Source organism: Apium graveolens, chromosome 7, assembly GCF_009905375.1.
Source record: "Apium graveolens cultivar Ventura chromosome 7, ASM990537v1, whole genome shotgun sequence".
In the NCBI taxonomy this organism is placed as follows: Eukaryota; Viridiplantae; Streptophyta; class Magnoliopsida; order Apiales; family Apiaceae; genus Apium; species Apium graveolens.
The window spans coordinates 197,587,799-197,659,887 of NC_133653.1; the positions used below are offsets into that span (position 1 = coordinate 197,587,799).

The 72,089-nt window shown below is 35.4% G+C and overlaps 2 protein-coding genes and 1 long non-coding RNA gene across 5 annotated transcripts; all 3 read left to right on the top strand.

Annotated features, from left to right (window-relative positions):
* The first annotated feature begins 23,655 nt into the window (after nt 1–23,655).
* LOC141672339 (dynamin-2A-like) lies at nt 23,656–38,202 on the top strand. Its single transcript, XM_074478915.1, has 21 exons — nt 23,656–24,127; nt 26,505–26,555; nt 26,638–26,758; nt 26,871–26,960; nt 27,775–27,836; nt 28,002–28,116; nt 28,210–28,552; nt 29,193–29,340; nt 30,820–30,921; nt 31,047–31,166; nt 31,638–31,721; nt 31,811–31,938; nt 32,805–32,889; nt 33,265–33,406; nt 33,946–34,022; nt 35,191–35,247; nt 35,607–35,751; nt 35,870–36,018; nt 36,827–36,940; nt 37,034–37,101; nt 37,435–38,202. The coding sequence occupies exons 1-21, from the start codon at nt 23,984–23,986 to the stop codon at nt 37,850–37,852; spliced, it is 2,763 nt and encodes a 920-aa protein (XP_074335016.1). The 5' UTR covers nt 23,656–23,983; the 3' UTR covers nt 37,853–38,202.
* Nucleotides 38,203–41,041: 2,839 nt separating this feature from the next.
* Nucleotides 41,042–53,198, top strand: LOC141672576 (DNA (cytosine-5)-methyltransferase 1B-like). 3 transcript variants are annotated; one of them, XM_074479207.1, is made up of 13 exons: nt 41,042–41,176; nt 43,991–44,067; nt 45,777–47,232; nt 47,664–49,167; nt 49,317–49,481; nt 49,583–49,784; nt 49,884–49,995; nt 50,330–50,477; nt 50,577–50,774; nt 51,189–51,467; nt 51,563–51,724; nt 52,164–52,382; nt 52,851–53,198. In XM_074479207.1, the coding sequence occupies exons 3-13, from the start codon at nt 45,779–45,781 to the stop codon at nt 52,989–52,991; spliced, it is 4,584 nt and encodes a 1,527-aa protein (XP_074335308.1). In that variant the 5' UTR covers nt 41,042–41,176; nt 43,991–44,067; nt 45,777–45,778; the 3' UTR covers nt 52,992–53,198. The 3 variants fall into 3 exon arrangements, with proteins under 3 accessions (XP_074335308.1, XP_074335307.1, XP_074335306.1); XM_074479206.1 differs by lacking the exon at nt 41,042–41,176 and adding an exon at nt 42,426–42,703; XM_074479205.1 differs by lacking the exon at nt 41,042–41,176 and adding an exon at nt 43,483–43,711.
* Nucleotides 53,199–53,636: 438 nt separating this feature from the next.
* On the top strand, nt 53,637–58,897 carry LOC141671034 (uncharacterized). The gene is made up of 3 exons (XR_012554902.1): nt 53,637–53,845; nt 55,012–55,550; nt 58,547–58,897. It is a non-coding gene; the product is annotated as an uncharacterized LOC141671034 (long non-coding RNA).
* Nucleotides 58,898–72,089: the final 13,192 nt, after the last annotated feature.

Here is a 72,089-nt window from a genome sequence, read left to right on the forward strand (position 1 = left end):
CCAACAAATCATCTAAAAGATGATGCTCACTTGCACTAGATTTTGGCTTCCCCAACAGAGTTAAAGAAGGGGAATCAGGAATTGAAGTGTTTATCATATCCACTTCCATAGAGTTTGTTGGTGAGTATGGTGTTTCAGATGCTTCTATTATTAGAGATTTTGGATGTGACTCCATATTTATTGGAGCCACATCAAACTGAATTTGAGAGAGTGCAGGGACTGTGTCTTTAGCACCAGTTTGCACTGTGTGTGTGCCCTGTGCATCCCCAAAGGTCTTAGATTTCTTCTTTCTTGTGTAAGTTTGGGGTGAGCTTGTGTCCCTAACTGTTTTGGCATGTGCTCTTGGCTGAGAGCTTTGTTCAATAACTGCATCCTTTTGGGAGGATGTAGGTAGAAGTGAGCTTTTATCCTTTTTAAGCACTGCAGTTTGTTGGGAAACTGCAGTGTGGCTAGGCTGGGATTCACTCAACTCTCCATCCTTATACCTTGGGGTTTCTTTGATGTTCATCCCTTCCCTCACCTGACTTTCCCTCCTTCACACTCCCCTCTTTTGCTTTGGTGGATTTTATAACTGGTATCTTTTGAGAGATACTAGAGGGGGTTTTCTTTGATTTAGATTTGGAAATTGTAGAGGGTTTGGAGGCTTTGGTAGGCAACTGTTTGGTCATTGGCACAATTGCCATAGCTACTCCTGAAGTCAAAGAAATAGTGGAGGTTGGAATAGTTGTAGGGATGGATGAACTTACCTCACTTACCTGAGGTGCCTGCATTACAGGAAAATAGAACATTGGCACATCCCTGTGATGGTTGGCTCTGTTCAAATCTACAATGAGTCTTCTCTCTTGAACCCAACAAGCCAGTTTATTGTTTGGGTTCTCAAGCACAATCTCTTGACATAGATGGTTAGCCAATAACATGAAAAATCTAGCATAATACACATTCTTTCCTCTTTTAGCTAACTCACCTAGTTTAAAACCTAACTCAATCAAGACAAGGTCACTGAAATTATAAAATTTATCTGTAACTAGCATGTATAGCATGTTAAGCATGGTAATATTCACAGAATCAAAATTACTGACTTTTCCAGAGAAAACTTTAGTAACCACATCACACAAGAAACTCCACTCCTTCCTAAGACCCAATCTCCTATTATCACTTAGTTTAGTAGTAGGAAGTGCATAATACATGGAATTAAGCATATTGATAATATCAGTGTCATTGTGTGGTGAAGTCACATTATTATCAGGAATTTTGAAACATGCTTTTATCACATCACTATTGATACAGAACTCATTACCTTTGATGGTTAGAGTGATGGTCTTGTCAGCAGAGTTGTAGATAGCAGTGGTCCACATCTCTTCAACAACTTCACAGAAGATTGTGGGTGATTCCAGCATGGCATAATTTAGCTTGCAATTCTTCACAAAGTCCATCATCTTGTGATAGTCCTCTGATTGCTGAATACCCTTATTGACCAAAGCAGTGAAGTTGTTCTTCTCATAAATGAACCCAGTTTGAGACATAATCTTTACTACAGGTGTCATTGTTAGAGAATGAAAGCTTGAAGAGAAAGAGAATATTTGCTTGAGAGAGAATGAAATAAAAGCAGTTGAATTTGAGAATGATAAAAGAAAACAATTGGAATGAAATAAGCTTTTATACTATCTCAAAAATAACTGACAAAAATAATAAAGAAAAGTAAATTAACCAATAGAAATTGCCTAAAATAGCCGTTTAAAAGTAAACTGTAAAAATTCCACCCATTATCCGTCGTGTAATGCTTACAAACTGTAAGTATACTCGATGGATAATGTTCAGGGAATTAACGGCTGAGATTTAGACAATTCGACGGATGAGGATAAACTGATATCCGTCGAGATGCAAATTTTGACTTAGCCAAAATTTCATCCAAGATTTAAAGATCAATTAAATTTCTGGCTGCATTACAACTTGCAAAATAACTCAGATAAATTTAAGAGTAATTAAGCATACCTAACTCACTTACCAACCTTGAAAAGGTGGATTCATCCAGTGGCTTGGTAAAGATATATGCAGGTTGCTTCTCACTTGGAACAAAATGTAACTCCACAGTACCATTCATTATATGTTCCCTTATGAAATGGTACTTGATGTCTATGTGCTTTATCCTTGAATGTTGCACTGGATTTTCAGTGATGGCAATTGCACTTGTGTTATCACAGAAAATAGGAATCCTTTCAACTTGCAAACCATAGTCCAGCAATTGATTTTTCATCCATAAAATCTGTGCACAGCAACTGCCAGCAGCAATATATTCAGCTTCAGCTGTAGAAGTAGAAACTGAATTTTGCTTTTTACTGAACCAGGACACAAGCTTGTTTCCTAGAAATTGACAGGTTCCTGTTGTGCTCTTTCTATCAATTCTACAACCTGCATAATCTGCATCTGAATAACCAGTTAGATCAAAGCCAGAATCTCTAGGGTACCAAATGCCAAGTTTTGGTGTTCCCTTGAGATATCTGAAAATTCTTTTAATAGCTATCAAGTGAGATTCTCTAGGATCAGCCTGAAATCTAGCACATAAACATGTAGCAAACATTATATCTGGCCTACTAGCTGTTAAGTACAGAAGTGAGCCAACCATGCCTCTATAACTTGAAATATCCACAGACTTTTCAGTAGTGTTTAGTTCAAGCTTAGTTGAAGTGGCCATGGGAGTTTTTGCAGATGTGCAATCCATTAGATCAAACTTCTTTAAAAGATCAAAAATATATTTAGTTTGACTAATGAATATTCCATCATTAACTTGCTTAACTTGCAAACCAAGAAAGTAAGTTAGTTCTCCCATCATACTCATTTCATACTTACTTTGCATCAATTTGGCAAACTTTTTGCAAAGTTTCTCATCCGTAGAGCCAAAAATAATATCATCTACATAAATTTGAACAAGTATACTAGAGCCATTAACATTTCCTGAAAAATAAAGTTTTATCTACAGTACCTCTTGTGAAATGATTTTCCAAAAGAAACTTTGATAAAGTGTCATACCAGGCTCTAGGTGCTTGCTTCAGTCCATAAAGTGCTTTCAGAAGATAATAGACATATTCTGGAAAATTTGGATCTTCAAAACTAGGAGGTTGACTAACACACACTTCTTCCTCCAAATCTCCATTTAGAAAGGCACTTTTGACATCCATTTGATAGACCTTGAAATTGGCATGGGCTGCATAGGCTAAGAAGATTCTGATGGCTTCAAGTCTTGCAACAGGAGCAAAAGTTTTATCAAAATATATTCCTTCTTGCTGACAATAACCCTTAGCAACCAATCTAGCTTTATTCCTGGTTACTATGCCATTTTCATCCATCTTGTTTCTGAATACCCACTTGGTGTCTATTGGATTCTTTCCTTTAGGCTTGGGTACCAGCTTCCATACATTATTCCTTTCAAATTGGTTTAGCTCCTCCTGCATAGCTAAGATCCAATCAGGATCCAACAAAGCTTCTTCTACCTTCTTTGGTTCTTCCTTTGATAGAAAGCTGTTGTATAGACATTCTTTCTGAGTTTCTCTTCTTGTTTGAACTCTAGAAGAAACATCACCAATGATAAGCTCAAATGGGTGATCTTTTGTCCATTTCCTTTGCTGAGGTAGATTAGCTCTAGATGAAGAGACCTCGTGATTGTCTTGATGTATGATTGAGTTTTGATTCCTAGAAACTCCCCCTGAGTTTGTGGATCTTTGATTTGAGAAAGGAGAATTTTTTGTAGGTGATCTGTCTTGACCTCCTGCTCCTTTTGATAACCCGGCGGATGGTGAATTTTGAGTCCCGACGAATGAGGCAGGTTGTCTTCCGACGGATAACACAGATTGCCTTCCGACGGATGAAGTATTATGCAACTCGACGGATGTTGAGTTTTGTGCTTCATTGGTAGTAGATTTGTCTGCATTATCCTTAGACACTATTTCTTGATCACTCTCATCATCACTGTCATCACTAACCATCTCAACATTGTCGAATTTGAGGCCTTCATGGTAATCTCCATCTTCCAGTCCTTCAATCTTTTTATCATCAAACACAACATGTATAGATTCCACAACAATGTTGGTTCTTAGATTGTAGACTCTATATGCTTTACCAACAGCATATCCAACAAAAATTCCTTCATCTGCTTTAGCATCAAACTTCCCATTTTGATCAGTTTGATTTCTCAAGATATAACATTTACAGCCAAAGACATGAAGAAAGTTTAGAGTTGGCTTCTTGTTCTTGAACAATTGATAGGGAGTCATGCATCTTGCTTGATTAATCAGAGAAATGTTCTGAGTGTAGCATGCAGTATATACAGCTTCAGCCCAGAAATATGTTGGTAGTTTAGATTCTTCAAGCATTGTCCTTGCAGCTTCAATAAGTGATCTGTTCTTCCTTTCCACTACTCCATTCTGTTGTGGAGTCCTTGCTGCTGAAAACTCATGCAGTATCCCATTTTCTTCAAAAAATGCTCTCATGATAGAATTCTTAAACTCAGTTCCATTGTCACTCCTGATTCTTCTAACTTTGAAATCAGGATGATTGTTGACTTGCCTTATGTGATTGATGATGATTTCACTAGCCTCATCTTGAGACTTTAGAAAATATGTCCAAGAGAACTTTGAGAAATCATCTACAATTACTAGGCAAAATCTTTTCCTAGAGATGGACAATACATTGACTGGTCCAAACAAATCCATGTGAAGCAGTTGTAAAGGCTCTTCAATTGCTGAATCAAGTTTCTTCTTGAATGATGCTTTGATCTGCTTCCCTTTTTGGCAGGCATCACACAGTCCATCCTTTGAAAACTCCACTGGAGGAATACCTCTTACCAATTCTTTCTTTACCAACTCATTCATGGTCTTGAAGTTTAATTGAGATAGCTTCTTGTGCCATAGCCAACTTTCATCCTGACTTGCTTTACTGAGAAGACAAGTTACAGATTCTGCTTTAGTTGAGTTAAAATCAGCTAGGTACATATTTCCTCTTCTCACACCAGTGAGAACCACTTTGTTGCTTTGATTATTAGTCACAACACAGGCTTCTTTGTTGAAGGATACTGAATTGCCTTTGTCACAAAGTTGGCTGATACTCAACAGATTGTGTTTGAGACCATCCACTAAGGCAACCTCCTCAATGATGACATTGTCTTTTGAAATCAAGCCATATCCCACAGTATAACCCTTGTTGTCATCTCCAAAAGTAATACTTGGGTCAGCTCTCTCCTTAAACTCTGTGAGCAGGGTAGAATCACCAGTCATGTATCTTGAACAACCACTGTCCAAGTACCAAAGATTCCTTCTGTTTCCCTGCACACATCAGAATCAAATCAAGTTGATTTTGGTACCCAAATTTCCTTGGGTCCTGCCTTGTTAGCTTTCTTCTTCTGTTTCTTAGGTCTTAACTCATTTGACTTAGGAATTTCAGATTTTCCTTAGTCATTTGGGTTGGGCCTTTGAAACTATTTAATGCAATCGAATTATCATACATATTAAGGCTAACAGGAAATGGCATGCTTGGTGTAAACATGTTATTCCAATAAGGCATGCTAAATGGCATTTGAGGCATACTGTATGCAGCATAATATAGATTAGGTGCAAATGGCATATTAGCAAACTGTGCATTCATGTTAAGTGTAGGCATAGCATTAACAGGCATGGGAGGCATTGCATTCATGTTAGGAAATTGAGACTGAACAGACATGGGAGTAGGCATGGAAGATTTGCAATTAACAGACAAATGATTTACACTACCACACTTGACACATATTTTTCTAGGAGCATATTTATGAGGTGTGTAGTTATTGTGTTTGTTAATCCCTACTTTACCAATCCTGTTGTTTTTCCTTTTAGTCTCTGTTTTTATCTCAATTTTCTCAAGTCTGTTACTTAGCTGTTTGACAGTCATGTGACCAATATTACCCCTTTTTCCTTTCTTAACTTGACTTGACTCTCCTGAAACAAAGTTCTTGGAAACAGACCCATACTTCTCATTTAGCTTGATTAGTTTGGCTTTGCTAATGGGCTTGCTCACAGCCGACGGATGAGGATTTTCATCTTTCGACGGATAACACTTTTTGTTATCCGACGGATAGTCCTCATCATCCGTCGATTTTACATCTGTCAGCAAACCATCTACCAAATTAGGTTCTAGTTTCTCCTTATTCTTTTTCCAGGCTTCATCACAAAAAGACTCAATTCCTTGAACTTTGGTGATTTGAGCATGGACATCCCTGGATGTTTTCCATGCTTTAATCACCTCTTGTTCACGCTCGAGCTGCTTCTTTAAAATCTCTTCCTTTTTCAAGGACTCAGTTAATTCCTCCTTGGCAATCTTACACTCAATCCTTAGTTTCTCAAAATCAACAAACTGAGACTCAAGCACATTATTCCTCTCACTTAAAAACAAGTTGTTTTCTTTGATTTTAGCATTTTCTTTAGTAAGAGACTTAAGTGTAACACGCAAATGATATAATTCTGTAGACATGTCATTTATGGCATCATTACACTCAGCTTTAGATAAATGTGCAAGGTTTGTAGTAATTACCAGATTGCTTGAGGAACTTGTCTCTGTTTCATCAGACTTGGCCATTAGGGCTAGATTGACATAGCTGACATCTTCATCTTCATCCAAACCATCTGCTGCCCAGTCATTCTATTGTGTAATAAAAGCCCTTTCCTTTTGTTTGAGTAGATCAAAGTATTTTTGCTTATAATCCACAGACTCAAACCTTTTCTTACTGGAATCTGACTTTCTACACTCACTTGCAAAATGCCCTGCCAAGTCACATTTGAAACATTTAAATTTTGACTTATCCATCATGTTTCTATTTGGCTTGGCTGCTCCAAAGTTCTTCTTAAACTTGAGCATGGCAAATCTCCTGGAAAGAAATGCTAGGTGCTCATCAATGTTCTCCATGTCATCTTGACTCAATGAATCTTCACTTTCTACTGTAATCCCCTTGCCCTTGCTTTCACAGACCTTAGAAGTTGACTCAACAGCTTCCATCTTCACTTCCTTCTCCTTTTCCAAATCAGCAACTAGTGTAATGGATCCTCCTTTCTTCTTTCCTCTCTCCATCCTTTCATCCTGCTCTATCTCAAGCTCATAGGTCTTCTGGATGCCATACAGTCTCTCCAAAGTAAACTCTTTATAATCTTGTGAGTTTCTTAATGAGACTGTCATTGGTTTCCATTCCTTTGGAAGAGATCTAAGGAATTTCAGATTAGAGTCTTTAGTCTGATAGACTCTTCCATGTAACTTAAGAGCATTTAGTAGTTTTTGAAATCTACTACAAATGTCAGTGAGTGACTCACTTTCCTCATTGTGAAAATGCTCATATTGCTGAATCAAGAGCTACATTTTATTTTCTCTAACTTGCTCGGTGCCATCACAGATTATCTGTATAGTATCCCAGACTTCCTTGGCAGTTTTGCAGTTAATAATATTGTCAAACATGTCTGCATCAACTCCATTGAACAATATGTTCATGGCCTTTTTATCCTTCCTGACTTGTTCAATGTCAGGATCAGACCATTCGTGCCTTGGCTTGGGAACTGAAGGCTCGTTTCCTGTTGCAGCTCTCATTGAAACATGAGGACCTCTTTCTATGCAGTCCACATAGGCCTCATCTTGAGAAAGCATATGAAGATGAATCTTTACCTTCCAATGATGGTAATTATCTTTATCTAGAAAATGAATCTTGACTCCAACGTCTTTCTTGTTCATCTTGCTGAATTGTTTTGATCTTTAAACTCTTTGTAGATTAAGAGCTTGCTCTAATACCAATTGTTAGTCCCTTAACAATATAGAAAGAATTACAGAAGGGGGGTTAAATAGAATTCTTGAACCTTTTTCTCGAAATAAAAATGTTCAACTCGAATATAGATATAAGTGTTTTGATTAGCACAATGCGGAATAGAAACTTAATTGAATCAAAACATAAGTAATTAAAAACAAGAGTCTTTAAAAACTTTCTGGTGGATTTAAATAATTCCACCAGAGATATATATTATATATCGAGAGGACTCTGTGTGCAAGAATGCTCACAGCTGCTTACAAATCAAACTACTGAGAATACAGGGAAATGCTAAGGATTTTGCTTACAAAGATTTCTCTCTTTTTGTATCTCAGTTGTCTTCTTTTATTTGCTACGTTCTTGGTTTATATATTACCAAGATTACAAAGTCAAAAAGACTAAATAAACATAAAAACTATCAGTCTTAAGCTTTGCTACTTTTCATCCTCTATTACCCAGTTAATGGGCTTCCACAGTAGATTTGTATACATCCCGACGGCTGTGCTCAGTATTCACTGTTCAACTGCTGTTTGAGTTCTTTATATGATCATCTGTTGGACTTTATGAATATCCGTTGGATATATGATCATCCGTCGACTTTCAGAACATCTGTTGATGGCTTCATTGATCATCCGTCGACTGCTATATTAAACATCCGTTTCTAGTCATTTGATCATCCGTCAATGGCTTTGTATACAATTGGTAGCTATTTTGGCACTTGACTTCATTTCACTTATGCAAATATACAAGACATCATTTATATATAATTAATCAACCTATTCTGCATATCTAGATAAAGACAACATGACTTATAGGCTACTACAGAATCTATACAAAGATGTATACAGAACTGTGCTACAGACTTATTATTACATAAGCTACTCACTCGATGGATAATAAGTTAACATCCTTCAGGACTATAATGAGTTATCCGTTGGGACTATAACTCTTATCCGTCGAGTGCTACATTATTTCACTAAGTAAAATATACTTAGATGTTTTGTTTATGAAATCATTAAGTACACAACATATGCACAACAATCTCCCCCAATTTATGTCTACTGGAATTGTAGCCATAAATTAAGAGATACTTGATGATAACAAAATATCCTAAACATACAGCTTTAAAGATAAGCAGATAATACTGAAAGTGCTTCAATTAATCAAAATGTACAAAGTTTGGCTCACAGTCATTTCAAGATGCTCCTCTAGCCTGAGCAGATTTTTCTAGTTTCTTGAAGGTCTGGATCTTCTTCCAAGCTTCCTGTTGTTTTCATCAATCTGATTTTGGAGCTGCCTCATTTCCAAGAGAGTCTCATTGCTAGAGATACTCAATTGGTCTTCTAACCTGAAGAATCTTCTCATCAGGCTTGTGTGTCTCATACACAATATCCAAGGGGTTCTTCAAAGATGATTTTGGATAGTATGCCCTTGGTTTAAGACTTATTTCAGCCTTTGTAGACTTGATGCAGGAAGATTGTCCTCTTTCCAGATAATTCATGCTCATCTCATTCACACTGATTTGCTTGAGTTGAGAGTGATGGATGGCTGACTTAACTGGCTCCTTGACAAGTTCAAACTTTTTCTATATCTCCTCATCAATCTTATCCCAGTTGATCAAACTCAACTTTCCTTTCTCAGCAACTTTCAAATTTGATGCTGCTACTTTAATTAGATCTATACCATCTGCAACTGGTGGCTTGGAGACAGTAATTGAAGGTACAATTACTTTGCTGATTTGAATTTGAAGTTTCTCCCCCTCACTTGGTTCTCTCTCCCCCTTTTTGTTATCATCAAGTTGAGGGGTCAGGCCTTGTGCTTTAGCCAGTTGCATGAGAAGATTTGTCTGAGTCTGTTGATTTTGAAGAAGGGTAGCCACTGAATTCTCAATAACTTGGACTCTATCTTCCAGCTTGGCCAGCTTCTTTTCAGAATCTGATTCTCTCCTCAATCTTAGTAATAGATCCTGCATGGTACTATATGGCATGACTGAATCAAGCTTTTCAGAATTGTAGGTCTTCAAGTCAGCTATATCCTTTTTGAGTTCATCCACAATAAGATTCTGTCTTAATTGCTGAATCTTCATGAGATGTAGAGAGTCTAGGTGAGCTTGAAGAATAGCCTTGGTACCAGTATCTGAAGTTTCCTGAAGGGCCTTTTGAATTGCCATGACCTGTTTAACCAAGGATACACCAAATTGTCCTGGTGTAGATTCCTTTGTCCATGCCCATTCAGGTAAATTTAGAACAAAACTTGGGCCTTCATCTCCCCCTAAGTTCATGCTTCCATCCAGAGAAATAGAGTCATCATCATTAGAATTTACTCCAAATTCTTCAGATGGCTCATCAGTTGTAGGAGGCATTAAATTGACAACAGCTTTATCCCTTTTTAGAGATTCTGAAGTATGCACCAAATTTAATGTCTTTTCTACAACAGAATCTATACAAAGATGTATACAGAACTGTGCTACAGACTTATTATTACATAAGCTACTCACTCGATGGATAATAAGTTAACATCCGTCGGGACTATAATGAGTTATCCGTCGGGACTATAACTCTTATCCGTCGAGTGCTACATTATTTCACTAAGTAAAATCTACTTAGATGTTTTGTTTATGAAATCATTAAGTACACAACATATGCACAACAAAATGACACCCTTATATAATATAGGGTGTTAATCTCTTGTGAAGCGATGGTGGATCTTGAGATTTAGAACTTGCCATGCTAGCATAGGTTCATGTATGTGTATGCATGATTAGTGGGTAACTCTAACCGTTTTACTTGCCCTGTATAATCATAAGGAATAACTTGTGCTTAAATCGCTATGTTGTCAAATTCTGTAGACATATAGGGTCTCAACATAATTGATGACTATTCAAATTCTATCTTAATTGTGGATGTTTGGTAGAATGGTATTAGTACAATGAAAGTTGGCTTTTATCAGTTTCGTGTTGTTCGATTAATATCATCACCGTTACATGCTAAGGGTAATAACAATAACTATTGAAGGAAGTAGTAATGAAGTTATGATCTCATGTGTGTTTAATATTGTTAATTTAAGTGTCTGTTAAGTGTTTAATTCTCGTAGTTAATTCTAGTTAATAATTAGTTAATCAAATCTACGTGTTATTGTCTTGACATTGAGAAATAATCATACATTGGTGAGTAAGTGTTAATTGAGCATAATTAGTCCGAGTCTCTGTGGGAACGAACTAGAAAGTATTCTATATTACTTGCGAACGCATATACTTGCGTGTATTATTAGCGCGTATTTTCCGCCCTAAGTTTTTGGCGCCGCTGCCGGGGACTCGGCGTATTATGTACTTACCATCAGTGGTCATTAGGACTCATTGATTAAAACGTATTACTTATCGTTTCCGGTTGTGTTTCAGGTACTTTAGCGAGCGTTTATGCAAACACGTTCAAAAGGACTTTAGATACGGCTGAGTAGACAGACTCAGTTCTTGATATTCTAGAGAAGATAGATTTTAAAGAATCGGATAAAGAGAGTGAGCAGAAAGAACCAGTAATCATGGGTGATCGTATAATTCCAACAGATCCGGCTCTTATGGACTTTTCTCGACCTAAAATTGATGACATTCAGTCAAGCATCCTTCATCCGGCTATTCAGGCTAACACTTTTGAAATCAAGCCGGGCACTATTCAGATGGTGCAGAATTCTATTTCTTTCGGAGGTGCTGCAACTGAAGACCCCAACATGCACATCAGGAATTTTATCGAGATCTGTAGTACTTTCAAATATAATGGTGTGACTGATGAGGCTATCAAGCTGAGGCTTTTCCCATTCTCTCTGAGGGATAAAGCTAAGGACTGGTTACATTCTGAACCAGCTGGGTCCATCACTACTTGGCAAGATCTTGCGCAAAAGTTTCTGGTAAAGTTCTATCCAATAGATAAGACTGCAGCTATGAGGAGTGCTCTTACTCAGTTTGCGCAGCAACCAACAGAATCTATGTGCGAAGCTTGGGAGCGCTACACGGAGATGTTGAGAAAGTGTCCACATCATGGTATGCCTGACTGGATGGTGATCACTGGTTTCTATAATGGTTTAGGGGCCCAATTTCGGCCCATGCTCGATGCTGCAGCTGGAGGCGCTTTGTGGGCCAAAAGCTATACTGAGGCTTATAATCTTATTGAAACTATGGCTGCAAATGAGCATCAAAACCCAACTCAAAGGATGACGCCTAAGAAGGTAGCAGGTATTCTGGAAGTTGATGCAGTTACAGCTATTGCAGCGCAGCTCCAAGCGCTGTCTATGAAGGTCGATTCTTTAGCCACCTATGAAGTCAATCAGATAGCTATGGTCTGTGAGCTTTGTGCAGGTTCTCATGCTACGGATCAGTGTTCTCTTGTTAATGAATCTGTTCAGTATGTGAACAATTATCAGTGACCGCAGCAGCCTGTGCCAGCTACTTATCATCCTAACAACAGAAATCACCCAAATTTCAGCTGGAGCAATACTCAGAATGCTATTCAGCAACCATATCAGCAAGGCATAAGTAAACAGTTTAATCCACCTGGATTCCAACAACCACAATATTATGCTCAAAGGCAATCATATCCTCAACAAGGAGGTGCTGCTCCACCTTTGAGTGCTGATTTTGAGGAACTTAAGCTGTTGTGCAAAAGTCAGGCTGTTTCTATCAAGACCTTGGAAAATCAAATCGGTCAAATAACCAATGCAGTGCTCAATCGATAACCCGGAACACTTCTCAATGATACTGAAGTGCCAGGCAGGAAGGAAGCTAAAGAGCAAGTCAAGGCTATTACCTTAAGGTCTGGAAAAATTGCTGATGCTGAAAAAGCAAAAGACGGAGAAGCTGAAGTTGTTGATGAAGAAGAGAAGCAAAAGGAGAAAGCGGCGGAACCAAGGAAGACTTCTGTTGAACACACTCTGCCTGAGGTTAATACAGGGGAGAAACAGCTCTATCCTCCACCACCTTTCCCTATGAGATTGCATCAACAAAAACTGGATAAGCAGTTCGGTAAGTTTCTGGAGGTGTTCAAGAAACTTCACATCAATATACCTTTCACCGAGGCTCTAGAGCAAATGCCTAGTTATGCGAAATTCATGAAGAGTATTCTTTCAAGGAAGGTGAAACTGGATGACCTTGAGACCGTTGCTCTAACGGAAGAGTGCAATGCTGTGCTGCAACAAAAATTAACTCCAAAGCTTAAAGATCCGGGTAGCTTCACCATTCCTTACACCATTGGTAAGTTGTCTTTTGATAAACGCCTGTGCGATTTAGGAGCAAGCATCAATCTGATGCCGTTGTCTATCTTCAAAAAGTTGAATTTTCCTGATCCAAAGCCCACCTACATGTCTCTACAATTGGATGATCGTTCTATTACATATCCACGAGGCATAGTGGAGGACGTGTTAGTAAAGGTGGATAAGCTCTTCTTCCCTGCAGACTTTGTCATTTTGGATTTCGAGGAAGATAAGAAGATCCCCATAATCTTGGGAAGACCTTTTTTGGCTACAGGCCGTACCTTGATAGATGTGCAGAAAGGTGAACTTACTATGATAGTGCAGGATCCGGATGTGACATTCAATGTATTCAAAGCGATGAAATTCCCTACAAAAGACGAGGAGTGCTTAAAGGTGGATTTGATTGATTGTGCGGTAACTTCAGAACTTGATCATATGCTAATGTCTGACGCATTAGAGAAAGCCTTAGTGGGGGAGTTTGACAGTGATGATGAGGATGGAAATGAGCAACTACAATATCTAAATGCTTCTCCTTGGAGGCGAAAGCTAAACATGCCATTTGAATCTCTTGGTACTTCTGATCTCAAGAATGCTGAAGTAATGCTCAAACCATCTATTGAGGAAGCACCTACTTTGGAGCTTAAACCATTGCCTGAACACTTGAGATATGTCTTTTTAGGTGATGCATCTACTTTACCTGTTATTATTACATCTGACCTTTCAGGTAGTGAGGAGGACAAACTCTTGAGGATTTTGAGAGAATTCAAATCGGCTATTGGATGGACTATAGCAGATATCAAAGGGATCAGCCCTTCGTACTGCATGCATAAAATTCTGCTAGAAGAAGGTAGTAAGCCAACTGTTGAGCAACAACGATGACTTAACCCCATCATGAAAGAAGTGGTGAAGAAAGAAATTCTGAAGTGGCTGGATGCAGGAATCATATATCCTATTTCTAACAGTTCTTGGGTGAGCCCCGTGCAATGTGTACCTAAGAAAGGAGGTATTACTGTGGTAAGAAATGAGAAGAATGAGCTCATCCTCACTCGAACAGTCACATGATGGAGGGTATGCATGGATTACAGAAAGTTGAACAAGGCCACGAGAAAAGATCACTTCCCTCTTCCATTTATTGATCAGATGCTTGACAGGTTGGCCGGTCATGAGTATTATTGTCTTATGGATGGCTATTTGGGGTATAATCAGATTTGCATTGCACCTGAGGATCAAGAAAAGACTACCTTCACTTGTCCATTTGGCACGTTTGCTTTTCGCAGAGTTTCATTCGGCTTATGTGGTGCACCTGCCACTTTTCAGAGATGTATGATGGCTATATTCTCTGATATGATTGGAAATAATGTCGAAGTTTTCGTGGACGACTTCTCCGTCTTTGGACATTCGTATGATGAATGTTTGAATAATCTTCGTGCGGTGCTCAAAAGGTGTGTGGAAACTAATTTGGTGATCAATTGGGAAAAATGTCACTTTATGGTGCGTGAAGGCATTATTCTTGGGCATAAGGTCTCTAGCAAGGGTCTTGAGGTGGACAAAACCAATGTGGGAGTCATTGAAAATCTTCCACCACCTATTTTTGTGAAAGGAATCCGTAGTTTTCTTGGTCATGCGGGTTTTTATCGGCGTTTCATTAAGGACTTCTCGAAGATATCTAAGCCGTTGTGCAACTTGCTCGAGAAGGATGTGCCTTTCAAATTTGATGATTAATGCTTGGCGGCATTCTCGACTCTCAAGAAGAGTTTGATAAAAGCACCAGTTATTACGACACCTGATTGGACAGAGCCTTTTGAGATGATGTGTGATACAAGTGATTATGCGGTGGGAGCAGTTCTTGGGCAGCGTGAGAATAATCTTTTTCATGTGGTCTACTATGCTAGTAAGACTCTAAATGGAGCTCAAATGAACTTCACCACTACTGAGAAGGAGCTCTTGGCTATAGTCTTTGGTTTCAAAAAATTTCGATCTTATCTGCTTGGGACAAAGGTGACAGTATTCACTGATCATGCGGCCATTCGCTATTTGGTTTCAAAGAAGGATTTGAAGCCTAGACTTATTCGTTGGGTGCTCTTGCTACAGGAATTTGAGTTAGAGATCAAGGATCGAAAAGGTACTGAGAATCAAGTAGCTGACCATCTCTCTAGATTGGAGAATCCCGATTCTACTTCACATGATAAGACATTGATCAACGAATCTTTTCCGGATGAGCAATTGTTCGCAGTTCAGGAGGAAGAGCCATGGTTCACAGATATTATGAACTATCTTGTCAGCAATATAATGCCTCTTAATATGAATACAACTCAAAAGAAGAAGTTTCTGCATGAGGTGAAGTGGTACATGTGGGATGAACCGTATTTGTTTAGACAAGAAGCTGACCAGATCATCAGGAGATGTATCCCATTCTGTGAGACAGAGGGGATATTACGAGACTGCCACTGCACAGTTTATGGTGGACATTATGGTGGTGAAAAGATAGCAGCTCATATTTTGCAAGCAGGTTTTTTCTGGCCTACTTTGTTTAAGGATGCACATCAGTTCGTTTTAAGGTGTGATCGTTGCCAAAGAGTGGGGAATCTTACGAGGAAGGATGAGATGTCGTTAAATGTGATGCTTGAAGTCGAGGTCTTTGATGTTTGGGGAATCGATTTCATGGGACCATTTGTCTCGTCCTGTAATAATCAGTACATCTTGCTGACAGTCGATTATGTCTCAAAATGGGTAGAAGTCAAGGCTCTACCGACGAATGATGCAAAGGTAGTGTTGAATTTTCTTCATAAGCATATTTTCACAAGGTTTGGAACACCACGAGTAATCATAAGTGATGAGGGGTCGCATTTCTGCAACCGTAAGTTCACTTCTATGATGCAGTGCTATAATGTGAATCATCGTGTTGCTACTGCCTATCATCCGTAAATGAATGGTCAAGCGGAAGTGTCTAATAGAGAGATCAAGCGCATTCTAGAGAAAGTTGTTTGTCCGTCAAGGAAGGATTGGTCTTTAAAGCTCAATGAAGCTGTTTGGGCTTATAGAACAGCATACAAGACTCCATTTGGGATGTCCCCGTTTCAACTTGTTTATGGTAAGGGATGTCATTTACCTGTGGAGCTTGAGCATAAGGCTTATTGGGCGTTGAAGAAGTTGAACCTTGATCTAGATGCAGCTGGGAAGAAGCGAATGCTTCAGTTAAATGAACTTGATGAATTTTGACTCCAAGCGTACGAGAACAACAAAATGTACAAAGAAAAAGTGAAAAGGTGGCACGACGGGAAGCTATATCCTAAGTCATTTGTGCCAGGGCATCAAGTTCTTTTATTCAACTCTCGTCTCCGACTTTTTCCTGTAAAGTTGAAATCAAGGTTGTCTGGACCTTTTATTGTCAAAACTGTGTTTCCACATGGAGCGGTGGAGATTTTTGAGAATGATCCGGGCCAAATATTCAAGGTTAATGGTGAGCGTTTGAAGGTTAATGGTGAGCGTTTGAAGCATTACTATGGGGACACGGCAAACCGGGAAGTGGTTAATGCCGTTTTATTGTCAACTTGAGCAAGGTATACTACGTCAAGCTAATGACGTAAAAAAAGCGCTTCTTGGGAGGCAACCCGAGATTTGTTGTTATAGGAACCCTTAAAGGTCAGTAACCTATCCAAAAACACAAAAAAAATCAGAAAGAAGGGCAAGAAAAAAAAATCCAGAGACCACCTGGGCACCCGCTCAGGATGCTGGGCGCCGGCTCAGCTCAGCTGGGCGGCCGCTCAGGACCCGTCTGCCTGAAAATTTTTTTAGCCTAATAAAAATCCAAAAAAATCAGAAAACACAAAAAATAAAAACACAACCCACTACCCACGAATCCTTTTCCCATAAACCCACGTTTTTAACCTCAACCCCACTTCTAATCAAATTTTAACCCTAATCTCTACCCTATATATACATACAACTATTCCATATACTCCCCCATACACTTTCAACCTTAAAACTCTCTTCCATATTCAAAAACACAAATCTTAAACATTTTTTCTCAGTTTCAATGGCACCCAAGAGATCCAGGACTATTGATAGCAGCAACACTGTTCCTACTGCTGATTTTTCGAGGGGTACTGCTGTGAGACCTCGTTTGTTTGATAGGGCTGCTGAGGAGGAGTATACTAGGCTTCTGGGTAAGCCGATTTTGAAGGAGAGGGGATTCTTACCATCGGGGAGGGATGGTGAGTTGTTGCCAATGATTGCTGTAAAGGGGTGGCTTTTTTTTTGTGAGTCGCAGGAGGCGGTTCCGATGAGCGTGGTTCGCGAGTTTTATGCGAATGCAAAGGCTGAGAAGAATGGGTTTACTGTTGTTCGCGGGCTTACGGTAGATTATCATCCTGAGGCGATTCACCGTGTGATTGGGCAGCGACAGAGGAAGCCCACGGAGGAGAATTGGAACGAGAAGCCCTCCGAGGAGTTTGATTTGGATTTGATTTGTGCTACTCTCTGTCAACCGGGCACAATTTGGAAGTTCAAGACTGGGACTAATGAGTATCGTTCTTTTCCGGTGATTGCGATGAACAGGTATGCCCGTGCATGGAATGCCTTTATTTGTGCTAATATTCTGTCTACTTCACATGCACATGAGGTTACAGTTGAGCGAGCAAGGTTGTTATGGGGTATTTTGAATGAGGAGTATTATGTGGACCTTGGTGAGTTCATCTACCAAGAAATTCTGAAGTTTTTAAGGGGAGCGAAGCACATGAACATCCCTTATGCATCTACTGTCACGAAGCTATGCCGAGCAGTGGGAGTTCATTGGCCTTCTCACAAGCAGTTGTAAATGCCGGCCGCTCCTATTGATTCAGGGACTCTGAATGCGATGCAGGAGTGGACGGGTGGAGAGCTCGAGGAGCATGGGCTGGGTTATCGTCTTCCAGGAGGACGTCCAGCAGCTGGTGTTATCATGGCTAGGCCGGGGCATGATGAGGCAGGATCTTCTAGAGCTCAGGAGGGTGCTGGGTTGGCTGATGCCTTGTATAGGAGGCTGTCGAGGAGGATGGACGCTATGTACGAGACACAAAGTAGGTTTACTCAGGAGCTCACCCTTGCACTTGGGACTGCTTTTAGAGGCTTTGGAGCTGACATCCAGTGGCCCATTTTTGGTGAGAACTCTGCTTATCCGCCTCCTGATACTCCACCCTCTGAGGGTGATGATGATGATTTCTCCGAGTAGGTATACCCTGTATTCCTTTCTACTACCTTCACTGGGGACAGTGAAGATTTTAAGTTTGGGGGTGGTAGTTAAGGAATATTTTTGTGTGTATGTCATGTAGTTGCATATTCATGACAGTTTAGTTCATATAATTGCATATTTTTACCATATAATTTTTTATTATTTTATTTTATTTTTATAGCTTTATTTATCATGTCATTTAGCTCATGCATTTACCATGATCCCTTTTGCGTTGCTTTACCAATTGATTTGTGATATTGATGCGAGTGTAGTGATATCGTTAGAGTGATGTTGAGTCTTGTAGGTTGACATGCATGCTAGAAACACTTGTAATTTCACTAAGTCTTAGAGTATGCTTAAGAACTAGATTGTTGTCATGGTTTGATGGTTTTTAAGGTTAATCTATTGATTATGCTTAGAATTTATAATAGGTTCTTAATGATAAAAGACATGAAAAGAAAAAAATTGGATTAAAAATTGGAATTCATTGCTAATTGTGGCTAGGCGTCAAATGGCTAGTAGCCGGCTCATATTTTTATGCGAGTAGTCTAGGGTTGAGCAAGATGGAGCGAAACGCACTTGCTCAGAAATTTGAAAAAAAGAGAGAAAAAAATAGAAAAAGAAAAAAATAAAATAAAAAAATGTAAAGTATTTATGCATAATTGATCACGAGTAGGCTCTTTGGTATTCGAGTTATTAAGTTCTTAGGGGACTATGTGCCTAGTGACCTAAGGCTTTTATAGTTTGAGATCCGCTAACGTAACGCTCGCTAAATGGATGCCATTGTATAAGTCTTTTGTGGACCTCACTCATTGCACGGTCAAATAAGCATTTGGTTATGTGTTAAATAAAAAACATGATTCCGTAATAAGCTCCAGTAATCTTGAAGTGTTGTAAGTCATTTTGTGCCTAAAATTTATTCTTCGTATAATCATGTGATTACCTTGAGGATAGTCGAGTTATGATAATTGATCTAGTTTCAAAGCATATCTGTTAAGCATCAGCACACACCACGTTTCTAGTTGTATGTTAGTTTGCATGATTTGATTGATCTTTATTCGCCTAATTGCATTTGCTGAGATGTCATAAGTTGGTTGGTTTTTTCGTAGTGAGGGGGGTCGCTGCATTTCATATAGATTGCATTCATGCATGTTTTTGTTTTGTTTTTGAGTCTGTGACGCTTGAGGACAAGCATCAATTTAAGTTTGGGGGTGTAATAAGTGGCATTTTATTCCACTTAGAACGTCTTATAATGGCTTGAATTGATGTCTTAAAATCAAGTATTTTGTGTATTTGATGCGTTTTTCTAGTGTTTGTGCATTTCAGGGTATTACTTGTGTTTGTGGGGAGATTTCATCAAGAATAAGCCTTAGTATGTGCTTGGCATTGCAAGTAATTTTCAGAGAAGTTTCACGTGTGTTAAATCGTGGTATCAATAGAGGAGCAAGGAGATAAGGAAGAATACCGTTTTAGCACATCGCAACGAAGAGGAAGCATAGTTTCTTGTGATTCTTTTATTCGTTGTATCAGTGGATGCTAGTTTTCTTTGCTTTGAACCTATTTACTCTTGTGACGTACTCTGGTTTAATATAAGTAGTTTTATTAATCATTCTCGTGTTTTATTATCATGTTTTCATATGAACCCATGGTGACGATGAGTTCAATCATGGGCTAATCGTGATCATGGGGTCGTAACGTATTTGCTATGGAATTCTTTAGTTAGTTGTTTAATACCTTAGTGTGTGATGATTGTATGATATCTAGTATTAGTTGTGCTTATACGTCTTATGTGCGTCGCGAACATATAATATAGGGTGTTAATCTCTTGTGAAGCGATGGTGGATCTTGAGATTTAGAACTTGTCATGCTAACATAGGTTCATGTATGTGTATGCATGATTAGTGGGTAACTCTAACGGTTTTACTTGCCCTGTATAATCATAAGGAATAACTTGTGCTTAAATCGTTATGTTGTCAAATTCTGTAGACATATAGGGTCTCAACATAATTGATGACTATTCAACTTCTATCTTAATTATGGATGTTTGGTAGAATGGTATTGGTACAATGAAAGTTGGCTTTTATCAGTTTTGTGTTGTTCGATTAATATCATCACCGTTATATGCTAGGGGTAATAACAATAACTATTGAAGGATGTATTAATGAAGTTATGATCTTATGTGTGTTTAATATTGTTAATTCAAGTGTCTGTTAAGTGTTTAATTCTCGTAGTTAATTCTAGTTAATAATTAGTTAATCAAATCTATGTGTTATTGTCTTGACATTGAGAAATAATCATACATTGGTGAGTAAGTGTTAATTGAGCATAATTAGTCAGAGTCTCTATGGGAACGAACTAGAAAGTATTCTATATTACTTGTGAACGTGTATACTTACGTGTATTATTAGCGCGTGTTTTCCGCCCTAACATTATGTAATATTTATATCGGGTATTTTTTTTGCTAATTATATCGGGTATTTCACTAAATGATTAGTCATGAAATTCATCTTTGATTATATCACACAATTATATCACATAATTTTTAGAATAAAAATTGTAAAATATGTTAGTCAAATTAGATATAGTTGGTCTACCATTTATTTAAAATTAAAGCGATTAAAATGTATAATTGCTCTAAAAAAGTTTGTAAGTATAGAAATAACATGCATTATGTAAACCGAACAGTTTTTAATATCAACACATTTTATAGAGTATACTTTCCAAATGTACGAGATTTTCGAGAGTTTCAGTAAAATAATGAACATAATTTGCAAAATAATACGTTTAGTTATTAGCAATATTTGACGCAATATTTAATATGTCATCCAAATATGGTAAGAAAAGTAAAAATATATGGTAATCATATAATAATGTGATACCAGATACATGACACTAGATATAACTCGTACAAATTCAATGAAAACTCACACTTGGCGTTATTGTAGTGTGTACTTGTATGTAAAACTAATCATGACACTAAACAAACACATATTATTAATGTTAGTGGGCTATTGCAATATATTTTGAAAGTGTCACAAGCATTTAGTTGCAAAAGGTACGCAATTTAAGATTGTATCATGTATGTCTTTATATACATAAGACGTGATCAATACATAAATTTAAGAGATTTTATAATATGTGTTAAGGTTTAATCTTACGTGCATGGTCAATTTTATATTTTACAAATATATTGTTATTACGTCAAGACCACATCAATTAATAAATGTCCAGATATATACACAGACGATTATGGGGAAATAATTATTTTCTTGTGCTCAATTATTTAATTAGATAAAGTTTATTTCATGTTGTAAAAAAATAATTATTTTAGCAATTAAAAAATTATTACGTGTGTATTATAATAGAAATATATATCCAAAATGATATGCAATCTTAAAAAAATATAATATAAATAAAATATGAAATAGTTAATCATTATTGATCGAATTTCTATTATAAAATTATTTTAATATATATATATATATACTTACCATTATATGCAAAAATTTATTTAAATATATGAACAAACCCGTGCATTACACACGTTTTTACGCTAGTGATTTATGAAAGTTTATCTTTGTGGCAAATTTTTATATTTATAAGCTGAAAAAGTAAATAAAAAAAATCATAGTTTTTTTTTAATTTTCAGAGCAAAAAGCGGGAAAAAACAAAAATGTTCGGGGATACACAATCAAAACTAAAATAATAAATTCGATGACAATTTAATATCTTCTCGCCATTTTGCTTTTAATTTAAAATTTGCTTATAAACTTCCTTCGAATAAATTATCTCATCTCGATGCGAGTTTAAAATATCTTCTATTATTAACGATTTATCGTGATAGAATGGTTTCTCTTATATCTAAAAATATAAGTTTATTCATTATGAAATTTACTAAATCAAATAATTTCATATCCAAGTCTTCGAATCTCAGGCCCCATTTGTTAACAAGTGAATGAGTGAATATGAACCGAACCATTCTTTTTTCCTATATTCAGATTGTTTGATTAAAATATTATACATATGGACAACTTGATTTCTTATGAACAAGTGCTGGACGAGTGAGTTTCTAAATTTCCACTGAACGAGCCAAATTATATTTATGTCACCTTCTTTCAATTCTCGTGTAGCAATTTTATATTTTGTCATTTTACTTAATATTATTAATCTTTTATTAAAAAACAATCTTCTTGTCCTCCTAGTAGTATGCAAACACATGTAGTGAAATCTGTTTTGTGACTAAAGAAGTTTGTACATTTTTAAATTTCATGTTTAGTATTTAGAAAATAAAAGTTTAATTTAAATTACTTATAAATGAATCAAAAATAATTAAATGTATAATTATTTGAATTAAAATAGAAAGATACGTAAATTTTCTTTGAAGCTTATATATATGAGGGATGTCAATACATGAAGTACTTTTTATACAAAGATGAACTATTATTTAAAAATATAAATAAATAATTTATTTCATTTTTCATCATATATAGTTATAAATTTTAATTACCAAATTAATGATAAATTGCACAAATTTTTTATTTAAAAATTATTGTAATTTAATGAAATTGTTTAAAATGGTTTTGTAGTAAAATCACAGTTATCCAAAATTATTTCACAATAGAATTAAATTTAAAATCATTTTTTTTCCAAATTTAAAATTCTTAAACTTTTTATTATATTTAAATATATAATTATCATTTTACGTTAAAAAGTATATTTAATGAAATTTTATAATAGAATTAAGGTATAAAAAGGATTATCTCTTGAAAAGAATACACACATATATATATATATATATTTAAAAAAAATCATTTTTAATATGTTGTATTATATTAAGATTTTTAGTGATTGTACTTATTTATGGTGTAGTTTTTAAAGTTGTCTAATTATTACAAAATGATAAAATTTTAACTTATCAAAAAAATATTTTAATTATATAATTTTTAATTTAAACAACTTTCAATAAAAAATTATTGAACATTATCAACCATTCAACCACAAACAAGGTTAATGCAGAAGTTTAAATATTTTTATCAAACAATCTTATTCATTACTGTTGAGATTATTACTGATTCAGAAATTTTAACTATTCAGAAAATTATGTTCACATTTGTTAATGAGCACTCAATATCCTAGTTTCAGTGTTCTTTATCCGCGGTAACATCTTCTTTTTCTTTTTTTTTTTTTATCAAAAAAAACAAAACAAATCTTACTTAAATAAACTATTTTTTTCCGAGAAATTGAAATACTTATTGCTTAGCAAAAAAAACATAACCGAAAGTCTTTTGTTTTTCTTTTTTCTAAAATACTTGACCAAAAGTTAAAAAAAGCTACAATAAAAAAATGTGAAACAACGCTGAGTTCAGAGTGTGATGGAAATAAAAATACATAATTTATTTTCTCATTTAACAAAATCCAGAGAGAGAAAGAGTAGACCTTCTTTCGGTGTTGTTTCTTCGCACTCACCCCCTTCTCTCTCTACAAATTTTCAAACCTTTCAACTTTTCATCCTCCACAATTCACCTGAACCCTAGATTCTATACTTACACACATATATACATCTATTCATACACACTAGATCTCCAGATTTTTACTTTATTAGATTCTAGGGTTTCGATTGCTACTATTTAGATTCTGAATTGTGGCTTTGGTGTTGTACCTAATTGATTTGATCTAGATTTGAATTGAATCTGTGCTTTTGTGTTTTAAATTTGCTTTAATTTGAGTGTGTAATGGAGGCGATTGATGAGTTAGCTCAACTCTCCGATTCGATGCGGCAAGCTGCTGCTGTACTTGCTGATGAAGATGTGGATGACAATTCCAGATCGTCGAAGCGTCCTTCGACGTTTCTCAATGTCGTTGCGCTTGGAAATATTGTGAGTTTGTTGTTTGTGTTGGATTATTGTTAGTAGTGATGTGATTCGGTGTTTTATTTGTTTAGTTTGTTGATTGTATGTAGATCTCGATCTTTAATTGATCTTGAATTTGATAGTTTACAGTGATTTTGAAGTAAGGTTTTGCGGAAGTTTTGAGAATGTGTATAGTGATCTGCTGTTGGCATTTCGGATTTGTAAGCTTAAGATTTAATTGTAAGTTTTGAAAGTATTAGGAGATAAGATGATAATTAATAGTTGAATATGTGATCATTCTGAGCAATATATGGAATTAGGTGAAGTGAATATTGAACAAGCTTTTCGGAACTCAGGCAACTTAGGTGTGTGTGAAATTAGTGAGTCGGCCTGAAGTCTTTTTTCTACACTTGTTGAACTTTCTGTTAAATTTGGTGAAAAATTGCTCCTGTTTCAGTAGCTAAAGTGTAACGACACGAATTAGCGAAGGAACAGATAGTGTTTGATATATATGTTCGCTTATGATTACTATTAACTGAAATTCTGTTAATAGTCGTTGCGCTTGGAAATATTGTGAGTTTGTTGTTTGTGTTGGATGATTGTTAGTAGTCATGTGATTCGGTGTTTATTTGCTTAGTTTGTTGATTGTGTGGTAGATCTCGATCTCTAATTGATCTTGAATTTGATAGTTTACAGTGATTTGAAGTAAGGTTTTGCGGAAGTTTTGAGAATGTGTATAGTGATCTGCTGTTGGCATTTCGGATTTGTAAGCTTAAGATTTAATTGTAAGTTTTGAAAGTATTAGGAGATAAGATGATAATTAATAGTTGAATATGTGATCATTCTGAGCATTATATGGAATTAGGTGAATTGAATATTGAACAAGCTTTTCGGAACTCAGGCAACTTAGGTGTGTGTGAAATTAGTGAGTCGGCCTGAAGTCTTTTTTCTACACTTGTTGAACTTTTTGTTAAATTTGGTGAAAAATTGCTCCTGTTTCAGTAGCTAAAGTGTAACGACACGAATTAGCGAAGGAACAGATAGGGTTTGATATATATGTTCGCTTATGAATTATGATTACTATTAACTGAAATTTTGTTGTAGAACATGGTATTCTGGATATTAAATAGGAGCAATCTTCCTATACATATGCCCAGTAAAGCTTCATCTGCTTGTTTTGTCAAGTAAAAGGAGTACAAACACCAATACCACAAGAATATATGAGAAAATTCATACTAGTGCCAGTTCGACTCCCTGTTTATGTCGAATAAAATAAAAAAGAAATTAAATGATTGAATTCTCACACAATATCATTTTTTTATTATGTGGTCTATTCAAAAGTTGTTTTTTCCACAAAGATGATGGGGCATTTTTTTCTTCTTTTCCCGTAGAGTCACTAGAATATTATTTTGATAGTTATGATATAAAGAATGGATCCTAGTTACTGCTGCAATTGCTATCTGCCTATCCACAACAATTGAAGGGCACTCACCAGTGTTTTTATACTGTCCTTGCACTGTCAATAGCACTGGATTTGAAAACATTAAATTTGACATTGATGTCGTAAGTAATAAACATCAATCAAATCATCGGGAAACTACTTCAACACTAATTGTTGTTCCTTGCAACCACCATGCATCTTGTCACAATGCTGTGTTACCCATATCAGTATTATTTACAGCCACAAGCTGGAACATATTTTTTTTATTATTTTATAGACAGCTGTGATTAAACCTTTCTGGGTTTGCTTCTGGTTTATGTGGGTACATTATAAGGTTCATCATTAAGTTATGGCTGGACCGGTGTAATTTGAGGTGTCAGGCGCACTGAGGCAGATGAGGCAGAAGGGTAGGCACAAGGCTAGGCACACATCTCATTGAATAGAGGCGCAAGAGATGCCATAAACAAAATATATCCATATATGTACAGAAATTGAGTGTAAATTCAGAGGAAACTGATTTAGTGTAAACTCGGATGGAACAGATCAACAAGTTATTTTTAAACCAAAGACTTGTTAACCGGGAAATAAAAATAAACATCTGTGAACGTATAAGATAAGAAATAATTATTTTGTCATAATTTTTTTTTTATATTTTAACAGCACTAGTAGTATCGTAGTACAATGTTATTTGGTGCTATAATTGATGTGTTATTTTGGTGCTAATTCATTTATATTGCTTTCATCACTTTGTCACGAGTAGCTCTATATTAAATGGTTATTGCAGCTGCATCAGTACTGAAATATGTATGATTCATATACTCAGTGTATAATGAGATAGGTTTTGTGAACTTGATATTTCGGGTGAAATATTTTGATCCTGAGTTAGATCTTTACTGTAAAAACTCCTTATTCAGTTGGTGATTAAAAACTTACCTTTTTCTAAATCGTGGTATAATTGTTTAGGGTGCGGGTAAATCAGCTGTTTTGAACAGTCTAATTGGGCACCCTGCTCTGGTAAGCATTTTCCAGTTTTATATTGAGTCTGAAACAATTGTTTTAATGTTTCATTAATAAAATAGCATTTTCTGCTTGACAGCCAACTGGTGAAGGTGGTGCTACTCGTGCTCCAATATGCATTGATCTGAAAAGAGATGCTTCTCTAAACAGCAAATCAATTATATTGCAAATTGACAGTAAATCTCAACCGGTTTCTGCAAGTATGTCTTCTGTCTACTTAACTGATGAATTGATTGTTTGCCAGTGACTTTTGCAACCTATCGGGAAATAAATCTGTTGTCAATTAATCCTAATAAATTTGAACCGTTGTAGGTGCACTTCGACATTCTTTACAGGATAGACTAAGCAAAATATCAAGTAAGAATCAAGACGAGATATATCTGAAACTTCGTACAAGTACAGGTTAGTCTCTATGAAATGTTTTTTCTGCAAAATTAGAAATTTATGTAAACCTTTCGTCTATAATCTTCAATAGCATGCATCGATGGCCAATGGTTGGAACATGTGAAGTCTCTTTATCTGCCCACAACTTTTTTTTTACCTACGGTTGTAACATGTGAAGTCTCTTTATCTTCCCAGTTTACATGGGAATATAATATAATGTTAGCTGCACCCTTTTTTATTACTTGAAATTTGAAATACCTGAGAGAAGTAGTGAAATAGTTTTAGTTTTATAAATTTTACTTAAGATGAGAGAAGATTGGGGAAGTGTAGAAAAAACAACCAGGATGTGCCATTTTTTATATTTATTTTATTGCTACAACAGTTAGTTGGAATGTAGGGATTATTTTGTAAAAGTTGATAGTAACAGGTCGAATTATTCAAGTTTGACTATCTCATGTAAGTTATAAAAAGCCTTCTTTTGAACAGCCTTAAAACTTCTGTGAACCACACCTCTTTATGCATAAATTCTTGTTGACGCTTTGGTGACCTTGTATAATAGGGCAACTTAAAATAAAAGGAACCTTCTGTACTTCTAATATGAGAAAGTGAAGGTCTCTACTCTCCATCTTTTACTCAATCCCAGACCCCTGTACTAGCAGTGAGTGGAGATATCACTGTAGACTATATATAGAATTAGTAGCAGATAAATATTGCCAAATTTTGTGCTCAACTATTTCTGAATTTTTGAGTTTTTATGCTCGTCTTTATATGAAATTATGGTTTTTGTAGTATAGTACCTTACTTTCCTTTGCCGGTTTTGTCCTTTAAATAGGTCCTCCATTGAAATTAGTTGATTTGCCTGGAGTAGATAAAGGAAATCTTGGCGATTCATTGGTGAGTTGTTAATAAACATGACAGATATTATGTCATTGTTTTGAACTTTACATCTATGAAATATGCAATTATCTTTTATTATGCTAATCTGATAAATCTTATTTATTTTTTAAAGTAAAAGCTATTTTTATTTTAAGAAAGTTCGACCTCTACTCTGTGTTGCAGACACAATATGCTGAGCACAGTGATGCGATTTTATTAGTTGTCATACCTGCTTCCCAGGCACCAGACATTTCCTCGGCTAAAGCCCTAAGGATTGCTAAAGAATTTGACGGAGAAAGTAAATCCGTTATGACCCTCACATTTTATTAAATTTGTTTTATCGGGTTTCGTAACTAGTAATATTAACGGGCTTACTGTTTTTTATTTTAAGGTACAAGAACCATTGGCGTGATTAGTAAGATAGATCAAGCAGCTTCAGAACCAAAAGTTCTCGCAGCTGTTCAGGCTCTTCTATTGAACCAAGGGCCCCGCAGTACTTCAGACATACCTTGGGTCGCTCTGATTGGTCAATCTGTTTCTATAGCATCTGCACAGTCTGGAAGTGTTGGATCTGATAATTCCCTTGAAACTGCTTGGCGTGCTGAGAGTGAAAGTCTGAAGTCAATTCTAACGGGAGCTCCTCAAAGTAAGCTTGGTAGACTAGCGTTAGTGGAGACCCTTGCTCAACAGATCCGTAATCGTATGAATGTCAGACTGCCAAATCTTCTCTCTGGGTACAATTTTATTTATGGCTTGCTTAATTAAATGTGCTTTTGTAATTTTTTTGTTGGATCATTGGATAGCTTAGAATATAGAAAGCTAAAGCCATGGGGAGGGAAATGGGAAAAAACTTGAAATGAAAGGAAACGCTGGTAGACTCTGTATAGTTGCAATTTTGGAAAGTGCTCCTGTACACATCTGTTTAGGGATGGTATTAGTCCCTGAAGTGTGTTTTTCATGAAAGTGTGCCTATGTGGCGCATATCTTGGGTTTATGTTGGTGTTGGGGAACCGGGCTTGCCAAAAATGATTATAAGGAATTGAGAATGATGGATATTAACTTGTACTACCTTGTACTTGCAATTTCATCTTGTATTATTGAATTCTAAGTTGATTAGTGTCTGTAACCTTATGCATAATATTTTTGGCATGCTTAAACTCCAAATAAAATTCCCAAGGGAATTTTCTATTCCTTGTACATATGTATACCATAGCCCTACTTCAGCTTTATGCTGCCTTCTGTAGATTATTAACTTCTTATTTTGTTGTTGTTACTCTATTATTTTCAACTTGTTGAGCCCACAATTAGATGAGTGGGTTTTAGGTCTATTCTATTTTCTTACATATCAGTGTCTTTTTTTTTTAACTTCTGCAGGCTGCAGGGGAAGTCTGAAGTAGTAAAAGATGAATTAGTAAAGCTCGGAGAACAAATGGTTAATAGTTCTGAAGGCACAAAGGCCTTAGCTTTGGAGCTTTGTCGTGAATTTGAGGATAGGTTTCTTCAACATATCACAACTGGTGAGGTGAGACCAAAGGGAGAAAGCTTAGTTATTCATTAGTTTTGCGGTTTATTCCCATTGATGGAACACTGCATATTATATTATATATTATCAGTAGGTCACAGTCAGAGTTTTATGCTTTAAAAAGAATAGAGTGTATTGTGATGACAGAAAGTCTTTTCTGGGGACTTTTTGTAGTAGTGATGTAATGTTCTCAGGGTTAGCAAGTCAGAAAGAACAATAGGTGAAAAATTTGCAGTCTCCATGCTCCTATAAAAGTCGAGTTACTTGCTAGTTTGTGAGGTGGTACTGTTTTCTAGTTTAAAATAATGTGTGGTTTCACTTCAGAGTTCAGACTATGTGTATCACCCTTTATAACCCTTTCCATAAGAAAGATTTTTTCAAACTTTAAGCTATGTTGGATATGTGGCTGGAGGACATAGCATCTCTGGTAACTAGATATTTAACTGTATAAAGTAGGATGACATGAAAACCATATTTCGTAACTGTGTTCAGGGTCAGGTTGAGTTGTTGGTGGATGGGTAGAGACTCTGCTCTTAATTTTATGTGGAAGGAATTGTTTGTTATGCTTTTTTTTGAAGTTATTATATTAAATGTTTAATTTTGAGAGTTAGTGTGCTTATTTATTTTTTCTTATGCATTCGAAGTAGTAGTTAAGCTTCTGCCGTCAAAGTAATATCTGGACATATGAAGTTCGCTTCTATTATTTACTATGTTTAATTTTCAGGAACTAAGCTTTCTGGTAGATTAAAATGAGAGAAGAAATGAATAGTAATTTTAGAGAGAAAGGTTGGGAGTAGTAGCCTTAGAGAGAGATGTTAGACAGACATGCTCGTGTGTGTGTATATATATATGCTTTGGTTTTTACAAAGACTAGCTTATACCGTGCAATGCTCAGATCTTTAATTTTAGGTTTTTAATATTTCAACAAATTATGTTTATTAATATTGTAATATTTTAAAATCTTTGAATAGAACATCTGTATCGCCTTTACTTCATTTTCTCTCCATGTGGTGATAACCTCATTATATAATTTGGTTTACTAGTCTTTTAATCATTTATAATTTACAATATCAAATTATAATTATTTCAGTGTTAAAATTATATTTTTTTTATGTTACGTGATGACAATCTCCTTCTGCATTTAGCTTTTTACCTTTTCGCGTTTGTTTTTTTGCCACTAGCTAAAATATGGTGACAATCTCCTTGTTCGAGATGATTTCTTACTTTTTAATATTGTTTTTGACCATTGAAGAAAAATATTAACCCATTTAAATATTAACTTGTTTATGTAGAATTAATATAATGACAGCCACAAAAAACACTCTTAATCTTATTATTATATGGGATATAATCTTTATAGATTGATATAACAAGGCCTGGTCAACTATCTTTGACCAATCAGCTTATACTAAAATACATATACTACTTTTTAAATATGTAATTAGTATTCTGGCTGATCCTCACAGTTTCTCATTGCAGGGTAGTGGATGGAAGGTGGTTGCTAGTTTTGAGGGGAGCTTTCCTAATAGAATTAAGCAGCTTCCCTTGGACAGGCATTTTGACATAAACAATGTCAAGAGGGTACTTATTTCCTATATGAGCTCTCTCTCTTATTTGTATTTGATTGTGTATATATTTTGCATGAACTGTCTAAAGTATTTGTGTGTCTGGTCCCTTTAATACTAGTTCATTGGTGCTGATGTCAGGTTGTTTTAGAAGCAGATGGTTATCAACCTTACCTTATATCTCCTGAGAAAGGTTTAAGATCCTTGATCAAGGGTGTTCTGGAGATGGCTAAAGAACCATCACGGCTTTGTGTTGATGAGGTAATAATACTAACTGCTAAGCGTTCCTCTAATTATCCTTTAATGTTAGTTCTAACTGTATGTTATGATAGTGCAAATACTTATGTGATTGCGTTATCGACCTCTTTAAGTGCATTTCTGTATAGTTGCCATGGCATCAATTCTACTACTTGGCATATTGTGAATTTATTGTATTTTTAAATAGTAGTTACCTATATCTGTCTTTGGACTATGTTGTCAAATGAAATGCTTAATGTCGGACCGAAGTTGAGGGTGCATAGGTTTCTATGCTGCAAAGATGTTTCTGAGCATCCTGACATTTATCTGTAAATTACATTTAATTATTGTTGTGTGGCCAAATAAAAAATAAAGGAGAATGCTTTTCTTTTTCTTTGTTTTCCTCTATGGTGCATTCTGGCTCTGGGGCATCAATTATACATTTTTTACTAGATAATTGAATTTTCAAGTAAAATGGTTGTACTTTCTATATAGGTGCATCGGGTTCTTGTGGATATAGTTTCAGCTTCTGCAAATGCGACCCCAGGGCTTGGAAGATATCCCCCTTTTAAGAGAGAGGTAGAATTCTATTTCAGCATGTACAGATTTTTTGCTTTTCTTTGGCAACATCATGTTCACTTCTGGCTTTTTGTTTATCATATAACAAGGTTGTAGCAATTGCAACTGCTGCTCTGGATGGATTCAAAAGTGAAGCAAAGACCATGGTAGTTGCGCTTGTTGATATGGAGCGTGTATTTGTCCCACCACAACACTTTATACGTTTGGTGCAGAGGCGGTACGCACTATCTATATGTATCTGATCAGTTTATAGCAAAAACAGTTTGCATTCCTTGGTGTTGGAGAACAAGTTTAATACTCCCTCCGTCCCACCCAATTCTTTACATTGGGAGACGGGGGCTCGGCGCACACTTTAAGACTCTTATTAAACATAGTTGCCTAATTTTTTTTTCAAAATTTTTTCTTCTAAATAAAAATATAATGTTCTAACTTTTATACAAAAAAAGAAAATTTTAAAAATAATTATGGAACTATACTTATAGGAGCCTTGAAATGCGTGTCAAACATGAAAAAAAATGTAAAGAAATGAGTGGGATGGAGGGAGTATTATATTGGCATCTTTTTTATCTTTTAAAATCTCCATGATTTTTCGATTACAAAATTTCTAGTTTCAGTAACTTCAAATAGAATATGATCCATAGTTAATTAAGAATTCGCTAAGCGGAAATACGGTGAAAAAAGAAAAGGCGTCCCTACCCTCTTGATTTAATAGGTTAGGCGAATTAGGCGGTGCCTAGCCGTGTTAGGCGGTGCCTAGGTGATGCATAGGTGTACATGAGGCGAGTTAGGCGTTCAAGTACATGTAAAGTGTGATTTTTTTTTTTTTAATGTGATTTGACTCTGCCTATTTTCGTCTTTAAGTAGTTAAATTTTGTTAAGTTGTACAATTGAGAATAGAATCATCGTACTTATAGCAAAAGTCTCAAAATTAAACAAACAGAAGTTAATCATCATGAACCGCCCGGACGCCTAGACGCCCGCCTAGGCGTCCAGGCGGTTAGCTATCGTCTATGTTCGTCTTTACGCCTCGACAAGTATGATATAATCTTGGAATTCCTAATTATTAAAATGGTATGTGACCAGGATGGATAGACAGAGGCGGGAAGATGAGCTGAAAAATCGCGGTTCGAAAAAGGCAGTTGATGCAGAGCAATCTACATTGAACAGGGTAAAATTCTTCTCTTCTGATACCATAAATTGTACTCCCTATCCCACCCATTTGTTTGCATATGGTTGGGGCATGGAGGTTAAAAAAACAAAGGGAAGGGCATAAATTAGCGGGTTCTGTCAAAATTGAAACAGAAAATTTTGCTAATTTATAGAAATGTAAAAAATTAAGAGGGACATCCCAGAGAGGAAAGTGTAATGAAATGGGTGGAACTGAGGGAGTATATATAATCGATAGACTATATTTCTGTTAGCATCTAACTCTCCCTCGATACCTGAATGTAATTTGTGTATATAGCTCCATCTCTGTTCACCTTTTGATTTCTTTTTTAAAGACATTGGTTTGCTATTATATATGTTTTATGCTTCACTTTAGGCAACTAGTCCTCAAACAGGAGGTCAACAGCAAAGTGGCGGAGCCTTGAAAACGTTGAAAGACAAGTTGAGTCGGACAGAAAAGGAAACACCCGAGGCACCGGCGCTGAAGACTGCAGGTCCGGAAGGGGAAATAACCGCAGGTATGTGCTGAAATTGTCTTGTTATATATCTGGTAAACATGTCCGTGCATATATCTATTTGGAAGGGGGGGGGTGATGTTCATCAGTTTTGCTTGTTGAATATATTTTAGGAAAATATTTAACTAATAAAAATATTAAATGTACTTGTTATTAATTAGCGAAAAACAATATTTATTACTTTGAATTGTTTTAGTTTTAACTGTAATATGTATAATTTTGATACTGCGAGATTCAATTCATCTTCCACAGTTTGTTAAGTGTCCACTCTTGTAGTAAAAGTAGTATAAGCTTGTTCGATGTCCAAAATCGACTGAAGTGTAACTTTCAGCATGCTCAACTTCTATTGGAATTTACATAATTTGAAAATAGTTGTATTTTTTAAGAAAGATGGTGCTTGTTTGCACTTGACTAGTTTTATACCTATTTATTAAAATGCACTCCATCTTTATCATCATGTTTAAATTTGAAAAGAATATGCCTTAAAATATGCTTAAGGATCTTTATTTCACGAAGTACTGAGTTTGTGTTATGTTTTGCAGGATTTCTGCTTAAGAAAAGCACAAAAACTGATGGTTGGAGTAGAAAATGGTTTGTTTTAAATGAAAAAACTGGAAAGGTTAGTCAGTGTATTTGTGGAGGTCTGTCATGTAGAGGAAGTTGGGGCGTTTGGAATCTTTTTTAGATGTTAGAAGTGCTTCGTAGGATGCTACGTCGATATGTTAAATATATCTTTGCTTTATTTCACCCTGAACTTTAAAATCCTGGATCTCTTATATGATTTATCGTTAGTGTATATTGTATTTAGCAATGGCGGAAAGGCCTAGTAAAGCCCCTAGTGGATTCTAGAACATTGGTACTGACAATTTTAATCGTATATTAATTTTAAATTGCAAGAAAAGTCGAGGTACGGGATGATTTAAATTTAAGTCTTGCCTAGACTCTTACTATCTTCGGGCTTTTCTAATTTTACTTTGTTATATTCTATCTCACATAGTTCAAGAAGTACGTGCACGCGATATGTACAGTTTCAAATATTTTTAAAGATTATAGATATAGTGTAAAATTTTTGCCTAATGCCAAGTTAGGCAATAAACTCTCCCAAAACCTAGGGTGTTTGGTGGAGGCTCTATTTGGATCATATACAATGCGAAACATAATTTGTCAAAGCATGTGAGATAGTATGAGCCAACACACTTAATCCGACACTTGCACAAAATTGGTCATGAAATTTAATGCAAAATTTCTGGTCCCCGACAATTGATCAATATGTGGTCTTACCTCGAACATTACTTCAATTGATTTACAAAGATCATGAACAAGTTATGATCATTGGTAATATATGGAAGTCAAAGTATTTATGAATTATTTGTGTCGGAATAATTATGTACATCTTGATGCATGCTTATATGACACTTGCGTAACCTTGACGGCTTGCTGAAAAATAATGAAAGCTATGTTTTGCACATAAAATTGTCATAATATATGATTTTAAACAAGTTTTTGATTTCCTGTCCTCGTATACTTCCAGCATTTATCACTGTTCACAATTTCAATTTTTGTGTGTACTATGTAGCTCTGCAAATCTCCAATGCACCATGTGGTCCATGCATCATTTATATTTCAGGGCCCTAACTGTTTTAGACATGCAAATATGTAACCATAACTTATTGTTAGTCTCTAACAAGTGAATAGGTCTAACGTCTTTCATTGGGCAGCTCTTTGTGGCATGCAATATATTAGTTTTAAATAGTTTTTAAGTTTTGGAATTAACTTTGCTCTTGCAGCTTGGATACACCAAGAAACAGGAGGAGCGTCACTTTCGTGGAGTCATTACTCTGGAGGTATTATATCCATTTTAATCCAAGATATGAAAAAGAACAATTGAATGATTTTATCTCAAGCAACAGCTTGAATGCTGTTGGAAATTAGTTTGATTTGTTGTACTTTGTTTAGGAGAAGGCTCTATGTTGTTACGTTAAGAATTTTGTCTATGGACAGTGTTCTAGTTTCTTGATTCTTGGCTATTTCTACTAATCTTTCAAGTCATCAATTCCACAGTCCCCTATTTTCTTTAAATTTTGTTCCAATTCATCTCAATCCTTTTTTATAATTGATCTGCCCCTTTTTTCCTCTAGTGCCTTACTTTAAACTTCCAGAGTAATTTGCCACTGAACAAGTTTCCTGATTTGGAATGAATTAGGATTGTGTTATCGAAGATGTTTTGGAGGAAGAAGAACCCCCCGCAAAGAGTTCCAAGGATAAGAAGGCAAATGGTCCAGATGCTGGAAAACCTAATCTTGTTTTCAAGATAACTAATAAGGTTGCATATAAGACTGTGTTAAAAGGTACAGTAGACAGCTATGGAATTATGCTTTGTACTTCATAGCATATGGTTTGGTTCTATATTTGTTTCCCAAATTTACTTGATTAATTTTTTTATTTTTTTTTAATTTCATTATGCAGCTCATAGTGCTGTTATATTAAAGGCTGAGAGCATGGCAGACAAAGTTGAGTGGTTGAACAAGTTAAGAAATGTAATCGGCGCTAAAGGAGGTCAAGTAAAGGGTGATAATGGAACTCCTATGCGGCAAAGTCTCTCTGATGGTTCTCTTGTAAGTATTTAGCAACTATATCATACTTGTGTCCTTATAAAGTTGGACACTTCCTATAGGAGTGTTGACATCACAATGCTTACTATAAAAAAAGAAACAGGGAAATTAAAGCAGCATGCAGTTTTTACAAAGTTCAGTTTTTTTCTGTCCTTGGAAGAGAATCAACTAAGCCACCTTGCTAAAACTGATGAGCATTCTTAGTGAGAAATGAGAACCTTAAAACATTCCAGTCTTTGTCTTGAACTGGGTAATGTTGGTCAGTACTGGAATAAGATACCTAATTTGGCCGTTAAGTTTCAGACAAGCTAACTGAGCAAGAAAAAAATATCCTACGAACTTGCTTGCACATTTTCGAGGAAGATGTTTGTTTTTGGTGTAAAAGATCTGTGCTTTCAGGTTCCTTCTTTGGACTTCCCTGCTATTCGGATCATTAAGATATTAATGCAGGTGCTTGTGTTTCTTTAAGGTTGCTCAGTTGTATACCCTAAGTAGCTGGGCAGTATCCTGCTATTCGGGGATGGTTGATGTAACTTATGAAGGTTTACACAGTTCAGTTTAATCGGTTACAGCTAAAAGATGTGTGGTTTAATGGAGCACCATGTTTGACATATTTTGTGCTCTTACTACTAAAATCTAACACCTAATGCTTTTAACATCCTAATTACACGTCTGATCATGGATGGTGAAAGAAGTCGATTGTGTTTGTTTCCAAAATTACTTTCCTTTGTCTACTGTCCCTGCTTGAATTTTTTAATTGCCTTGTGCGAGTTTCCTAGTATCTGAACAGTTGTCTGCATGCAAATGTTAGGAAACAATGACCAGAAGACCTGCAGATCCCGAAGAGGAACTTAGATGGATGGCCCAGGAAGTACGAGGTTACGTTGAAGCTGTACTGAACAGCCTTGCTGCGAATGTCCCAAAAGTCTGTATACCTTTCCAAATTCTTCTACAATACATAGATGATAGATGTATGTAAATTTGTATTCACTCCTTAAATTTTTCCGCTGTTCTGCAGGCTGTTGTTCTCTGCCAAGTAGAGAAAGCTAAAGAGGACATGCTTAACAAATTGTACAGTTCTGTCAGGTATGCAACATTTTTAACTTAAATGTGCTACATTGTATACTGGCAACAGAAATACTTGATCTGATAGATCTTCAGAATATCGTTTTTTTTACATAATGGTATATAAGGTACAACGATACGGATGGCTGAATTCTCATGATCCGTCAGAGTAAATATGTTTAAAATGACTGAAAAAGTTCTTACATCATTTGAAAGATTTACTTCGTTTTATCTCACATGTGGCAAAAAACAAGATCCTCTTCAGTTAGTATTAGCCGATTACACTGGAATTTAATCGTCACTTTACTTTATCCCTTCAAATAGTTTCTTTACTTTCTATGCAACTTTTGATAGCTCTCAAAGTACGGCAAGGATTGAAGAGCTGCTCATGGAGGACCAGAACGTAAAGCATAGAAGAGAGCGTTATCAGAAGCAATCCTCCCTGCTGTCAAAGCTTACAAGGCAACTTAGCGTTCATGACAATCGAGCTGCTGCTGCCACTAGTTTGTCTAGTGATTCATCTGAAATCAGTCCAAGTTCTAATGGACCTTCAACAGGTGAAGATTGGAGATCCGCTTTTGATGCTGCTGCAAACGGTCGATCAGACTCGTTTGGTAGTTCTTCAAGGTTTGGCTCCAGGGGTCACAGTCGTCGAAACAGTGATCCTGCAGAAAATGGTGATGCAGATTCAGGTTCAAACCCCGGTGGCCGCCGCACTCCTAATCGAATGCCACCTGTGCCTCCCCCGTCCGGATCTGGGTATAGATTTTAAATATTACACAACTATGTGAGGACTGAGGAGCCAGGTGTTCATGCATTCTTGTAGTGTGGGCTTTTGGTCCTGCTCTTTTATAGAGAGTTCCTTTCACCCCGGATTATATAGTATAGTAGGTTCTGTATACTTTGGTATGCTTGTTTTGTAGATAGACATAGTGAGATGATTTTACTTTTTTGACTTGGGGCTTGCAGTTGTTGGACTGGAAGTGTATTTTAGTTTTCAATATAATTTCCCCCTCCTGGGGCGTTACCGCTTTACCATCATTTACAATATTTTTGAAACCGATTTGGGTGGTATTTGTAGAAAACATTATTGAAGTTATATTATTTTTTTATTTAATAGCAGCATTAGCTTTACTATTAATTTTTTTGTGTTTCAAGTGTAATTTTGTTTCCTGTTTTCTTGTCTGATTGTTTTTCCCCAGTTCCTCTAACGTTGATTAAATAAAGTATCCTCCAGAGCTCCAATGTTCCCCGTAAGTTGTCGACTTGCCAGTTTTATGAACAACCAATGTTCATGATTTGACTTATATCTTACTTCTGAAAGGGAGTAGCTGAAATGTGTCATAATTTAATTTAGAGAAAAGATGTCCTAAGATTGACGTTACGTGGTTCGTGTTTTTTTTTGAACTTGTGTTACCATTTATGTGAATTCATGAGTTGGGTACAGCAGCATACAGGACAACATATCCTCGAAGAAATCAGGGTTTGAAATACTATTCTGCTGATGCGATTCTTGCACACGCAACATACATTACGCACTAGTCTAGAGATTACTCCTCTATCCGTCCCAACCAATTCTTTACGTTTGGTTTGGGCACGGAAGTTAAGAAATATGTATAAAGTAGTTAAAAAGAGAAAGAAAAGTGGGTAAAGTGGTGAACCCATTAATTTTTAATATATAAAATGGAGATAATAGAGTAAAATTAGTGTGAAAAGGGAGAAAATGGTGGGACTTATTAATTATTTTTGATAAGTTTTGAAATGTAAAGAATTGGATAGGACATCCCAAAAAGGAAAGTGTAAAGAAATAGTCGGGACGGAGGGAGTAATATTTAAGTTTATATTTTAAAAAAATGATGCATTTTCAGTTTCACCTTGTACCTGTTTAATCTACTTTTGCGTTCACGTTTCCAAACTAACGTAATTTGTTTAAGTCTTTACAAAATAATCTATTTTTTTCAAATTTTTCCCAAAATAACCTAATTTTTAATTTTTCTAATGTTTAGTTACAATTATAAATTATACAACATTATTAATACATATATTTTTTATAATTTTTAATATATATAATATCTTATTTTTAATAAATAAATTATATTTTATGAAAAACTAATAATGTTTTGATTCTCATATTTATTAATAGTGTTTTATAATTTATAATTGTAAGTAAATATTAGAAAAATAAAAATTAGGTTAGCTCGAAAAAAGTTGAAAAAATTAAGTTATTTTGATAAGAGTCGAAAAACTAGTTTGGGAAAGTCAAGTAAAAAATTGGTCAAATCCGGAAAAGCTTCTGCTATAAATCAGTGAACAAGCATCAGTCCGTCCATCAACAGTGATATCTGTTAGAGGTTATTCTAATATTCCAGAGTTGGATAAGACTTGACATAATTTGTTGTAATTTAAATATGTTTTTATCATGTCAAATCAATGTGCTGTGTTCTCCTAAATCTCACCCCGCCCGGAGTATGAGTGAGTGACACTCGACCAACACATAAATCAATAAGATCCGACAAATTTTCTTGGCAAACAATCTCACCTAATTTTTACTTTTCTAGTTATTTAAGTTTCGTATTAAAATTAATTTTTTAAACTTCATTTGTTAAATTTATAATTTTAAGCAACTTGAAATATATATTTTTAAAAATTGAGTTACCATTCAAAATTTCTAAAAACAAATAAATAAATGTACTTGCTTTGCTTCTATGAACTTTTTTAAGTTATGTTTTGATATATTTTTGGCAATTATATTTGATCCTTAATATTATATATTATTTAGGTATTGGTTAGTAGGAGCCAACTGAGAATCTGTTTTCAAATATCCATGATTATAAGGGGAAAATGTGTTTGAATTGATTTCAGATGATTTCTTAAAGTTGAAATATATAAAAAGAATTAAAATTTTCTTCTCAAAATATAAAATAAATATAGTAATTAAAAATTAAAATATTGAAAAAATTATAGTTGCATAGCAAAGTTAACTCCCACTGCATAGAAACTTGAATAACCCTATTTAACCACAGATTAGAGTTTTGTGATCACACAGATCATTCTTGGTTTCCGGAGCTAACTAACAGAATTAACAAACTATTGAAATAACATGCCCAAAGTGCCCTCCTACATATCTAAATTTACAAACATAGGACTATCAGGACCCTGCTGCAATTTGGAAACTCAGGCAGCATACCTTTTTAATAACCAACTCTACGTTCCTTTTATTCAACTAAAGTTTCTGCTTCCAGAATTCCATCTAGGTTGAAACCTTTCCCAGAAAATCCAATTTCCGATGACAGGGGCATAATGGTAACTTCATCAAATTCCTTAAATCTGCTTTTTTTCCTGAAATCACTTTCCTAATTTTTTTTAAACGGACATCACTCTTGTTACTCATTGCTCATTCTTACCACCAAAAATTGATACAAAAGCAAAGAAATGACTTCCCCCCTACTTCAAATCAACTAAGCTTCTACAACCATACATGCATACTGCATAAAATGCTGCAGACAAACATGAATTTTAACATAATCATATCACTTTAAAACATGTAGAAGTGTCATCCATTCTATAACTGCTGAAATATATTGTATAATTTGCTGAACAGCCACGCGTCCACCATCAGGCACCAAAGTCACTCGACATCTAAAATATCGAAACACCCTCGAACTAATCCAAAATTACAAAACTAGTCTATCAATCGGACTACGAAAGGATTGTGCCTCAATCCCAGAACTGCGACAAAAACAAAAACAGAAACTAAGTGCACACAAATGCTGCTAACAACAATGAGTTTCAACATAGTAACTTGTAGTTCACTGATGACACATAATATACAGAACTAAGCAAGCCCACGTGTCTGAGCATGCGCGAAAGTCGGTCGACGCGTAATATCAAAAACACCCTTGAACTAGTTCAAAATTACAACTTTACCCGACAATCGGACAACAAAAGGGCATTGCCTTAATCCGAAAACTGCAACAGCAAAAACTCACCATAAATTACTCTTATCTCACTTAAGTTTCCTCAAATCTCCTATAGGTTAAGAGGAACCCTGGTTCAAAGAAAGCCGGAGTCATCAATCGGCACGGAGGGCACAAAGGTAAATTTGTCTAATCCTTCTACTTTTTAGTTCTATACAACAAGTCGCTTGTCATGTACTCCCCATTTGGTCACCGAATAGATGTAAAATCAATAGAAAGAGGTTCCTACTTTACACTTGATAACAACAAAAACCTTTGCATAAGGCTGCACACCAACATAAGCCTATAGTTCTGGAAATTAAAACTTGGATTATTAGTCATTTTGATCACTAACGAAACAGACCATACACGCGTCGAACCTGCACCAAAGCTCGCCGACGTGTAAAATATCGTAAACACCCTTGAAAAAAACCAAAATCACGCATCTATACATTGATCAGAGATTCAGAGTACAAAATGGTGCTGTCTTGACCAAAAACTTCGGCAACATGCCATTTCAAGTACTCGCTGTAAATTGTTCTTGTTTCCCCACAACTCCCTTAAATCTACAATAGGTCAAGGGAAACACTTGAAAGATAGCCGGAGTCGGAACAGCACGGAGGGCAGAAAGGTAAATTCATATAATCCCTCTATTTTAAGCTGTTCTAAATATACCACTTATCATATACTTCCTATTTAAAGTTTTGATAGATAGCATTAGCAAAGAGGTTATCCCCCCTATACTCAAAAACAACACCAGTAAATCATATTTCAATCAAAATGCTGCTAACAAACCTGAGCTTTTAACATAACCATAGAAAATAAAAATGGTAATATTAATCATGTGTAATCACTTAGGAAACAAATATGCATAACTTTGCAGGTCCACGACAAGTTATGCAGGTCCATGACATCGAAAGAGGCGTGATTCCGTATCACATCGACACGTAGTAAAGCAAGTACCCCTGAACTAATAAGAAATGACCTAATTACACGAGAATCGGACCAGAAAAGGATACTGCCTCAATCAGAAAACCGCGAAAGCCACCTATTTCCAGAACTCTGCCCTAAATCACTGTTATTTCACTAAAGTTTCCCTAATTGAATTTAGGTTAAGATCAATCCCGATTCAAAAAAAGTCGGAGTCGGCAAGCGGCACGAGGGCACAAAGGTAAATTAAACTAATCCTTCTATTTCACATTTTTATAACTTATAAATCACTTTTCACATTCACATCTACTGCCTATTTAAAATAGAAGTAAATTTAATAGAAAACCGAAAGTTATATAACTTGCACTTAAAAACATTCCATACCTAGCACACAAACAAAAGTTTAACATAACCGGAGAAACTAGAACTTGTTTAATGACATTATCAATCATTGATGATCACTAAAGAACCAAAACATACATGCGTCCAGCTACAAAAGCTCTTCAGACGCATAAAAATATCGTAAACACCCTCCTATTAATCCAAAATTACTAATTCATCCACCAATCGGGCTAACAGGGGTCCTGCCTATGTCGAAAACTCCGGCAACATGGTAGTCCAAGTACTCGCTGTAAATTGCTCTTATTTCACCCAAATTTCCTTAAATCTACAATAGGTTAAGAGCAAATCCACTTCAAAGAGAGCCGAAGTAGTCGATCAACACCAAGGGCAAAAAGGTAAATTTATCAAATCCTTTTAATTCTAGTCAGTTTCTATATCTCTATTATCTTGGCTCCTTAAGTCTTTTTGCAACTGATTGATGAATGTGGGGAAAAAACTTGCCAGTCCCCTGTACCAAAAGACTTGAAACCAAAAGAAAAAACATAATTTAATACTACTCAAATTTTTATATGTTTAATAAATCACAAAATTATCATACAAAATCTAATTAGATCCCACTAGTAACAATACATCAAACATAAATACATACCTAATTAATATACTTCCACGATCACAGTTAAATCCAAATCTAAATAAAATTCAATAATATCATAGTGGTAAGAATTTATTCTCATTATACCCGGGGCCGGACGTGATTCGATTCTTACTCATCTCATAAATTACTTCTAAACTTATTCCAAACAATAAAATGCAATATATTTATGTAAAATAAAATCAAATTTATTCTAATATAATTTATACTTTTTTCTCATAAATCAGCTCACCTTCGTGTTATATATATTATAAAAAAATATTTTATATTTTATAATATCAAATATATAGGCAAATGAATAGAGAGAGAGAGGAGCAAGCAGCACTCCCGCCACTTGTCAATTCGAAAGCAGGGGTAAAAATTGAATTGGGGGGTAAAAAATCAAAACATAATAAATGAAAATTAGGAGCGGTAAATTTAAGAGGGGGCGATATAGATATGGATGGAGATTTTAGGTGGATACTAGTGCTGTAACTGCATTTGGTGTTATTTGCATGTAACTCTCGTTTTCTCAGCTTATATACACACACCACGTCTGTATGTATAGTCATATCTCTTTGCGACGCGTATTGTTTTTTAGAGAGAGAAAAGGTGTGTGCGTAGGTGTGAATTGAGATAGTGCTGTGACGTTGAGTGCTTTTATATAAGCGAGAGAGAGTCACGCTTTTCTGCATTCGGTTGAGTTAGAGATATACATAAACTGAGAGAGAGAGAGAGAGAGAGAGAGAGCAGATTGTAAATTGAGGAGAAGGTAAAATTCATTTACAGATTGTGAGTGTGTGTTATTATATATGTTATAGCAGTGAATTGAAGTAGAGATCGTCGTGTGTGTACTGTGAATTCAAGTAGAGATCGTGTGTATGTAGAGATGGCGTGTGTGTGTTTTATGCATGTTATAAATGTAAATTGAAGTAGAGGAGATCATGTGTGTGTGTGTTTTATTGATGTTATAGTGTGAATTGAATATGAAATAAACCTGATCTTCATGCTTTGGAAATTGTAGCCTAATATATAGATCTATTTGTTTCAGAAGCAAGGGAGTACAGAAAGGCTTAAAGGAATTTTTGTGCGAAAGACTCAAAAGTGTGTTAGGAGAAAAAGAAGAAGGTATAATTGAAATCGAGATTCTGTGTGTGTGTGTGTTTAATTTTATGCCTGTAGTGTTTCAGCTTTAAAGAGTAATTGATTATAAATTAAGCTTCATGTTTTGATTGTAGTTGAATCGTTCATTTTAGTTGTTAATTGTTATTTCTATGTACACATATATGACTGTGTATGCCTGATTATGGATTTCGGTTTCGGTTTTGTTTAGATCATCAGTTTGTTTTATGTGTATCCAGATTCATAATTTAATTAAAATCGAACATAATTTGGTTGTTTGCTCGTTTTGTAACCGGTATGATTTTATGCTTGATTCTGTGTGTGTGGCTTGCAATTTTGTTTGGCTTCTGTGTGATCGACTAGTATGGCAATGTCTAGTGATATGATTTTGATGAAACTGCACATTTTTCACTTCAAAAAGTTTCAATCAAACACACAACTAACCAGGATATGTTTCCTTTCCTTTCCTACTTATAAACAGAGCCTTGTGTTTCCTTTTGATTTTCTTCTTACGCTATACGATGTATTGAGCAGCTTCACAAATGTTAATTGGTGTAAAAAAAATTGTTAGATGCTATCTGTTATATCTTAACTGCATTTTGCCATTAATAGTTCTGTTTGTGAGTTCAAGTATTTTTAATTTTCACTCAAGGATTAGACCAAGAGTTTAAAAGTTAAAAGTAGTTATATGTTATCTGAACATGCTCACTTCTGTTTTAGAGTATTACTAAATTTATAAGAGTGATATATTCCCTTGATCCAATTTATAAGATTTATTATTACACAATTAGCTGTATAAAAAGTCAATTACAAGTTTTTTTTTCATTTCTAACAGTGAACTATAATTATACGAAGTGAAAACTTGTGATCTTATCTTTTTTAATTCAGGGAGTATAGTTATTATGACCTACAGAGTAGGATTATTCCCTTCCTTGGGTAAACCATATATTCTACTTATGTCCACTCATTGTATGCTCCCACTTCATGTCTGTGACAAAAAAGTAAAAACATATAACCCTGTATAGTTTCTTCCTTGATTAAGTTCAGTATATCAGATGATAATATCTTTTGTATTTGATCTTGCTATTTGTACTTTCATTTGTTAATATTGTATGTGAAGGACTGGGAAACCCCTATTTCTATGCCTCAAGAAAGGCGCTATGAACTGTGAAACTGAATAAGCTTAGAACTGATTTGCGTTCAATTTAGTAGTTGCACTTGTCAAGTTACATGTTATGTTTACACGTCCTGAGAAGCGCGCACGCACACACACACGCACACTCAGTTTGGCAACAGAAATTAGTTACTGGATGCATGTGTTTTACTAGTTTCATTCCTTGTTTTGTTCTAGACTCACAGTTTATACCTTTTTTATATTATCATCAGTAGTATATGACTTGTATCTATGAGACGATGATGCTGATACGAAACGTATCATACAAAACGTTACGTATGCACTGAGATGTGCTATGCTTCCTTCTATATTTTGGTCTTATATGACCTCTTTTATGAGGTAACTGGTTGAAAACTTGAAATCACACTGTGTGAGGTGAAGTACTAATGCTCCAGGTAATCCTTTCTTTTGGTAACTAGAGCAATTTTATTGGATTATATCTAAGGAGATCTCTTTTTGTTGTGTTGCATGTCACTTCTGCACACAAATTTTAATCATATCCCTTGTTACCTTTTCTAACTTGGTTTCTTTATCCTTTCAGGAATGAAGAAAGAAAGAACGCAAAGAAAAACAAAAGATTCAGCTGATGATGTAACAGCAGATTCTGCCAGTGTTTCCGACAAAATTAAAAAGCGAGAGAGACCAGAAAGCAAAGAAGATACTTCAACTTCCAAGAAAAGACCAATGCGAGCTGCACGCACTGATGTTAAAAATAAATCAGTTTGTGTGTCTGAAAAGACTAACCTTGTTGGGAGAAGCAGAGTTCAAACAGTGGAAGAAGAACATATGGCTATAAATTTAACCACTGGTGTGAATGTTCCGCGACCAAACAGAAGGCTGACAAACTTCAATTTTCACAATGCAGATGGTGAACCCCAGCCTGTTGAAATGATTGAAGTCAATGATATTTTTATCTCCGGTCTCATCTTGCCTTTGGAAGAAACTTCTGACAAAGAGAAGGAAACTGGGATTCAGTGCAATGGCTTTGGACGGATAGAATCTTGGGCAATTTCTGGCTATGAAGACGGTTCACCAGTCATTTGGGTCTCCACAGAGACTGCTGATTATGATTGTTGCAAACCTGCTAATGTGTACAAAAAACTCTATGGTCAATTTTATGAGAAGGCTCGGGCCTGTATTGAAGTTCACAAAAGGTTATCAAAGTCTAATGGTGGTCGTCCTGATCTAACTCTTGATGAGTTGCTTGCTGCAGTCCTCCGCTCCATGAGTGGCAGTAAAAATTTTCCCAGGGGATCGTCTATCAAAGAACTAATTGTTTCTTGGGGTGAGTTCATTTATGACCAACTGACTGGATTAGAGGGAGAAAACTTTAATGAACTTCCTGTGCTTTCCGCACTTCGGGAAGAAAGCCAGAGAAAGACAAATATTCCATCAACTGAAAATGCACCTTCTGCTGGAGAACAGAGTTCGACTCAGCCGATAAATGCTGCTCATGAAACACTAAAGGAAGATTTAAAGTTGGCTAGACTGGTGCAGGAAAAGGAAAACTGGAAATCTTTAAAACAATCTAGAAGGCAGCGACCTGCAAATTCAGTCAGCAACTTCTATATCAGAATCAATGAAGTTGAGATCGCTAATGATTATCCACTTCCAGAATACTATGAAAGTACAATCCAAGAAACTGATGAGTACATTATATGTGATGGCAGCATTGACATTCACGACCCCGACGAGCTTCCGCGGAGCATGCTACATAATTGGTCCCTCTACAATTCAGACTTTCGGCTGATATCTTTGGAGCTTATCCCAATGAGGCCGTGTCCTGATATTGATGTAACAATCTTTGGATCAGGTATTATGACAGATGATGATGGAAGTGGATTCGGTTTACATGCTGAAGTTAGTAACTCTGCTTCAAGTTCTTCTGGATTACAAGCCGAAGATGGCATTCCAGTATTTTTGAGTGCAATAAAGGAATGGTTGATTGAGTTCGGGTCAGATATGGTGTTTATAACAATACGAACAGATATGGGGTGGTAAGTTAACAATTCTGTCAGTGTTTTGACCTTTTAAATGCATGCATGCGCAAGTTTATCTTTTATTCCAAAGTATCGCTTGCCTTCTAATTTTTATATATACACTTGCTTACTTTATTAACTGTTTCTTTCTAAATTTTACAAGTGGATCTTTTTGATTTCTTATTAGAAAACTTTAATTCCTAAAATTTGTTTCCCTGTTAGTACTTTGTACTAGGGTATAATTTTTAAGAATATCATTTATCAGTTTATGAAAGCAAGCTATTGACAGCATATTGTTCTTATTTGATTCCTCAAACTGAAGGAAATTAATATGGAACCAAATGTTTTCTCTACCTGCAATGATTATGTTTCGCGTTCAACAATATATTTAGCTGTGATTGTGGTAAATTCTGGAGTATTTTTATAGCTGTCTGTTCTGCTTCTTGTAGGTATAGGTTGGGCAAGCCAGCAAAACAGTACGCTCCATGGTATGAAACAGTTTTGAGAACTGCTAGGCTATCTATAAGTATAATCAAATTGTTGAAAGATCAAAGTCGAGTTTCGCGACTTACTTTCCAAGAGGTCATTAAAAGAGTTGCCGAATATGGGAAGGATCACCCTGCTTACATTTCTAACAATCCAGAAGCTGTGGAGAGGTATATTGTGGTCCATGGACAGATAATTCTTCAACAATTTTCAGAGTATCCTGATGCTAACATTAGAAAGTGTGCTTTTGTGAATGGACTTCAAAATAAAATGGAGGAACGGAGTCATACAAGGTTGTTAGTAAAGAAAAGGAAGATCGAGGATAAGGAAAGAAACTTTAATCCGAGAGGAGCCATGGAACCTGTAGTCTCAAAAAAGACCGCAATGCCAGCTACAACAACAAGGCTCATTAACAGAATATGGGGAGAGTACTACTCTAACTATTTGGCAGATGATATTGACGAAGATACTCATGAAACGAAGAAAGATGAGGAACTTGAAGAAGAAGCAGAAGAAAACGGAGAAGAGGATTTTGAAAATGTAGTAGAGGAGAAATTAGTATCCGGACGACTTGCTTCTATCTCGAAACCAAAGAAATGTCAGCTTATAAACACTGAAACCAAATGGGAGGGCGAAATAGTAGGAAGATCTTGTGCAGGCAAACCTCTCTATGAACAGGTCACTGTTCGAGGAGATTTAGTTGCTGTGAGTGGATCAGTACTGGTTGAAACAGAAGATTCAGCTGAACTCCAGTCTATCTATTTTGTTGAATACATGTTTGAGGAATCTGATGGAAGCAAATGGATTCATGGAAGGCTGATGCTCAGGGCATGCCAGACTGTTCTTGGCAACACAGGAAATGATAGGGAGGTCTTCTTGACAACCAGTTGCATGGACTTTGAAGTTGAAGATATAGCAAAAGCCGTGGTTGTAGAAATTAGATTGATAAATTGGGGCAATCAACATCGTAAGGCAAATGCTAGTATCGAAAGAAATGATAGATTAAGAGCAGAGGATCGGAAAATTAAGGGCTTACCCTTGGAATACTTTTGCAAGAGTTTCTACTGCCCGGAAAGAGGTGCTTTCTTTGCTTTACCAACTGATTCAATGGGCCTTGGCAAGGGGGTGTGCCAGTCCTGCACAATGAATAACTCTCTAAAAGAGGAAAAACTCTTTAAGATAAATACATCCATGAAAAGTTTCAGATACCAGGGAACTGAGTTTCATACACTTGACTACATCTATGCAGCTCCTCATTATTTTAAGGTTGATAAGAGGGACAATGAGCTCTTTAAAGGTGGGAGGAACATAGGGCTTAAGGCTTATGTTGTTTGTCAGCTTCTGGAGATTGAGGCCTGCAATGTTTCTAAACAAGACAACCCGGAATATGTGAATGTCAAAGTCAGGCGGTTTTTCAGACCTGAAGATATTTCTGTTGAACATGCATACAGTTCCGACATTAGAGAGGTAATGAAGAATATTATATATAGTAACACTGTTCTTACATCATTTATTGCATTGGCTATGCCTTAAATAGACTTAAAGAAATATTTTGATACAGTACTTAAGAGTGAGTTGTGGACTTACTCTTGTACTAACTTGAAATACTTTTTCAGGTTTATTACAGTGATCAGATAGTTGTGGTCCCTATAGTGGCTGTAGAAGGTAAATGTGAAGTCAGAAGGAGGCAAGATATTTCATTTGTGAATGGCTCATATATATTCGAGCACATTTTTTTCTGTGAACTTCTGTACAACCCTCAGAGTGGAGCCCTGAAGCAGGCAATACTCCCTTACTACCAGTCTATAATAGCTTCTTTTATTCTGTTTATTATTTAGTTATAGTTGGTATTTGAAATGTACATGCTTCATGTTGCAAACAGTTGCCTATTCATATCAAGCTACCTGGGTCACAGGAGAAAGTTCTGAATGATGCTACAACTCAAAAGAAAAAAGGAAAATTAATTGAAGGAAAATCTGGTACTGATTCTATGGGTGAACAGGAAGCAGATCCAAAAACATGTCTGGATACACTGGACATATTTGCCGGTTGTGGTGGCCTTTCTGAAGGCTTACAGAAATCAGGTATCACTTCATTCCAACTCCATGCAATGTTCAGTTTGTTTTAGAAAACCCTGATCCGGTGATCTCTTATTACGGAGATGCACCTAATGTACTTTACAGGTGCTTCATTGACAAAATGGGCAATTGAGTACGAGGAACCTGCAGGACAAGCATTTAACCTTAATCATCCTGATGCGTCTACAATTATTAGCAATTGCAACGTGATCTTACGGTTAGCACTTTATGATTTCTCACATTTTCCATCCCACTATCATTCAGTTATTTATTGAATTACAGTCACTCTGAACCTAATTATAAGTTCATTAGTTACCATGTGAAGTTTTGAACTACCATATATGCTTGGACAGGGAAGAATATGCCATTTACTCTCCAAATTTAAAAAAATACGATTTCTTAAGCCTTACTTTCCAAATTTAAAATAATACGGTTTTTAGGCCTTTTGGATCTAATCTATGTTTATTGTCTAGTACTCTAGTGTCATTTAGGTCAAAGGTTAATCCTTTGTTTTTTCCACTTCAGAAACTTATTAATGGATTCAAATGCAGGGCGATCATGACTGCACATGGTGATGAAGATGACTGCATCTCTACTTCTGAAGCTGCTGAGATGGCAGCGAAATTTGATAAAACTGAACTTGGAAAATTACCAAGGCCTGGGCAGGTAGATTTTATAAATGGAGGGCCTCCATGTCAGGTACACATATCTATCTTGATCAATCTTACACAATAAAGCTGATTTGAGCAATGTCATTGAGGTAGATGCTTAAGGTTTTAACTTGAGGTCATCTTTCAGGGTTTCTCGGGGATGAACAGGTTCAATCAGAGCACTTGGAGTAAGGTCCAATGTGAAATGATATTAGCCTTCTTGTCTTTTGTCGAATACTATCGGCCCAGGTTTTTTCTTCTGGAAAACGTGAGAAACTTTGTATCCTTCAACAAAGGACAGACATTCCGTTTAACCTTGGCTTCCCTGCTAGAAATGGGCTATCAGGTACACATTTATCTTTTTGTGATTACATGTTTTCTCACATAATGCTTATTAAAAAAACGGTCGATATTGAGAGGTTTGCATACAAGGGAATCTTATTAAAAGTATCTTCCCCTACACCCTAGGATCTTTGAGAAAATTGTTGACAATATTCTGCCAGTAAAACAGCCTACTTAACTTCCTACGTAGAGATACAAAATCAGCCTATCAAATTGTATAATAAAATCCAATAATCAGCTTGAATCAGCTACAAGTTTCTTACATGTGCAGCTTATAATTACGAAAAAACTAACCTTGTTAACAGATCATGACACCTCAGCCATGATTGAATTTGGAAGATACTTCTACCAATCACATTTTAGAAGGTTATAAACGAAGGAACTGTTAAAGTAATTGCCTTTTTTTTATGTTGTTTAGGTACGGTTCGGGATCCTAGAAGCTGGGGCTTATGGAGTTTCCCAAAGCCGCAAACGTGCATTTATATGGGCAGCCTCCCCTGAAGAGATTCTCCCTGAGTGGCCAGAACCGATGCACGTTTTTGCTGGCCCTGAACTTAAAATTTCCTTGAGCAAAGGAGTGCAGTATGCCGCTGCCCGAAGCACTGCAACTGGTGCTCCGTTTCGTGCTATAACTGTGAAGGATACAATTGGAGACCTTCCTGCTGTTGGAAACGGGGCTTCGGCTACACCAATGGAGGTTAACAGTCTTCTATAACTTTAAATAGGTTGTTCTGCTTGTAATGTTCCATATTATTGTTTATTTGACTACTCTATATATATTGTATTTGACAGTACACAAATGAACCTGTCTCTTGGTTTCAAAAAAGGATCCGAAGAGAATCATCGGTCTTGTGTGATCATATATCGAAGGAAATGAATGAGTTGAATTACATGCGTTGCCAGAGAATTCCTAAACGTCCAGGGGCTGATTGGCGTGACCTCCCTGACGAGAAGGTAATTTTCTTTAGCTCTTCATTCAGATAACATATGTTACTTCCTCTAAGATTTTCTTTGAAAATTGAGCTTGGTGCAGATATTATTATTTTTATGTGCCCAGCAATTCACGCATTGCGTGCTTTACAATATGAATGGCTTTCTATGAATGTACTAGGGGGCCATGTAATAAATAAGCTGCGCAATGCGAGCAGACTATAATTTACATCATCCAGATATCAGCAGTATGGCGTGCGCACACACACACACACAAAATGCTTGGAACATTGCTCCGATCCCTTGTTCTTTGTTTGAATTCGTGGGTCTTACTGCAATGCTGAACATAAAATTGATATTTTAATTTGTCAATTGTCCAGATACCACTGGGATAGCACAATAGCTAATCAATGGTTACTAGAGCAGTTCAACTTACATTCATAGTTGCTTTTGGTTCTGGCAGGTTAGATTAACAAATGGACAGATCGTTGATTTGATACCCTGGTGCCTGCCAAACACAGCGAAAAGGCATAACCAGTGGAAGGGTCTGTTCGGGAGGTTGGACTGGGATGGCAATTTTCCTACATCTGTTACAGACCCCCAACCCATGGGTAAGGTAGGAATGTGCTTTCACCCTGACCAGGACAGGATACTCACTGTGCGGGAATGTGCTCGTTCGCAAGTAAGGCTTGTTTCTTCGTCTTTTGTTCTTCTTTCCTACAATGTACAACTTTATGAAATTTTGCTTGCTATAGAGGACTACTTACCTTTTTATGGTTGAAATTGTATAAACCTCATTTGGCAATATAATTTTAATAAAATATCACATAAATCTTTAGGAATTCCTTAAAAGCAAAGTAATATATATCTGTTGTCGAGTGCTGACATACAACCAACATATTTTTCCATTTCAAAACATTAAATTTATTGCTTGCATCCTAGCTGGGAACATCAACAATTAGTAAACCAATTACCTATTAGTTCGTTACCTGATAATGATAGTGTTTTAAGTGATAACTAATAACTTTTCTTGAAACAGTAATTTATCCTCTGTAATATGTGAAGGGTAACACGATATTTGACCTTCAATGTACCATCTATTAGTTGTTTAATAGATTTAGATTTGAGCTAATTGTTGATGTGCATATAGGGTTTTCGAGATGACTTCAAGTTTGCTGGAAACATCCATCACAAGCACAGGCAGATTGGGAATGCGGTTCCTCCTCCTTTAGCTTTTGCACTAGGGAGGAAGCTCAAGGAGGCAATCGAAAATAAAAGTTCAACCATGTAAACTTGCTCAAATGTTTATATCTGTTTGCTCTCCAGTTTATTACTCAATCTTTCCATCTTGCTTTTCGTAAGCCAAAACAAAACTGTTTTGTAACCTTTTGTTGTCTATACAGCTGTACAGTCTGCCTGTGTGAATTGTATCAAGGTACTATGTGTACCTACTTTACAGTGTTTGATCTCATAGAAAAAAGTAAACTAATTTTAGAGAGACTCAGAGAATATGGCACCATATTTTCTTTTCAGTACCAGCTGCCTCGATGATATTATTACTAGTGTTATGCTCACTGAATATTAAATAGTATACCTTGATTAGTAACAGCGCTCAAGTTTTCAGCACCCACGTCCAATAACATAGCGAAAAGGTCCATTCCTTAGCTAGACATTTGATCACTCGGGCGTCAAGCACCGTATATAAGTTTGAGAGATGGACTAAAATGTCATCTGTTCATTAAAAAATGCCCAAAATGTCATTTTTTAGAAAGAAAGCCCAAAATGTCCACGTTATATATAGTACAGTGTTTTGTTTAAAACAAAAAAACTAGACGAAGTGCCGTTTTCCTTAAAAAAAAATTTGAAAAAAAAGAAAATACACTGAGACATTATATAGTATCGCGTTTTGTTTAAAAAATATAAGCGCTATGGCCTATACACACACGCACTTACAGCAAAACAAAGGAGCAAACCTCCTGTAATTTGAATAGGAGCAAACCTAGACCCCTTCTGTAACAATCTCTACACTATATTTGCTTTTTATTTGTGAAATTTGATTTATATGTCTGGATTATCTGCTACTGCTAGTTACTGCAAATTGGTGAGAAGAATTAGGGTCCATTCTCAGAAATCATGAAAATTGAGGTATACTTCAGTTTTATGTTTTATGCATTCTCTTGTTTAATTAGGTTTAATTACGTATCTCCTGGTTATTATATGTTGTTTGTTCTATTGTAACAAGTCATGACCATTCTTGCAAAAATTGGAGAGAAATATGTCGATAGAAATATGTCTTTGTCGACGATAGAATCCCTAAGGGACTGGAGAAACTCGAAATGAATTTTGCTGCTAAAAATGAACCTAGATTGGATAATGTATGACAGGCACACTGACTCTAGAAAACCAATGAAGCTATAATATTATTTGGCCCCAAGGTAGAAGAATAAGACGAGGCTATAAATTTAGTGAGGGTAATCACAAAGTTGATTACAGGATAAAGGCAATAAAGACTATGTATTCGATGAAAGTGAGTCTGCAGCCTATAATCGATATCATCTACAGAAGTTACCTTCTTGGACAAATATCATCTACAATTCTTTGCACATACGCACTATCATAGTTGTAGGCTTGTAGCCATAGTGTTCATCTTTTCCCCTACTAAAGTTGCTAGATGACCACATTTAAGCACATGTGGCTAGCCACAAAATGAAACGATTATATTGATTATTTTTTCTGGTGTGCTTCATCAAACATTGTTTTGTGTACGAATGATAGAATTCCAAAAGTAGCATAAACCATAATTTACAGTGACAATGCCTGAATAACGGAACTACAGAAAAAGAATAACTCATTTACCTAGTTCTTGTCAAATCATCCCATTTCTTTAACTCCCAGCAACATACATCCTATTAATAAATGTTGGAATAATCTTAAACTTATTATTTACGTATTGTCTTTATTTAATTGTTTGATTGTTTTGTTTTAATATAAGCATTGTAATCAGTCCGTTGTAATGCATAGGACTTGTTCATTTGGTTGTTTAGAGTTTTCAGGAGTGTGGGAATAGTGGAGTCAAAGTAGGAATGTAGTTGTTGGTTTTTAGCATCCATTCAATAGTAGTCAGGTTATATATAAATATTTATGTACTAGCTTTAATGTATGGGATAAGATCCATCATTTTGTTTTTCCCAGTTAAATATTGTGTCTGTGTTCAAATAGTAGCTTTCTGTTTTCTACAATAAAGAATTCCCAAGTAAATGATTTGTCCTAAACTTTGAAAAAAAGTAAAGTTTGTGGGGTTTCGGAAAAAGATGCAGTCTGGATTTTATGTAGCAGCTCCAGCAGTTTTAGGATGCAGTTTTGGGGATGCTTTTGTACGACCTGTTGATATCGTTTTTGTTCATGTGCCGGGATCATCTAGTCAGGTCTAGCACGATCCTGAGATTCTGGATAGGTATTCATATGTTCCCCTTTTTGATCTTGGCTTGACTCCTACTCCCGAACATCGTACTGAGCAGCCTCTTACCGAGGAGCCTTCCACTGATCTGCGACCACCTATCGATCAACATTTCACTGAGCAGCCTCCTTCTCTACATCGTTCTCACCGGCCTATTGAGCGGCTAGCTAGGGAGCTTTCTATTTTATCATTCAGTCTACATGTTACCACACCTACTAATTCTGATGGTGGTACAAATGTTATTTCTTCACATAGTTCTTATGACCAGAGTTCTCAGGACCATCCTGGGAAATATGTAATTTTCTACACTTCTCAGGGTAAACAACGTTCAAAGAGAACTTGTAATTCTCCTAACTGTGGAACTGATGGGCAGAAGTGCACGGAAAAATGAGGGTAAGCGTAACTTTAAGTGTTTAAGTGTGTGTGGTTAGTATGCACCTTAATTGTTACTTTCGTGTGTAAATGTATGTCCTAATTGTTGTTAATTTTAGCTAGCTGAATAAGAGAATGTTGTATTTACCATTATCATTAGGATTTTTATCATCTTTTTTAAAAGATAGTCCATATTAATTTTACCATGCTACCAAGAAATAGTCCAAGTACCAAAGAGCGAAAGGACAGTTTTAAAAATCTTAATGCTTGCCTTTGTTTCATAGACTAGTCAAGTGTACCTGGTGTTTGATAGAGTCGTACTTGGACCATTACATTGTTTTAGTGTAACATCCCGATTTTTTATAATTATTTTAGTTGAATTATTTGATTTAATTATTTATTAATGTCAGTGTGCTGAAGTTAAAATAGTTTTTATAAGTTTAATTTTATTTTTATATTCAGAATATTGTTTTAAGGGTATTAGTTTAAAAAAAATAGTAAGGCTATCATAAAAAAAAGAGTGAGGGTTTTAATAAAAAAAAGAAAGGAAGAAGAAAGAGTTAGGGTTTGAAAAAAAAACATGGAGAACAAAAAGAGATTACTTACGTTTTATGAAAAGAGGAGAAGAGAGAAAGAGATGGAGAGAAGAGGAGAGAGTAAAATAGATAGAAAAGGAGGAAAAGAGAAGACAAAACAAGGAGAAATAGATGAACAACAAAGTCAAATCGGAGATTATGGATTTGGAGTTTAAGGGATTAGGGTTCTTGTGATTTTGGGTTCTGAATTCTTTGTTACCATTCTCGATAACTAAGATCTCGAGGTACAAACATCTTTTTTTGTACTCTTTCTTTTCGAATTCAAATTCGTGTGTACGGACATCTTTTTTTATACTCTTTCTTTTCGAATTCGAATTCGTGTGTACGGATATCTTTCTTGTACTCTTTATTTTAATATTTGAATTCGTTTGTACGGATATTTTCGTTATTCTATAAATCTTGTTGTACTTCATCACGAATGTGCCTCGTTCTAGTAATCTGAATTCTTATAAATTTCGTATTTAATTCTCTGTTTATTGGATTGTTGTGATATTATACTCGTTGGAAAGCTAATTTGATTATCTTCGTTTTTCGTTCTTTGCATTTTCTGAAATTTTGCTCGTAAATATGTCAAAATATGTTGTTTGTGTAATCTATTGCTTAAATTTCTGTTCGTGTGGCTTAACTTCGTAAATTCATTATAAATTGAATATTTGTTCAAATATTATGAGCGATACCATTCTCAAAAGCTCTTTTCGATATTTGCAATTTATGTTGAATTCTACTGCTAAATTTTGTGATTTTGATATCTTAAACATCAAAATACTATTGTAATCAGGGGCTGATTCTGTTCAGCAGTCCGCATTTATTTGTTTTCTGAATTCGTTACTTGTTCATTTTTTACGAGCCTTACCATTCTGGAAAGGTCTCAGAATTTCCTACGACTTTTGTGTTTCATACTTTTTTAGTTGAATTCATCTTTATGCAGTAATTTGACATTCTTTGAAACTGATCAGATTTGAGCTTATCAATAATTAGTGGGTTGTTATGTTATTTTGTTTCGTGATGTTGGGTTATAGTGTTTTGAGGTTATTTTGATAAATTTATATATGATTTTGGAGATGTAAGATATTTGAGTATGTGATATTTGAGTATTTATTTTGAGTTATTTATGTTATTTGTATGACTTGGGAGTTTGTAAGACATCCTTCGCGAGTGGATAATCTCGTGCTTGTCACCTCCTATGCGGTGTAATTAAATTGTATGGGCGTGTCGCCGAAGTTGTGGGACACGTATAGCCATGACTAGTATGTGTATGATTTGGCCTTTTGGGTAGCACGTGCTTATTGTTGTGCAAGCCCCTGTAAGATATTGGGTAGCATTTGCTTTGTGTCGTGCAAGCCCCTGTAAGTTTTGACGACTACATATTTCTGGATTACCGAAAATGTAGGACATCATGTAAGTGTAAGATTGTCTTCCCTGTTCGTATGTAAGCTATTTTATGTATTATTTTGTAAGTGTGAGAATATGTGTAAGATTACGTTTAAGGTTATGATTCCATTTTATCAAAATTCTTTCGATTATATTATTATTGTGGTTATATTATGCGTAAGTGGTAAGATTAATTTGTTTAAAAAAAATTGCTTTGATTTGTGAGTTGAGTATCCATTTTCTAATTGTCTCATTCATTATTTCTATTGATCTTCATTCAGACATTCGGTTGTACTTTAGCCTCGTCATCTTTTAATATAAATGCATCCCCGTGATTTGGTCAAAATGCATTTTTTACCTATACTTTATATAAATGCACTTTGCATCCCCTTACTATTTTCGGCGCGACAAATTGCACCCTTTTCGTTAATTTTGTTAAAATTTTCAGGGGTATTTTAGGAAATGAAAATATTAAATTATTTTCAGATCTTTATTTAAGGTTTATAACCCCCTAAACGATGCATTCTGAAAAAATTTAAAGAACGGAAGTTGTAGAGAATAAAAAGATCTTCTCGAAATAAAAAGGTTCAAAATTGAAATATTTTTTTTATAATTGTTTTTAATAAATTCAATAAGTATAGATTTTATTTAATTTTGGCTTCGTAAATTTTTTGATAATTTTGAATGTTATTGTTTTGAAAAGATTTTTTCGTTCTCTATAATTTTCGTTTTTTAAATTTTTTCGAAAGGTATCATTTAGAGGGTCAAAAAACTTAAATAATGATCTAATTATAATTAAATATTTTAATTTTCTAAAATGCCCCTGAGAATTTTAACAAATTTAACGAAAAGGGTGCAATTTGTCGCGCCGAAATTGTAAGGGGATGCAAAGTGCAGTTATCTAAAGTATAGGTAAAAAAATGTATTTTGGCCAAATCACGGGGATGCATTTTGCAAATAACTCTTTGTTCAGTTATGATTTGTTTTATATCCGTATATGAGCCTTTCGCTCACTGCCGGTCATGTGTTCTCTTTGTTTTCCTCCGGCAGGTATTCTCTCTTTTAGGTGGGTTATTTACGGGGAAGAGTGCGAGTTCTAAGACTTTGAGGAGTTTTGTTTTTTCTTAGATTTTCTTTAAAGTTTGTTGGTATGGTTGTAATTTAATTGTATTTTATTTCAAGAATTGTAATTTATTGGATTTTTTGAGAAGTTGTAAAGTTTAATCAGTTTTTAATGGAGTTCTATTAATAGAGCTAAGATTTATTTAAACTTTATTTGTTGGGTTGTTAAAGTTGGCATCAGAGCTAGAGTTTTAAGATTCTGCAGACTTGCCTTTAGGCTCCATGTGTCAATTTTGGGCAGTTGTAAGATATAATTTTAGTTTTAGAGTTGCCTTTAGGCTCGACCTGTGAGCGTGGGTAGACTTTAGAATGAATAGTTAGTTAAGAGTATTATATGTTATGTGTTTCATTGATTACTACCCATTTTTGTTATATCCGTCTTTTTGAGAGGTGCGCAAGTTAAATTTTGAGGACGAAATTTTTGTAAGGAGGGAAGAATGTAACATCCCGATTTTTTTATATTTATTTTAGTTGAATTATTTGATTTAATTATTTATTTATGTCAGCGTGCTGTTGTTAAAATAGTTTTTATAAGTTTAATTTTATTCTTATATTCAGAATATTGTTTTAAGGGTATTAGTTTAAAAAAATAGTAAGGCTTTTATAAAAAAAAGAGTGAGGGTTTTAATAAAAAAAAAGAAAAGAGGAAGAAAGAGTTAGGGTTTTAAAAAAACAACAGGGAGAACAAAAAGAGATTATTTACGTTTTATGAAAAGAGGAGAAGAGAGAAAGAGATGGAGAGAAGAGGAGAGAGTAAAATAGATAGAAAATGAGGAAAATTAAAGACAAAACAAGGAGAAATAGATGAACAACAGAGTCAAATCGGAGATTATGGATTTGGAGTTTAAGGGATTAGGGTTCTTGTGATTTTGGGTTCTGAATTCTTTGTTAGCGTTCTCGATAACTAAGATCTCGAGGTACGAACATCTTTTTTGTACTCTTTCTTTTCGAATTCGAATTCGTGTGTACGGGCATCTTTTTTTGTACTCTTTCTTTTCGAATTCATGTGTACAAATATCTTTCTTGTACTCTTTATTTTCATATTCGAATTCGTTTGTACGGATATTTTCGTTATTATATCAATCTTGTTGTACTTCATCGCGTTCGTGTGCCTCGTTCTAGTAATCTGAATTCTTATAAAATTCGTATTTAATTTTCTGTTTATTGGATTGTTGTGATTCTATACTCGTTGGAAAGCTAATTTGATTATCTTCGTTTTTCGTTCTTTGCATTTTCTGAAATTTTGCTCGTAAATATGTCAAAATATGTTGTTTGTGTAATCTATTGCTCAAATTTCTGTTCGTACGGCTTAACTTCGTAAATTCATCATAAATTGAATATTTGTTCAAATATTATGAGCGATACCATTCTGAAAAACTCTTTTCGATATCTGCAATTTATGTTGACATTCTACTGCTAAATTTTGTGATTTTGATATCTTAAACATCAAAATACTATTATAATCAGGGGCTATTCGTATTTATTTGTTCTACAGTCCGTATTTATTTGTTTTCTGAATTCGTTACTTGTTCATTTTTGACGAGCCTTACCATTCTGGAAAGGTCTCAGAATTTCCTACGACTTTTGTGTTTCATATTTATTTAGTTGAATTCATCTTTATGCAGTAATTTGACATTCTTTGAAACTGATCAGATTTGAGCTTATCAATAAATAGTGGGTTGTTATGTTATTTTGTTTCGTGATGTTGGGTTATAGTATTTTGAGGTTATTTTGATAAATTTATATATGATTTTAGAGATGTAAGATATTTGAGTATGTGATATTTGAGTATTTATTTTGAGTTATTTATGTTATTTGTATGGCTTGGGAGTTTGTAAGACATCCGTCGCGAATGGATAATCTCGTGCTTGGCACATCCTATGCGGTGTAATTAAATTGTATGGGTGTGTCGCCGAAATTGTGGGACACGTATAGCCATGGCTAGTATGTGTATGATTTGGCCTTTTGGGTAGCACGTGCTTATTGTCGTGCAAGCCCCTGTAAGATATTGTGTAGCATTTGCTTTGTGTTGTGCAAGCCCCTGTACGTTTTGATGACTACATATTTCTGGATTACCGAAAATATAGTGCTAGGTCACACAACACTGTAGAAGGGGGTTGAATACAATGTAGAATACAATCAAATCGATTTCGAACACAAGTAACAGTAAACAGATATATTCGATATAATAAACTCTGTTATAATGGAACTGTTCTCTCTCAGTTATGAACAAATATCACGAGAGCTGCTAGGTTACAATGTATGATCTTCTCGATAATGAAAACACATATAGTATAAATCTATGTCTGTGTTTATATAGTACACAGTTACAAGATAACTTCTAATTGATATGGAATATAATTCTGTCTCCTAAAATATATCAATCAGATATCTTATACAAGTCTTCTTATCTTCTAACTCTTTCCATGCATATCTTCTTTTGTATTAGTCTCGATCTTCTTTCTTGTAAATCAGCTTCCTTCCTTAACTGTTAGTCCTCCCGTACTTAAGTTCTGATATCCATCTTCTGATATTTATCTTCTGATAATCTAAGTTCTGATATCCTTAAGTTCTGACTTCCAGTAAGTACTGATTCTAATAAGTACTGAAATTTCCTATTTGTTAAGATCTGAAAACTAAACATGAAACATATTAGACATGATATCTCAAATATATCTAACAATCTCCCCCAACTTGTAAATTGTGCAAAAATATACAAGTTAATAGATTTGATGATGTCAAAAACATTTAAGTTCAAATGTAATGAGAGTTTAATAAGACTATTAACTACAACTTACAGTTCTTGTAGCTTTACCAACTTCACTGGAACAATCTGAATCCATAATGATTCTTAACAAAATCTCTTACCAGCTTGTCTTCAGCTTTCCTCAGAACTTCAACTAACTATGCTTTGATCTGCATCGGTTCTTCATCTTTACTATCACCAATTTGATAAATGGCTGTTCTGAGAGCTTGAATTGATGTTCTTTCAAGTCCATCACCAAGTCTGATAACTCTAGGATGTGAAGAGTTTTCATTATAACATAAGCATTTTTCTTTCAGAATAACTTCCACCTTAGCAGAATTCTTCAGCATAGGAATTTCTTTTCCATCACTTCAGTAATCATTGGTATATACTGAGAAGTCTTTGTACCAGAGATTCTGAATAGATCTCTTATAGCCTTCAAAATGTATTCTGACCATCTTCTTGTAACATCAGATTTTACTTTCAAAAGATAGTGAATATATTGAAGTTATCTGACAGACTTCTTTAGCACATCAATATCAGCTAGTCTGTAAGTTAATCCATCATAGAGAAATAAAATCAATTTCTCCTTTAGATTATCCTTATCATGAGCATCTTTCACAATTTGAGCAGACAACACTTTGTCAAGGTGCTTTTGTTTGATTTGTTCATATGGTTTGTGTAACAGCCCGCACTTCCGGACCATTAATTCTAAATCAAAACTAATAAAAAATACAATTATTAAATTATTAAACCGAAATTCTATTACAAAGGTGACTATTACAAAAGTGCAACTAACGGAAGCCCAAAAGTCAATCAACTCCAAATCTAAGTCCTCGAACTTGAATGCTATCCAACTTGAACTCTTAGACGAAACCTGAAATTGTAAGTAATGAGCTATACAGCCCATCAAGAAAATAATCGATCCAACTAGTAGGCCAAGTAACATGAACACATATAACAAAATACGATAATCTATACGATACGATGTACAATATACGAAACAAACACTTTCGGTACACTTTCATATTCTTATTCGATACACATAGCACATAAACAACAATAATTCAAAATCCATAATCCATGCCACGACCACTACAACCCGGTGATAACGGTCCTAAATTTTCTGAAAACTGTCACTACAATCCGGTGACTACGGTCCTAAGTTCTTATTCGATATTTTCACAAATCATGGCACAAATCAAAGATCTCAAATTATCGTCTAGACACCACATATATACAACAATACGTATACTTGTAATACATAATACATTCAAAAATATCATCACTTAGCCCATGTTTTAATAATCATATATACACTTATCACACAAGTTTGAAAACACTAGCAAGATCGATCGAAAACTTACTTCCAACTCTGATCAGATCTGAATTTAGCCTTTTTGACCCTCTAAACGACGTTATCTTGAAAAACATAAACCACGAAAGTTGTAGAGAACGAAAAGAGCTTTCCGAAATGTCCAGGATCACTGAATTCCGATTTATGATAAATTTTCTACGAATTTTACAAGACTGCTGATGTTTATGGCTAAAAGCCCTACGAATTTTAATAATTAAAATGAGGAAGACGAATATGGTGTATTTATAACATTACAAAATCCTATTTCTTAACCGACAAGTTATCCATATTAGAATTGGATCTAAATTTTAGGCCCAATAGTCTAACCCAAATTAAAATCCTAGTCCTTATTTAATTTCAATCCTTTTTATTCTATTATTCTTTTATTAATCGAATTCTAAAAAATTACGGGATATTACATACTACCCTCCTTAAAAAGAATTTGGTCCCCAAATTCACAACAATCCTAAAGTTCGAGACATATCTACCTCATCTACCCCCTGATCTACCAAAGGTCAAATTATGGTCCACATGAACGCATCCTAGAGAATGTACTAGTCCCATACCTAGTACACTCCGAAAGACAGCCTGCTCTGATACCAACTGTAACAGCCCGCACTTCCGGACCATTAATTCTAAATCAAAACTAATAAAAAATACAATTATTAAATTATTAAACCGAAATTCTATTACAAATGTGACTATTACAAAAGCGCAGCTAAAAGCAGAAGTCCAAAAGTCAATCTACTCCAATTTTAAATATTCGAATTCCAATGCTAATCAACTCGAATCTTAGACGAAACCTGAAATTGAAAGGGGTGAGCTACAAAGCTCAGCAAGTACAAATTGACTAACTATTTAACCAGAAAATAATGGGTGTTTTAATAAAGCGATTTTTCTTAAAACAATAATAATTTTGTAAAACAATTTTTAAAGTAGATCCAACCCAAAGTTTTATATTTTAAAATTCAAAATTTAAAACAGAACATAGCATATTTTACAACAGATCAGAACATAATAAAACAGAACGAAATGATAATTCTTATAAATACCACAGTCTTGATCTACGGCCACACTTTGCCAGTAGCCGGCATCTAATTCTTATTCTTATTCTTATATACCACACTTTGCCAGTGGTCGACATCTAAAGTTCAATAATTACGCACCCTTAATAGATATCTAAAGTTACACACTCGTGCGCCTACTAAGGGTATCTAAGGCTAGTTTCGGAACTATAGCATAAATTACGAACGGGTTCGAAAACGTAGAGACTGGGTTTCAAAAGATTCTCGAATCTTATTCTTATATAGTTCGAAATAAAATTCTTATATCTTATACGAAATTTGAAAATCAGAGTATCAAAACTTTTCCGAAAATAAAAGCAAGTCAAAAAGTACTTATCTCAAAACCTGACCAGATCTAAATATAGACATTTTGACCCTCTAAACGGCGTTATCTTGAAAAACATAAACCACGAAAGTTGTAGAGAACGAAAAGAGCTTTCCGAAAAGTCCAGGATCATTGAATTCCGACTTACGATGAATTTTCTACGAATTTTACAAGACTTCTGATTTTTATGGCTAAAAGCCCTACAAATTTTAATAATTAAAGCGAGGAAGACGAATATGGTGTATTTATAACATTATAAAATCCTATTTATTAACCTACAAGTTATCCATATTAGAATTGGATCTAAATTTTAGACCCAATAGTCTAACCCAATTTTAAATCCTAGTCCTTATTTAATTTCAATCCTTTTTATTCTATTATTCTTTTATTAATCGAATTCTAAAAAATTACGGGATATTACAGTTTGTCTGTCAACATGAAAGGATCTCTTAGAGTAACTTATACTCTTGTTTGTATCTTCTCTTCATCAGAACCTAATCCAGCTTTATCTCTAGGTTGCTTGGATCTCAACCCAAATGTTGCGAGTTGATTTATCATATGATTGGATTTTGGTTCAACTGGAGTAGCTTTCTTCCATAACAGCTTTTTCTTATCAACAATTGTCATCTTTTCCAAATTAACTTGATCAGAATTTGTTGTTTCTCCTGTAACTTGCTTTTCTTCATTCTGAACAACTTGAGTAGTGTCAGAGGTTGTTTTAGATTCTTCAATTATCTTTCTTCTCTTCAGAATTTGAACAGTTTCATCTTCTATCAAATTATCATGCATTGTAGTTTGATAGACTGGAATGGAAGAACTTATATTTTTCTCAATCTTTAAAGGTTCACTAACCTTTTCTTTTCCTTTTGACTTGGGATCAATCTCAGTTTGTGATATAGTCTTGGACTTTGAAGTCTCAGAATTTGACTTTTCCCTGATCACAATGCCTTTTTCCTTAGGCCTTGGAGGTTTCTTTGCATCAGAAGCTTTAGACTTAAGATTTGTCTTCTCAACTGCAAATCTAGCTTCTTCCTCCTTGAGTGTTTCCAAATCCATTCTTAGATTTTGTTTCATAAATAATCTTCTAGCTATCTCCTCATCAAGTGTCTGGATTTTAGGATTTTTGTAATAAACAGTAGTCTGCTTCCCTTTTAGCTTCAAAGTTTATAAAAACTTCTGAGAGTCTTTAGATCCTGACTGAATCAGAATATCAGAACTTGACATCAGACTTTGTTTATCAGAACTTGACTTCAGACTTTTAGCATTCATAGCATCAGAACTTGACTTGTTCTGTGTAGAAGACTTTCCTTGAACTTTTCCTTGACCTCTGCTCTTATCAGAGTTTCCCTGGTAATCATCTTTATCATCCTTCTTCTTCAGTATTTTAGTAGGTGAGCATTTGGACTTAACTACCTTCTCCCCCTTTTTGGCATCATCAGGAAGTAAGAGAGAAAGAAGAAGTTCAACTGAAGATTGGATTTCTTCCAATTGAGCTTTCTGAGAAACTTGGTTAGCCAGGACCTCATCAATTTGGGCCTGTTGCTTCTCTTGAATCTTCTCAATGGCTTCAACTTCCTCAAGAGTAGGTCTGATATATATGTTCTTGTCAAGCTTGATCTGTAGATCTAGCTTATCAGCATGTTCCTTTAGTGTATCAACCTTTTCATGAGTAGAAGAATGTAGACCTTGAAGATGTTTGGTAGAAAGAGCAGTGATCTTGAGTTGTGTCTTTAAATCAGCATTTGTGAGCAACTCATCAGCTTTAGCAATATGCTCTGTCAAAACGTTAGAACTTGGAATGAAATCAGTGTCATTCCACTTCTTGGTTCACTCCACACCTCTGTGAGTATCCTCCCAAGGAATAGGTGCTTCCTGTTCAACAAATTTCTTTACCAATTCTTCCTTGCCTAGAATAGGAACTGGAGTCTCAACATAAACACTGTCTTCAGAACTTGAGGAAGACTCATTATGTTCTGACAGCATAAGAGTGTATGATGCAACTGGAGATTCAGGAACAATTTCATTTAAATTCTGAACATCAGAATTTATCTCCAGAGCTGGTGTGGTTGGTGTAGGTGGTATCTCAGCATTTAAAATTGGAGAATGAGTTGGAGTATGTTGAGCTTCTGTAGATGGAGCTTCCAGATAAAGAATATTTGGTATATTCAAATTATTAATATCTATTTCAGAAGTTGTAGTTTGTTCTTCAGCAGTATCTGTAGCTTTAATAGGAGTGACCAGAGGTGTTGACACAATATCCTGAGCTTGAGTAGGGAATGGCAGAGCTTCAATTACCACAGGTTCTGATGAGATCAGAGATTCCTGATCCCCTTCCTCAGCTTCAGTTGAATCCTCAGATATAGGCTTGGCCTTGTACCTTTCTGCCCTCATTTTCTTTAGTCTCCTGGAGAGTGAAGGAGTTGCTTTAGCAGCTTCAGAACTTACCGATTTCCTCTTCAAAGTATCAGAACTTTGAGCTGCAGTTTCTTTCTGAGAAGTAACATTCTCAGCTCCAACTATCACAGGTTCTGATGCATGAACCCGTGCTTCAATTATTTCCTCTTCACTATCAGATACATCTCTGAGAATCATCTTCCTTCTCTTTTGTGGAGGTTGAGGAACATATTTTGTCCTCTTTGGCCTGGAAGATGAAGATCTGATGGTATGTGCTGATGATTCAGGTTGAGATGATTGAGTTGATGGTTTGACAGATGTCCTGATGGTAGATTTTGGTTGTGGTGTTTGGGTAGTGGTGGTAGGTGCTGATGGTGGAGGTTCAGATGGTTGGACATTAGGATAAAGTGCAGTGTATGTAACTGGATCATAGGTTATTAAGGCCTGTTTGACAGATAAAGGAATTTGGAGGGGTCTTAACACAACCTTCTTATTATCAGTAGATAATAAGTCATTAAAAGCTCTTTTAGCTAGTCGAAATGGTGAAAGTGATTCACTAGCTAATTGGGGCTTATCAGAACAACAAACACTATAAATAAGCTGATATAATCTAGCAAAATAGACAGTATTCCTATCTTCTTTCATCCTATCCTCAATAAAGCCTAAAACAACACTTGCATAATCAAAATCAATTTGATTAATGAGAGCATACCCGATTTGTTGACTGAGTTTGGGGATTACATCGAAATTAGAACATTTGTTGGCGAAAGCCTTTGTAATGCAGTCAAAGAAGAAACTCCATTCCCTCCTTATGTAAGGTCTCTTCAATTGACCCAGCTTCGCCAATGTCTTTTCATACCCCAAACTGGCCAGCATATTTTGAAGAACTGGCTCCTCAACAGTTGAATAAATGCAATTCTCAGGTAGTTGTAGTGCTTGGCGAACGGTAGCCAGAGTGACTACATGCTCATCCTCCCCTGTTAAAAAGATGATACTTGGGGACCCTTGAGCACCACCATCATCATATACTCCACTTCTCCAAAACTCTAGCACTTGAGTTTCAGATATTGCTTCAGGTTGGGTCAAAGCATACCCAATATCAGAATTAGCAAGGAAATCCTGAATAAAGTGAAGTTCCGATGGAGCTTCAGCCTTGCTAAGGATAGACGAGTAGTTGTTAGGAACAAACTTAGCTCCATTGAAAATCAAGTCTTTTGGTACCATCTCTAAAGAAATTAAGTGAGAAAGATAGTGTTTTATCAATTGTACCTCTGTGAAATCCACTTTCCAGAAAGAATTAAGCTAAAGTCTCATACCATGCTCTAGGAGCTTGCTTAAGGCCATAAAGTGCTTTGTCAAGCCTGTAGACATGATTTGGAAATTTTGAATCTACAAAGCCTAGAGGTTGTTCAACATAGACCTCTTCTTCCAATTCTCCATTAAGAAAAGTACTTTTCACATCCATTTGAAAGACTTTAAACTTTTTGTGAGCAGCATAAGCCAAAAAGATTCTTATGGCTTCTAATCTAGCAACTGGTGCAAATATTTCATCATAATCAATACCCTCCTGTTGAGAGTAGCCTTTAGCAACCAGCCTTGCTTTATTCCTTGTAATTATGCCATCACTGTCAGCTTTATTTCTGACACCCATTTTGTGCCAACAACTGATCTGTTCTTTGGTCTGGGCACTAGGTTCCAGACTTTATCTCTTTCAAATTCATTTAACTCTTACTGCATTGCTTGCACCCAATCAGCATCTTGAAGAGTTTCTTCCACTTTCTTTGGTTCAGTCTGAGATAGAAAAGAGTGATAGAGACATTCATTTGATGTTGCAGTTCTAGTTCTGACACCTGCTTCAGGATCTCCAATTATTAAGTCAGGTGTATGTGATTTGGTCCACTTCCTTGCAGATTGAAGTTGACTTCTAGAACTGGATCCTCCCCCATGATCCATGATGTCTCCATCAGCATTTTCTGATGCTCCCCCTGTAGTTATGCTCTCTGAGACTTCAGAATTTGACTTGGATCCTTCAGGATTTAAAGTATCAGAATTTGACTCATCAGAACTAGATGAATCAGAACTTGAAGAGCTAATGTCAGGTTCTGATGCTTCTTGAGAGTCTTGAGATGTGGTAAGATTTCCAGCTTGCTCCCCTGTACATGTGCATTTTCCTTTGTAGTTGTTACCACAAATTCAATGACATCAGTACTTACAGGATCAGAGTTTAAGTCATCAGACTTTACAGAATCAGAATTTAAGTCTTCATTTTCAAATCTCAGCTGATCGTGATCATTGAAATCTTCAAGTCCAGTAATCTTCTTATCATCAAAAGATTCATTGATAGATTCCATGACAACCCTTGTTCTTAAATTGTAGACTCTGAAGGCTTTTGTGGAAAGTGGATATCCAACAAAAATTCCTTTATCAGCTTTTAGATCAAATTTTGACAGCTGCTCAGGATGAGTCTTAAGAACAAAATACTTGCAACCAAATACATGAAAGTATTTCAGATTTGGCTTCTTTTTTTTCACCATCTCATATGGTGTTTTTCCATGCTTGTTTATGAGTATTGCATTCTGTGTAAAACAAGCAGTCTACACAGCTTCAGCCCAAAAGTAGGTTGGTAGCTTTACTTCATCAAGCATAGTCCGTGCAGCTTCAATGAGAGTCCTGTTCTTTCTTTCTACAACTCCATTTTGCTGTGGAGTTCCGGGTGTAGAAAATTCATGTTTGATTTCATGCTCTTTGCAGAACTCTTCCATGATTGAATTCTTGAACTCAGTGTCATTATCACTTCTTATAATTTTAACAGAATTTATGACCAACTTATCCAGCTGTCTGACATGATCAGTTAGAGTAAATGCAGTTTCATTCTTCTTGTGCAAGAAGTACACCCAAGTGTACCTTGTGAACTCATCCACTATAACCATATCATATTTCTTCTTTGCAATAGACATGACATTGACTGGACCAAATAGATCAACATGCAGTAGGTGATAAGGCTCAAGAATTGATGACTCAGTTTTGCTCTTGAAAGAAGATTTTCTTTGTTTTGCCTTTTGACAAGAATCACAAAGGTCATCAGGAGCAAATACTGATTTTGGAAGTCCTCTCACAAGATCTTTTTTTACAAGCTCATTTATGTTGTTGAAGTTTAAATGAGAGAGTCTTTTGTGTCAATTCCAGCTTCCTTCAATTGATGTTCTACTCAACAGACAGATTGCAGAACCATCAGAACTTGTTAAAAGCCTGGCTTCATAATTGTTACCATGCATGTAACCTTTCAGAACCACTTTGCTTGTAGAATTACTTACAACTTCACAATGTTCTTCAAAGAAATTCACATGATAACCTCTATCACATATTTGACTCACACTCAGCAGATTGTGTTTAAGTCCTGAAACAAGAGCTACTGTTTCAATGATGACATTCCCAAGATTAATATTGTCGTATCCTAGAGTTTTTTCCATGTTGCCATCTTCATAAGAAACTCCTGGGCCAGCTTTCTTCACAAAGTCTGAGAGCAGGGCTTTATTTCCAGTCATATGTCCTGAACATCCACTATCCAGTACTAGGATGTTTTTCCTATTGCCCTGCAATCACAAAAAACCACTAATGGTTAGTTTTAAGGACCCAGACTTGCTTGGATCCTTTGGCCTTTTTAAGTTTGTTAGCATTTGCAGCGGATTCAATATCAGAGTTTATGCTAACATGCTGTTTATCAGAACTTATATCAGACTTTGCATCAGACTTTACACTAGAAGGAATTAAAGCAACTTTCTTCAAAGAAGGTTTTATTTGATAATAATCATAGTATAAACTATGATAGTCCTTACAAGTATAAATGGAATGTCATATACTTCCACAATGAAAACAAGGATTTTGTGGCCTAAACCTAACAGACAGACTCTTAACTCCTGACTTAGGAGGTAAAGAGTTTATATTCTTATTCTTCCTGTAAAAAGAAGCAAGATGGTTAGAGTTTCCACAGTTATAACATTTTTTCTAGGATCATTAGGAACAGGCATATAATTATTGCTTTTATTCACACCTTCCTTTCCATTCCTATTTTTCCTAGCTGCCTTTACCTTGTTGACATTCCTTATTTCTTTTAGCTTATACTTAAGCTGCTATTTTGTCATTAAGCCTATGTTGACTTCAGCTGGTTTATCATGTTCTAATTTGTCAGAAGTTGACTTCTCCTTAACTCCTGTCACAGACTCTTTCATCTTTTCAGAATTAGACTTTACAGTTTTAGCTACAAACTTAACAGGATTTACCTTTGGCTTAACAGTTTGTTTAACAACAATTGGCTCAATTTGTTCGGTTCCTTTTTCACTTTTATCATCTCCATAACCTAAGCCCTCTTTCCAGTTTCCACTATTTAATAAATTCTGAGTAGTTCTGCCAGAGTTAGTCCAAGTCCTGATTATCTCTTTTCTTTTTCTAACTCAGTTTTTAGAGATTTATTCAATTTTAGCAATTCATCTCTAACATAAAAAAGCATCATCTCTTTCTTTCTGAGTTTGATGGAACATAACTAACTCTTTATCTAAATAATCATTCCTTTTCTTAAAAGCAATATTTTCAGAAGTTAATCTTTCACATGTTAAAGTTTGATCTCTGTAGCTAATAAACATGGTTTTAAGATATAATTTCAACTGAGTAATATCATCAGTATGAAAGACATAAGTTGTTTGAGTTACCTTTAATTCAGTAGTTTCAGGGCTGCCATCAGCATTTTCCATCAAGGCATAGTTCACCTCATCTTCAGAATCTGAAGTGTCTGTCCAGCTTTTCTTCTTTGTGACAAGTGCCTTGCCTTTGTCACTCATTCCTTTCTTGCAGTCAGGAGATATGTGGCATCTTTCACCACAATTGTAGCATTTGACATTTGAGTTGTCTTCTCTATCAGAATTTGCACTTTTGCCTTCATACTTTCTGAACCCTTTCTTATCAGTACTTCCTCCTTCCTTGGAAAACTTCTTTCCCCTTCTAAATTTCCTGTAGGCTATCTTTGTAATACCCTTCACCATAAGAGCACATAATTTCATTATCTCTTCATCAGCATCTATTTCAGGTAAACTTTCAGTTTCTGAATCATCATCATCAGAACTTGATGATTCTGAATCAGACTTTATGATGAGAGCCTTTCCTTTGCCTTTCTTTGAGACAGCCACTTTGGGGGTTTCCTCCTCAGCCTTAAGAGCAATTGTCCTTGACTTTCTCCCATATCTCTTGCTTATTTGATCCATCTCAAGTTCATAAGTCTTGAGCATACCATAAATTTCATCAAGAGTTGTTTTATCAAGAGCATAGTTGCCTCTTATAGTAGTAGACTTCAAATCCCAACTTTCAGGAAGAGCTAAGAGGAATTTTAGATTTGAATCTTCAAGATCATATTCCTTGTCCACTTGACAGATCATTCAAGAGTTTGACAACCCTGTCATATAAGTCAGTTAATGACTCATCACTTTTTGAGTCAAAGTGCTCATACTCTTGAATGAGTATAGTCCTTCTGTTCTTCTTGATTGTATCAGTTCCCTGGCATCTTGTCTCCAAAGCATTCCATATCTCCTTTGGAG

Coding starts and splice junctions, on each gene's coding strand:
- LOC141672339 (XM_074478915.1), top strand. CDS start 23,984: ATGGAGGCGATTGATGAGTTAGCTCAACTCTCCGATTCGATGCGGCAA. Junction 26,759..26,870: donor ATCTCAACCGGTTTCTGCAA/GTATGTCTTCTG, acceptor GAACCGTTGTAG/GTGCACTTCGACATTCTTTA. Junction 28,553..29,192: donor CTGCCAAATCTTCTCTCTGG/GTACAATTTTAT, acceptor TAACTTCTGCAG/GCTGCAGGGGAAGTCTGAAG.
- LOC141672576 (XM_074479207.1), top strand. CDS start 45,779: ATGAAGAAAGAAAGAACGCAAAGAAAAACAAAAGATTCAGCTGATGAT. Junction 49,168..49,316: donor ACAGTTCCGACATTAGAGAG/GTAATGAAGAAT, acceptor ATACTTTTTCAG/GTTTATTACAGTGATCAGAT. Junction 49,996..50,329: donor AATTGCAACGTGATCTTACG/GTTAGCACTTTA, acceptor ATTCAAATGCAG/GGCGATCATGACTGCACATG.